Raw genomic sequence first — 69,625 nt, 5'->3', positions numbered from 1 at the left:
AAAAAAAAAAAAAAAAAGCTTAAACCACTGAATTCAGTCATTTTAAGGGATTCCCAAACATGCCCAGGCAGATGGAAGAGCAAGAAAACTCAAACCCTCAAACCAGTTTTCACCAATTTTGTCACCCGAATTAGAAAGCAGGTTTGGCATGGAGAAACAGGTTGGCACATCACACAGGAAACAGATTTAAGAGCGATTCTGAGGAGCTCTACCGTGCCCGGCATAATGGAGCCCTTGGCTGCTTGAAAATACTACCATAATGGACATGGCCAATCAAGTACGGCACGTTTGCGTGGGCTGAGACACACCGAGCTTCCTCAGTAACAGGAGGTCTTGTACAGCACCTTACACTCGGTCTCGGTGGCCCTACAGGGCAACATCATGCAAATAGGAAAACAAGACAAATCACAAAAACACCAAAGCTCTGTTCCTATGCACTGAGTCAAACCACAGAAGTGTAACTGACTTTAAGACTTCTCATGTCTTAAACCATTAAATAAGAACAAAAGCGAGTTCTTTTCACAGCGGGGTGTGTTGAGCATAAACCAAACTCCCCAGAAGTTTTGGGTGCTTGACATTACGTTCAGATGCAAGTTTTGGAGCTTGCTCCTTCCCTGCCCAACCTGCAGGAATCCTTTAGGTAACAGATTCACTCGTTTCACATTACATTTTGCAGCACGTGCAAACCTTTTCATTATGTGCAACCCTTTTCACGCAGCCCCAGAACAACTCACGGGGGGGGGACAAAAAAAAAGGTCCAATAATGGAAATACTGACACAACATTTACTGTAACAGCATGATCAGCAGCAACTATAATTCTCCTTCAGAAAGTTACACCCACGCTGCTTTCTTTGGCCTGTCTACCTTGTATATTGCCTTGGTCTAATTGGTTAATTTAATAAGCTTCAGAAATATTTAGTCGCCTGGCTCAAGAAGTTGGACACGATTTAAAACCGGGTAGCCTGGTTTGCGACCACAAGCTGTTCTGGGGCTGGCACACGCACGCTGCAGCGTGGCATCCTGCTCCTGCCTGTGCCGGTTGCTCCATTTCCTCTCTGGAAAGCAAACAAATCCAGCTCCGTTCCCAGCAACGCGGCGTGGTCGCTCTGGATAGGCAAGCGGATCGACAAACAAAGGTTAAATTGAGTTAGCTGAACCCACTTAGCTTTCCAGGTCTGCGACAGAGTTTCAGAGAGGCTGGGGAATGCCGGGAGAGCACAGGAGCATTTCAGAGGATCTGGGATGCCATGGCAGGTACACAGACTGGCCTGGGACCCAGGAGACCCTCTTCTAGTCTTTTCTTTGTCAGTGACCTACTACATGACCTTGAAGAAGCCACTTCATGTGCTTTTCTTTCCCCTCTTCCCCTTTTTCTCCTTTGATTATAAAGTTTTCCAAGTGATTGCATCATCCTGTTTGCACAAAATATGCATTTACATAATGTCTAGCACAACCGGCCCCTGATCACAGCTGGGCCTTCTAGACGTGACAGTTATAAAGAAAAGTATTAGCAAACTCAACATGCTTAAATACCCATTACAGGCGTTTTGTAACCAGCATTTCTTCATTAAAGATTCTGCTATGTTGTTTCACCAAAGGACAGGAATTGAAGGGGAAGGTCCTGGCTGGAAGATGTTGACTGAGGCCATTTCTTGCAGGCAGAACCTGAAGGCCACATGGGGAGATAGAAAAGGGATGGACTATGTTGTAAGCTAACAGGGAAAATCCAGAACAGCTGGTTGGCAAAGCTGCCAGCAACTCAAGGTATTAGAAAACATAGCTCTGATACCATGATAAAGACATTTTTCTATTCCAAGTACCAGTCTCAGTAGGTCACTTCACAGGACATTGGTGACTTCAAACCCAAATGCTTTGGTTCAGCCTCATGCGGACACACAACTGTGTCCTAGACTAATCCAAGATTGCGACCAAAAAAATGTCTTTCCAAATCATCTCTAATGTTAATATACTGTGGGTAGAAATAATTTCCCTTCACACCCACCTCCAAAATGGCTAAGAATCAAATAAAGAGACAGAGGAGAAAAAAATTAAGACAAAAAGTGACCAACCTTCCACATTCCAGGTTTGCAGCTAGCAACTGTCTTAAGTAGAAAGCTGCAAAAGAGGCAACCGAGCCAGCGGTGGCATCAGCAAGAACTTCTAATTCTGGCAGCAGCAGCAGCAGTGCCCCAAGGACAACACTTGGGAGGAGAGAGGCCAGTGGCAGCAGCCCCTCGGGCTGTCCAAGGGCCCAGATCCCCTCCTCTTTTTCTGACAAAGTGCAACAACCCTCAGAGCTGCACCCAGAAGTTTGGCCTTGCAACCTGGAGGAGGGGGTCAAACCAGCTGTGACCCTGATCCCCTTCCAAACCACCACACATCTCCTGAAAATGGAGGAGGGAGAATGGGACGGGCAGCACACGCCACTTAACAGCAGGGAAGAAACAGCATCAGCATCGATGCTGCTTTTCTACACCCATTCCCAAAGCTTGGATTTTGGCCTTTGTCAGGTGAGCTTAACATGCAAATTGGGTCTGAATGAGATCATTCCACACAGCCCAAGAAACAATAACGAACATGCAAGTTATCATCATGTCTCTTGTGATTCCCATGGGTGCCCAAGCCCTCTTCTGCAAGGCACCCACCTGCACGGGGTTGAAGAGCCCCTCCCAGGGCTAAGCCAAACAGATTGAAACGCACCACCGTGAAGCACCTTGCTCAAAAGTTTGTTAAGCCAGTGTCAGACTCGGGCTCTCTTAATCTTCAGCTGGGGTCCTACATCCTCACCCTCACTTCCTCAATGCTTGAGCCAGATAGTGCTGACCAGCTGCCACCAAGCTCAAAGGAAACGCTTCCATGATTTCTGCAAGACTGGAGATTTCCAGAGCTGCTGCATATTCCCTGCACATGCATCACAGCACAGTGACTTGCATTAATAGCACTCGCTGTTTGAGAGTTGTCACTTCCAGGGATTTTAATCCCATGTGCCGCAATGTTGCGCAACATTCAGGTATTCCAGCCGCCTGGAACAAACCCCCCAACACCAGCCATTCCTCCTCTGCATGCTCAAACTGATGTTGAATGCTCTCTTCTTGTTCTCAGCACCTTGCTTTTTGCTGCTATTTTGAAGTTTTTAGATTAAAATTCAAGGGTCTTTCCTTTTAAACAAAGGAGAAAAGAAGTTGGAATGTGAAAAACACTCTTTCCCTTTAATGAGCTGCAGCACAGGCAGCCGGGGCAAGGCTGGATATGATGTCAGATTGCTGGTGCTTTAACACAACAGGGCTGTTTCCCCAAAGCATTTCTCTAACTAAGAAGAACTCGAAGATTTCCTTCTCCAGCAAACACCTGAGCTGAAATGACTCACCCACTGCGTCAGCAACTGGCCCAGATCTCTCAGCCCTCAAGCCAAACCTACATATAATGCTGCAATAGTGAGAGGTGAATTTTCCTTCTATGGCTTCTAAAAAGGTCTGTCCATTATATTTTGCAAAAAAGTAGCCCTTTCCCCACTTGCTTTAGTGCAGGTGAGGGGATGATTGGGGAAAAGGATATTTGTAAGACAAGCTATAAAGCAAAGTCATTTTTTCAAGCTCATGAAACATTATAACACATCCATCTCTAATCAAATCACTTTTCATTTTTTCAGCCTGACTTCCTTCAAAAATAAGGCATATATGATCATGGTGTGCATGAGCACGCATCCCTAATAACTTTTGAATGAGTTAGTTGCTTTCAGCTGGATTCGAGACAGGAGTTTCCAAGCTGTCACATTGCTAAAAGTTTTGCAGGAATAAGCAGGTGGGTAGAACAGAGAGCTCCCAGAGACTGGAAAGCTGCAGCACACGTTCACCCAGTTCACCAGAAAATGGCATTATAAAGTCAACATAGCTGCAGTTAAAGGTTACAGTCAGCCAAGAGATACCCAGCTGCAGGACACCAAGTACCACCTGAACTTTTTTTAAAGGACATGGTAACAAAAGTCACCAGTCAAGAAATGAATGGCCTTCAAGACATTGCACTCAAGAGCAGACAGGAGAGCCAAGTACTTCAAAGGAAGCCTACAAGCAAAAGTACTATTAATTTTAACTAAATCCTGGGCTGGACACTCCTCTCACACCCATGTAATCATTAATTTCAAAAGAGTGACTTTTGACATACCCCACGGTAAGCCCCAGATCATACAAATCCACTCTTTATTGCCTGCGTAGTGCCATTTGAAATCAATAGGATTACTCATAGTGGTAAAGTTAAGCACGTGTGAAAGTGTTTGCAAGATTGAGGCCTAAGGCCTGGCCTAGGCACAGCTTTTGTACTTGAAGAACTGGTTCACTTAAAGGTTTGGGTGGGTTTTTTTTTTGTTTGTTTGTTTTTTTTTTAAGAAAACAACAGAATAATTAAAGCCATACAACCGTTTTAAAGTGGACACGTTTTTATTACTATAACGGGAACTTCCACCAGCGCAGCCGTTGTCAGCTCTGCCGCTCCAGCTACACTCGCACTTTAGGCAGTTCTGTCCACATGGTTAAAACAACCCCCAGTTTTGCACTTTGAGCAGCTCAGCAAGGAGATGCAAGCCCACTATTTCTACTCAAAGCCATCCAGATAACTCAACCATGGGAGGCACACGACGGAACATGCAGCAGATTCTAGAACTTTTGTTTTGGAGCTTGCCAAAAAGTGGGAATGGTTTTTTTCCATGATTTCCTTCCTATCCTTTTTTCCCCACCCCTCGAGTCCCACAGGAAAGAAAAACAAAACAAAAAACAAAACACATACACACACCTTGAGAGCTCAGGATTTCACACGTGCAGAATTAAGGACAGTGGAAAAGGTCAAGATTGTTCTGCAAGAAGACGACAAAAGGGAGCCTCTGTCCTAAGGAAAACACCCCAAACTTTGGGAGATGCTGCTAGGAGGAGAGGGGAGCGCAGGGAACAAACATGTCTGGATTGCTAAGAGGTTAAAAAAATTGTCACACTTTCAAAGAAAAAGAAAAAGACAAAAGGCATTAAGAGTAAACAGGAAATTTCGAAAATCTATTTCACTCAAAGTAGCAAACATCTGGAATAAATTGTCAACAACTTAAGACCATCAAAGCAAAGTATTAATGGGGTTAAGAGGCAGCTAGACTGGAGGAGGAGACTGAAGAACACATTGACAAAGGAGAAAGGTGGAGCCCAGCTAAACCTAGAGGCAACAGGCTCAGTAGCCTGAAGGGCTTTTTCTCCCTGCCCAGTAATTCCTTATCTTCTCCCTGCTCCAGGGTTAAAATAACTTCTTCTACCGCTTTTTTTTTTCCCCTGTTTGTTTATGGAAAGCGAACAATACTTCATGCTAGCAATTCTGTGCTGGCATATATGACATGGTACTTCAGGGTTGAGCCTCCAAATTTCTAAGTTTAAGTCAGGAAAGTACAAGAACACACGCTACCCTTTCCACTGAGCAGAGCTTTTTGAAGTCTGGACTCCTTGTTCCTCCCTTTCACCCTCCAAATTAAGGATTCTTCTGATTTTTATTACAGAATGTTTCCTAAAGAATAAAAACCCCTTGTCCCTCTAATCAAAAGGATTTAGTAAATATCCCTGTGGATTCAAGATTTTTTTTTTTTTTTTTTTTTTTTTTTTTTTTTACAGACTCATTTGTTTTAAAGTAATTCAAAACAGGCTGAAAAACACCTTTAAAGATGTCAAAAACCAGTAGGCATAAATGAATAAAGAGTATAAGGAGGAAACAGTTAGCATGACTTATCCCTTAATATCCAGATCCCTCTCTAGAGGGGATAATCAGAAAGCTATGTTGGCTCTTAGTCAAAAGAAGAGAACAGTCTCCCATCTCCGCCTGGACTGTTATTAACCATATTGGTTACATTCATGGTCACTGAAATCCCAAGATCATCTTTTAAAGGATGTTTTTTTCCACCTCCCATTATTGAGCAACGGAACATTCATAAAACAGTAGAAGGAAACAACTTAAAAAAAAGAGAAAACAAAGCCTCCAAGTTCCCCCCTCTGCCAGGGAAATTCAACACAGCATCGATTCAGAAACGGCAGTACATACACACACGTTAAAACCACCCGGGGGGGGGGGGGGTAAGAGAATAATAAAACACGCACTTGCCTGTTCTCTGCTCCAAAAACCCCCCAGCAAACCTCAGCCGAGCCTGACAGCGCAGGAGGGGTTTCAGAGATACGGAGATCCTGCAGGTTTCACAGAGCAGGCAGGTGGGTAAGGGATGAAGATGCTTTTAGCAGCCAGTGTATTAGACATTTCAGAGTCCACGCAGGGCTCCTAACAGCACAGGGCCGGCCGTGCGGCTTGTTAGCAGCCGAGCACCGAGGTCCAACGGGCCGGGGCCCGAGTGACAACACCTGCAGGGGTGCCCGGTCCTCGCAGAGGACAACTTGGCCTCCGTGGCTTCTCCCTCAGCCAGTCCCAGAGGCCTGGGGGGCACTTGGCCACCGCGAGCCACCTGCGCCTGCCTGTCCCATGGCACCGGGGCTTCGTTTCTAACCTACGGCAAGAGGAATCTGCCCTGGTGCTTGCAAAGCCTGACAAATACGACCAAGAGAGTTTTAAGCGAGTGGAGGCGCGACCCGACGTCGCTGGTGAAGGCGGCCACCGGCCACCCGAGGCTCCCCGAGCGCTCAGCAGGGAGGGTGCCTCCTCCAGAGGCAGCTCGGGCCCGGACCCTCGCTCAGGCGGCGTGAGGCGCCCTCGGGCCTTCTCTCACTAGGCGGCCTGAACCAAGAGCACCGAAAACCCCGCTTCTTCCTGCACCACTTGCGTTGGACGCCCGAGCTCGCCGGCCCGGGGGCAGGTTAAACCCTGCGGCCGCAGCGGACCCGTCCCGCCCCTCCCGGAGCGGCGGCGCGGCAGCGCTTCGGCGACGCTGCCGTCGGTACGAACCCGGGTGAACCGGGCCGGGCCGGGCCAGCTCAAAACGCCGCCACTTTCCTCAAGGCTTTTCCCAACTCCGGACAAACCACGCACCCCCGCGGCGATACTCCAGTGCCCAACTCACCCGAGCGTTGCTCCTCCAGGCGTTAAACCCCGCCACAGCCTTCGCGCTCCCGACCACGCCGGCAGCACGGAGACCTCTGCCGAAAATAACTAATTTCCCTTCTGCAAAAGAACTGAGCAGCCAGTATTTCGCCGCATCCTCTCAAAATACGACAGCTTAAAGGCTTACCAGCCGCCTCGCGGAGACGTCCCACCCTCCCGGCCTGGCGGACGCTCCCCACCACCGCGCCGGCTCCCCGGCCTTAAGGGCACAAGGCAGCAGAAGTGACGGCGGCCGCCATTTTGTCCCGTTCGGTGTAAAACGGCCGCTTTTGACGCTCCGCGAGCGGTGCTCGCAGCCACCCCGTAACCGCGCTGCCAAACGCCGCGCTCGCAGCGGGCTTTGCTGGCCCGCAGGCCAAAAGGCGCGTTAAGCGGCCGTTAAAACTGAAAGGGCCGGTAACGAATGGCAACGTTTGCCCGGACAAGGACCCAGGGGGGTGTTGCCGTTACCTTAATTGCCGGCGTTTGCATCCCTAGGCCCCACCTTTATAATCTCTTCCAGAGGGTGAATCAGAGCAGAAATGAACCTAAGTGCCCTGAAATGCCGATTAAAGGAGCCCCCCTCCCTTCAGTCACTGAACAGAGGTCCCGCAGAGGTGAGCCTCCTTGCACACACACAAGATTTAGGTGGCCAAAGTTAAGTGAATACACATGAAAAATCCCCCAGATTATATAACTCTAAGTGAAAATTCCAGGTTCGCATGTCAGAAGCCTGCATTATTTCAGACACTGTGCCCACATGTGCTTCTAGGATCTGAAGTCTTCCTCCTTTAAATCAAAACTCCATTTATGTCATAAGAAGTTTCGAGTTTGGGAAGAGGCTTAATACCACATCAACGGACAAGGGACCATAGAAGCTCCAGCTGTACAGACGTTCATGCACAGCACCACATGCCTGGAGAGGTTCCCTAGTAAACTGTGAACCCCAGCTACAAATCACATCTGTGGGCTCTGGCTTCTTTTCTGGTGCAAGCCATGGGCTTGCCTTTAGGAATCCACGTGGATTTGCTCCTGCATGTAAATCAGCTTTGCTGAAGGGTACGTTCGCAGTGGGAAGTCCATTTTGGTTGGGTATTATTGTAGGCTGACTTAGGGAGATGTGGCTGTCTGTGGTTCATGGATGACATCTGGCTGGTGACCACCTGAATTTAAACAGTTAGATTGATGTGGAAATGAAGTAAGGCCCACAGGTGTGATACTTTTTCTGTGTAGTTACCCACAGGCAGGTTAAAGACCGGTGATCTAGAATGCAGTTAAATGAAGTGTTCAACACTAGTTGTCATGACTAAAATCAAAGGACATTTCAAGGATGAACAGGGAGGAGGAGGAGATTTTCCTGGGGGCAGATTCTGCCCAATATTAACAACTTGGAGGACAAAATAGAAAACACATAAAATCAGTGGATGATGGGCAGTAAGCTAAGGCAACTTATGAGGAGTTTGGAGGACAGGGTTAGAATTCAGAACTGTCTTGCTATATTGGATGGAAGGTCCAAAATCAACAAGAAGAAATTTATTAAAGACCAGTGAAGATCATTACATGTTGGATGAGAAATAAAAAAAAAACACAGGCACCAGAAAAATCCAGAGAACAATTGGTTAGGCTTTAATCCCTCAGAAAAGAAGCTGAGGTTCAAAGTGAAGCACCAGCTGATCATGAGTCAATACTGGGAAGCAGTAGAGCAAAAGGCAAGTGTCACTGTGGGATGTGTTAAAAAGCTGCTGTATGTAAGATCACAGAATCACAGATTTGTTGAGGTTGGAAGGGACCTCTGGATATCATCTAGGCCAACCCTCCTGCTCAGAGCAGGGTCAGCCAGAGCAGGTTGCCCAGGGCCCTGTCTAGTTGGGTTCTGAGTAACTCCAAGGATGGAGACTTCACAGCCTCTCTGAGCAACCTGTTCCAGTGTTTGACTGCACTCACTGGAAAAAAAAGTGTTTTCTTATGTTTAAAGAGAATTTCCTGTATTTCACTTTGTGCCCATTGCTTGTTGTCCTTTCTCTGGATACCACTGAGAACAGTCTTGCTTTGTTTTCTTTACTCCCCCCAACAAGGTATTCATACATATTGATAAAATCCCCCTGAGCCTTCTCTTCTTGAGGCTAAACAATGACAGCCCTCTCAGCCTCTCCTCATATGTCAGATGCTCCAAGCCCTTAATCATCTTAGTGGTTCTTCACAGGACTCGCTCCAGTACAGCCATGTCTTTCCTGTATGGGGGAGCCCAGAACTGGACCCAGCACTCCAGATGTGGTCTCACCACTGCAGAGTAGAGGGAAAGGATCATCTCCCTCGACCTGCAGGCAATGCTCTTTCTAATGTATCACAGGATGCTGTTGGCCACCTTTGTTGCAAGGGCGCATTGCTGGCTTATGGTCAACTTCTTGTCCACCAGGTCTTTTTCTGCAAAGCTGCTTTCCAGCTAGTCAGCCTCAGACTGTGCCAGTCCATGAGGTTATTCCTCTCCAAGTGCAGGACTTTGCATTTCCCTTGGTTGAATTTTATGAGGTTCCCACCTGCCCATTTCTCCAGCCTGGCGACATTCCTCTGAACGGCAGCACAACCATCTGCTCTATCAACCACTCCAACCAATTTTGTATTGTCTGCAAACTTGCTGAGAGGGTACTCTGTCCCATCATCCAGATCATCAACGAAAATGTTGGACAGTGCTGGTATTATATTTTCACATAGAAAACTCACACTTTAGGCAATCTGCACCTTTTTAACATTAGTGGAAATTCAAGATATGTCCTCAGATAACCCATGCTGGCACACTGCTAACAGAACAGAGGTAGAGGGGAATCAGAGCTATGGAAGTTTCAGGGGTAGGAAGAGCAGGCTATGGAGGATCAGAAGCAAGAAGAGTTACTAAGAAGGAAAGAGAGGTCTAGAATAAACTTTCCCCCACATTGCCTAGACACATACATAATCCTCCCTGCTGCTGAATGACAGGGGTTTTTTTGGTTTGTTTGTTTTTTTTACAGATAACCCCTGAATTAATTATTCCATTCTGGCTGGTGCTGGAATTTTGTGTCCAAATTGGCATATCATGTTTTAAGAAAAATATACACAAATTTAAGGTAATCCTACAGAGAGAAAAGAAGGATTGGAAGTGTAGAAAAGATCACTTAGAGGAAAAGCTGGAGGGAAAAAAATGTGTTAAAAAAAAGCACAAAACTAAGCAGTCTTCTTCTATGCTTGTGTTTATTACAAAGAGGATGGAAAGGATGAAATTGGCTCAATTTGCAGACAAAGATTTTGGGTAGATAGTAGAGGAAAAAAAAGAGCAAGTATAAGGCTAGCACTTGAATAAGGCTTGCTTTGGACTTGAGGCTATCTAGAAAGCATAGACAGGTCAGACAAGCATTTCTAATGGGGATCCTGCCTCCAAGCAGGACAGACCAGGGGACTCATGAGAACTCTTCTCTCTGCCTTTTATGACTGTATTTCAAAGGCTGCTGTACCCATTTGCAAGGCTTCAGCAAAGTTTGCAGGATTAAACTTCTAAGTGTTAATAAAGAAGATGATCAAATCTATGTTGTTTCTTTGGTTCTCTGCCCCCCTTCAAATAGTAATTGTTTGTGAAAGGGCAACTGCCAGACTTCATGCTAGTTCAGTTCCCACCTGATCATTTAAATGATGCTTTGGTGAGAGTCTGTTTTTGTGGAAATAACCTCAGCTCTTTGTTCTGTTTTGCTATTTGAATCTGCATTCAAAACCCGTAAGTATAGCTGATGGCTCCATGTCCCCAAATGAAAATGGGGATTGAAATGAAATTCAGATTAGCAAGAATTCTTAGAACAAGCCTGTGATATTTTCATGATATTTATCTTTCCCTCTTATAAAAGGACAAGGTCACAGCTCCAAAGCCTCTTGCATGATGACCCAAGAGCTCAAGGTGCAGAAGTCCAAATGAGCAACAAGCTTGGTGGTGTAGTCCCACCCAAAGATCTCTTCAAAGTGCAGTAGGTACATGGCTGCTGTGCTGCCTCTGAAACGCATTTGTCATTCTGAGATGGAGAGGGAAAAAGGGAAAGGATTTTGAAAGAGAATGCATGAATGAGGAAGTGGCAGTATAACTGCAAAAACCTGAAGGCAAATAGGAAGGGTCATGTGGAATTTAGACCTTTATAGAGAGCAAGAACTGCTTTAGAGTCATGAGAGCTCTGGGTGGTTGAACACTCTGTCAATGCATGCATGCTAGACACACACCAAGGGCCTCGCTGCGTGCAGCTTGCGCCTTTGGTCAGGCCCCATCAGGAGCTGGGGGGCATTTGGACTGAATCTCAGGCAGATTCTCATTTAGTTTCCTCCAAAAACAAGCCAGCTTACTCAAGGTCAGCAGAGACAGTCAAGCAATTTGCTTCAAAACTGCACTGCTCCAAACCAGATTGCTCATCTAGACACAGCCTAGGTCAGTGTAATCTACACTGAAGTGGTCTTGGTTTACATCCTCCCCGCCAGCTCCATGTTCCTGCCCCATCTGTTGCTGCCAGGGAGCAGCAAGGGCAGACTGTTTGCTTGGTGGAACAGGAGCCAACCACAGCAACACAGCTGGCAGGGCAGGGGCCTTGCCAGCCTGAGTAGCATCCCACAGTACCAGAGTGAGGCAAGCAGGGCAGAGCAAGAGAGCAATTGTAACCATCTTCAGCCATGAGTCCAGATCATCAGGCACCTTCCTGATGAGGAGGCAGGTCTGAGGTCAAGCTGGGAAGTCAATCTGCGGTTAGGGTCCAGTGACAGTAACCAGGGTCAGACGCAGCCCAGCAATTGTCAGGTGGGTCCACAGTGATGAGGCAGGACCAAGATTAAGCTAGGAAGTCAGTCTACAAGTCAGGGTCCATGGCCAGGCACAGGCATGACTGTCACTGAGCTGGAGACCAACACTCTTACAATGCAGCTTAGGAAGAGAGTAAAGGCCCAGGGCTGAGCTTAAATGGGGCTCCTGGGCCCATGAGCAGAAGGTGTGGGTGGAGGCCCCAGCTGAGACTGGTCAGGACCATTAAGGCCTGTTAGGGCTCTGAGGGCCCTGGCAGTTGCAGACAGATGACAAGACAATTCAGGGAGCTGATCTGGCTGAGGAGCAAGGAGTTTTCATCATGATCAGTACCCTGTTTGTGTGAGCTGCAGTGCTGACATGAGGGAGGAAGGTGTGCAGCCAGGGAAGGAGGAGGATGTGGAAATGCTCAACCCAGCCTTGTATCAGCCTAAGATGTCACAGAACTGCACTCTAAGAAGTCATTTAGCCATTAATACCAGACGAAAAAGAACCCGTCAAAAAGTGCACATGCTTTGATGGAAAAATATGTGACCTCATCTTTCAAGCGCACTATCCTCAAAGTTTTTGCCTTGAAGATTTTAGCACATACAGGGAAAAATACACTTCTCTGGGTAGAAGGTCAAAGGTAAGCCTGTGTGCCACTTTATCTACTCTTCTGTCTCATTCTGAAATCTTTAAACAGTGCAAAACCCCTAAGCACCACCTGGATATCTGATGCTCAGTGACTTTAACCCACATTAGTGAAACGGTCTGGATTCACTTGGTCTGGTATGTGATTTTGTAGAGCTAATATAAATCAGTATGAGACTTTGCATATGTGTTTGTGCTACAGAAGAGCATTTTGCAGACCCATGACCTGAGCAGTTTCCAAATGAAGTCTGTAAATGAAATATCCACTTTGGAGCTCTCTCCTATAAGCAGCTCCGTCCTTTGCAGAGAGGTGCTGTCACTTGTGCCCGCATAAAAGCCCAAAGCAGAAGCTCATAAATCATCCTCTATGCCACTGAAAATCCTCCAGCTCCATTACCACCCATCGCCTAGGTACAGCCTTATCCCATAAGCAGTGCTCCCACACCTGTGAGCAGAAACACATTCAGTGGAGAGAGGAGCCACCATGTCAAACAGAGGTAGGATCTGTACTTGTACAGGAAAGCTCAGCTTCTGGCAGAGATGCTGTGAGGTGGGAAAAGAGGCCATGCAGACTTTTCCATTGCATGGAGTGTTATTAGTCCTTAAAACCCAGTCAAGCTGCATACCCCAACTCACATTGGGAGGGAGGGGGCTGCGTGACCCAGCAGTCATTTCAAATGATACAGGAACATGTTCCAAGCAGTGCCAAAGCCCTTCTGCATCTTCAGCAAGATTCATGTGAGAAAGGGCTAAATTTTGCTTCTAGCTGTGTCCACCAATATTTAGAAGAGAGATAATTCCTGATAGATACAACTGGGAATCACCTACTAATACTAGAAGAACATTGCTGTTACAGGAATATGCATACTGCTTCTGGACATAGGGGCAAGGAATGAGATTTATTGCACCAGCTCTGTGCATATCCTTGCTAGGAGCCTTCTCATTCCAGTATTCCCATGTTACTGAAGTGCACTAACTGCAGGGTTTTGCTGGAGCAACCAAAAAATGCAAATGGGGCTGAATGTCACATCCCTGAGCCATGTAGATGACAAAGATTTTGCATGTAATTTCTACCTCTCCTGATGAGGGCAGAATTTGACATCTTGCCGTCAAGCTACAAAGACCAAGATGGGAACAGAAAAGAAGTAGCTGTTACCTGCTCTCAGTGTCTGTGCGACTGTAGTGCCAACAACACTGATGCGAAAGGAAACCATTCTCATTTGTTGGTAAAACAGCAGAAACATGTTTTTCTTCGGCTGCAATGTCCCTCTGACTCCCACGCAGAAAGCGCTCATGCAATATTCCACATAAGCAGAATATGTCCAGTTCCTAGAAGTCCAAGTACAAGAAACTGTAGCCCATTTTAGAAACTGCACTAATCTCAGATCATAAACATGAGAGGTAGTTTGCTTTCATGTGTAACCCTATTCTTTCCTTGTCTTTGTCCCTAGGCTTTTGAATGACCTTGGGCAAAACACATCCCTTCAGCATGTCCCACATCTGTAAAACAAGGATCATGACCAGCTAATGAAAGAACTAGGTGCTATTGTTACTTCATGGAACCTCCCTACACATAATAAAGGTATCTCTGAAGGGGGAAAATCACTATTACAGGTTTCTAATAGAGCCTAGGTAATTCTGTTATAAGAAAATAGGAATGTTCCAGTATTTCTGTTCGGTTGCACCAAAGCAAATGAACCGAGTGACTTCTGAAACTGACCACATCACTAAGGCAGAGAAGGCATCTTGCATATTCACAGGAGCGTAAGATTGTTTTATTTACACTTTCATTGCTAGGGGCTGTGAGATGGAACAGAATTCTACTTACAAAGTGCTCTTCCTGGTGCAATAAGTTAGAGGATTTCTCAATTAGCACGTGGAGCTTATGTATAAAAGACAAGAGGTTAAGCAACACTGCAGTGTCCAATGGGCCATCTGGTGAACATTAGGACTGTCAATAAATCACGAAAGCACCAGTTCATCAAGAAAATTCCATTTCAAACCACCAACAGGAAAAAAAGGATGGGAAAAACTCACAAAATTGGCATTTTCTGCTTTTATAAAAACAGGAGCATTAAATAACTTTAATCTAATTTCAATTGTTTTATTGGTTCTCTTCTGATGACCACATGGCTTCACATACTGAATGTTTATTCCTTTGTCTTGCACACAAAAGCACTATGAAATAATTTGGTGTATAGGCTCATCACAGGAGAAGCTCATCTCTTTCCTGTTAGTCTTTCTCCTCACCATGGGTGATAACGTAACAGAGGTTCTTATAGTCAAGATTACCAGAGACATCTGGAGGGAAAGCAGCAAACATCTGGTTGATCTGCCAAGCAAACAGGAGATAAGCATTACAAACATGGGACTGTGGGATAGTAACAGGCACTGCTTTACGTTTTCCACCCAGTTCAGCTCCCTTCTGCCCTGATCCATTAACTACCATGGAAGTTTTTTCCTTAGTTTCAATAAAACTGAAATAGAAATCAGGACACAACTAGTTAACACAGTCCTGTTAGAATCCAGAAAAGTTCCCCGTCAAAAAAACCCTCTCCCTAAAGTCCAGGTAAGCCCTGACCAAATAATGTATTCCCATCAGCTCTGCAGCCTGTTCCTGCCATGAACAAACTCCACTCTGAACCTCCTCTTCTAAAAAGAAAGTCCCTCTAAATTCCTCCCGGGCAGCAGAATCCATGCTCCGTCTCACACAAACCACAAAGTCAGTACCTCATTTCAGAACTCATTTCAGATTTCAAACAAAATAACTCTCACAAGAAATGGAAACCAGATCACAGTCCCTGCCCAAACCCATTTGAACTCTAGTAAATTCCTTGCCCAGCTCACCATAGGAAAGAACAGCAAGAGATAGGCCACGCTTACACTTGGACGGAAATCCAAAGAATCTGTTTGACTTTGATTTAGCCATGGAACTATTCAGAAGAGATGCTTTGAATTGTTCCTAATTGCTAGAGTTGGCATCAACCTTCTCGCAGTCTAGACTTGAGCTGAATTCATGCATTTAAAAAGGGGCAAATGCTTATTGCTGAATAGTAGCTAGAGATTTATTCCTATTTTGAATAAGGCAGAAGGTCCTTACCTCTTCTTGACTGAACCGGTCTGCCTGTGTCATAAGCATTTCTTTGATGCTGTTCAAATAAAACGAAATAACCTGATTAAAGGGTGATAATGGCACATGACAATTCAGATGGCAAGATCCCTGGTGAAGTTGCATGAAAGAAAATATGTGTGACCGCATAAATTAGAGCTGTTAATCCTTACATGATATTGTAAGAGATTTTCTGTGGACACCCATCAGTGTCAATGCCTCGCTCTGCCAACTTATTTTGCTTTTGTGACATTTTGTAGAGGTTTAAAATTGTTTAAGGTTATTACTCTAATTGTAATACAGCAATTTTGTATGCTTATCTTAACCTAAAATGGTAGATTGTCTCACTTGCTGTTTAAAGTTTGGATCACTTAACAAAGCCAAAAGAGAGAATATTTCCTGTAAAATCTGAGGATGAAAGGAACAGAGCATGAAATGGGAAAGAGGACTTGAAAGAGAACTCCAGCAGCTATTCCGAATCATCATCTGAGAATCCCTTTATTTGCATGCAGGCGTTCCCAGAGGAGACTAAAACTGCGTGAGACCCGTTGTATTTCATGGTACAATGTCTTGATCTGGAGTTACAGAACTGTAACAAGGACCTTATCCCACACACAATCTGCATCCCATGCAGTTACATCAAAGAGAATATTTTGGGGGCAGACCCTCAGCTGATTTACCCTCTGTTTTCAAACTGGTTGTGGGAAGTCAGCTGAGTGTGTGATTTTTTTTACCTAAGTTTGTAGGTGAATAGAAAAGCCAGAAAAAATGATTACTGCTTCTAGTCTAAGCTCCTTTAGATAAAATGCCTTTATATTTCACCCAGTTCCTCATGTACTGAGGGCAGAACATGTGCAATATGCTAAAGCACTCACCAGTATGAACTCACTTATACCACATAAATACCCCTTTCACTTGCACTGATAATTTCCCCTTCCTGTAGAAGAATACCTATATTAATCCTAAAGAATTTGCATTCACACTGAAGAGGCAGAGAGGTTGTCTCTTTTTGTTATTGCCAAAGGTATTTGTACGTTATCAGATTTTTTTCCAGATCAGTGAAACAGATTACAAATCAGTGATAACAGATGTACCGTCTGATGGGCAAAAACAAAAACTGAAACAAGTAAAGAAACCTGTTTTAGTTCATAGCTTTGAAAAAGGGCTGCTTTTTGGAGGAACTGGCAGCGAAGGGAGTGCTATAGCTCTTCTGAAAACAGCCCTTTCTACTTTTTAAAGTGAATATTTTAAAATACCTATTTGTAATAGAAATCATGCCTGCACAGGAACATCTTTATACGAGCAAGATTCACCTAACATGCATGCAGATATTCAGGCAAAATAGTAAAGCAGCTTCCCTTTCTGCTCCCATGCAACAGGCATCTCGAGTGAAACAAGTCATACATATAAAAGTGTAGTTTTGATGGCGGAGCTACAACTGTACTTCCTTGTATCTCTGACACACATATTGTTTTTCCACTAAAAGGCTGCAACAAAGACATATCCCAATTTGCATAAGAGGCATACGTACTTCTGAATCTCTTTCTTATTGATGTGAAGGACAGAAAGGGAAAACTGGAAAAGGAAGTTTCTGGGTAACAAATAAAGACCTTACGAGAAAGGACAAGAGTGAAAATATTCATGCAAGCTTGGAGAAAAACTCTGAGTTCAAAGACAGAGCTTAAGCTATGGTACATATTTTCCCTGCATTACTTTCCCATGCTCTTTACTTAGCAAAGTCTTTCTTCATCCCTTTCTCTCACATTGCTGGTTTTGTCTTCTTACCCAGGTCATTTGTTATGTGACTGCAGTTTTTGAAGTGGAATTCTCCGATGATCTGTGGTTGCAAGAGCTACAGAGATCATTCTCATCAGCATAAATTGATTATTGGGTGTATGTGCACTAGGACAAACAGCATTAACAAATGTAAATAGGAAGTGTGATACAGGAAGAAGCTTGGTGAATAGAAGGAAGCACTTACAGCAATTTTGTCAGAAGTCACAAATAAACTTCATCACAAACAGGACTGAATTAAAAAGAGATCTGGGTGCTATGTGTCTTCTTTTCACATGTTTAAAGTATTTAGGGGAAAAGAAAAGATCAAATGTCTAATTATAAACTTCTGATGCATAGCCCAATAGGCTCTGGCACACTCACAAGGAAGAAGGACTCAGTTAAGGACCTATGCACATTTTCCGTTATTTATTTTATAGGGAAATGAACACTCGCAATTTCCAAAGCTAGATTATGTACTTTCTTCTTTCTTTGTGTATCTTGTTTTTTTCTTTTTGAAGACTGTTCCTCAAAAAAACCCCAAAACCCAAAGTCTTCTGGGCAAAAAAGAATACTGATTTGTCTTGATGTGGGTGTCAAAATGCTGTCTCTTGTCCTGGCTAACATCAGTTGCTTCTACAGTTACAAACATTTTGTTGCTGTCTTGTATTTTCAAAATATTTTTTTAAATGGTCTGTGAAATCTCTGGGCACTTTGCTTTTTCCCCAGGATTGAGCCTCCCACAGTGCTGTCTTGGAGAAAAACAGGTGATTTTTAATGAGCAGTGCCCTACACCTATGATGAGAAACATCACTAGCTCAGCCAAACTGATTTCCAAAGGTCCAGAATACATTTAAACTCCCTGGGTCCCATATTCATCTGGTACAAATCTGCAAAGTTTTATTGGCATCAGCATTAGCCACAGTTGATGTTGGCCTGACTCACTTTGTCCAATAAATGAATGGTGTTTAGCACTGAATCATCTAACCTTTCCAAAAGCTATGCCAGTTTACACCAGCTGAGAATTGAACCTAAAGCATTTTCTCTTTTTGACATCATGCTATAGGAAGGAGTTTATGTGTGGTATAATGATGCAGAGAAACAAAGTCTGTCATCAAATTTGGAAGTAAGCTATAAACTCCTGGAGCTTCTGGAAAGGTTAGAAGACTCCATCCCGACTACCATCAGATGGACTAAGTGAGTCATTTCCAGACTAGAGGTGAAAACACGCAGAGGGAAGAGACATAAAAATCCCCAGAAGGATGTTAACTCCATGAACATAAAAGGAAGTTCTGATTAAAAGGTCAACATGGCTGGTTTTGGAGAGAAATATTCCAGGATTTTTTAATATGGAGAAATATTATTTATTAACATTAACTGTCATATTGAAAGGGCTGCATGAGCCAACATAAAAATTATTTCAAAACCTTCAAATGTCTAAATTTTGGAAGCATATGAATAGAAGTTAAACCTCAAAGACATTCACGGAATTGATTTAATGGTTTGTTCTGTAATGATCAACATTACCCTCGGGTCTAATAAGTAAACATTATGCTCTGTTGTGGTGATGAACTAAAACAATTGTCTAATGCTAGCAGGGCAGTGGGGGTGGGGACAAGGTTGACCTTTTCCATCAAGGAAGAAAAAGTATTTCTCTCTCATCTTCATTTTGGAGTCTGATACTGCATTCCTAATTTGCCCCAAACTGCAACTGGCTTCAGTGGGGCTTCCAGCATTCCAAGGAATGTAGAACGGGACATAGGGTGGCAAGCTGCAAATTTTGTATGCAGCATATTGTTACAGATAGTGGCGGGAAATAAAACATTTCATGGTTCTTGTATCATTAGAAGGTTGTATTTCATGGCTGTGATTTCACTGCTATGTGATCTGGCCTGTTTGGCAGCAGGATAAATTTTACTCTGATTGTTTGAGTCACTTCTGATGTACTTCTCTGACTCTTCCTCCCAAGCTATTCGGATAATGTTACAACCCCCCCCCCCCCAAAAAAAAAGGAGGACTGTTAACCCCCTGTTTCTTCCAACTGTTTGCTCCATCCACTTATTGGGTCTTGATTTAATTAAGTTGGAAGTTCTTCAGCGAAAGACTGTTTCTTGGTTTTTGTTTGCTTATTGCCTACCAGGATGGGACTCTCATACCTGCCGGGAACTGAAGTGCCACTGTCATTGAAATGCATATTGGTAGTGGAAGGAAATATTGTGCGTGAATTTACTATTTTTAACTTACTTGCATAAGACATCAATAATTGTGGATAACGTCCTGGAAAACTCGACCTCAGAGGTTCTGGTAAAAGACTTAGGGTTCATTTATCACAACATTAGCAGAATCCCTTGATGCACATACTGTATTGTAACTCATAGTTCCCTAATTAGCTACCTATATATACTATGCTTTATAAAACTTATCTGAACTGGCTGCTGCAGTAAAAGTGTAGACCCCAAATTCATCAAGGAATTTAAGCATATGCATATATCTAGGCACATGAAGCATTTCACTGGAGTCACAGGTCAGACCTCATCCATTGCCCTGATTTGATATCATTTATCTCATTTTCCCTGCTTACACCATTCTGGCAGCATAACGAGGATTTAAGTTTGTATGATTAGCAGTTAAAGTCCTTTTACCGTGCTTTGTTGGTGTAACAGGTTATGAATACAAATTAGACCCTGCCTCTTTATTTTAAAAATAGGTTAGGGAGCTCTACTGATAATAATTGTCATATTATTAATAGTAATACTTGATTTGGCATCCACAGTATCTACTGAAATTTACAGCAAATTATTGTCTAGATGCAGAAGGCTCAAACAGTAAACACATAACAAGGGAAATGTCCTCACTAAAACCATGTCCCAGAGTTAATTAAATTGATCACTTTTTTTAAAAGGCAACTAGCCTTCCCATTTTAGTCAAGCACTCTCAGAGTTAGGCACCAGACATTCATTTTAATTTCACATATGGAGTTAATCTACAAAGAGTCATGTGTTGATTTATATCCAGACCTTCAAAAAAGGCTATCTAATGGCCTACATGTGATTATATTTCCGTTGCCTCTTGCAATGTCTGAAGACAATAACATCTTTTTGGTATACAAATACATTCATACAATAGTCTAGTCTTTTAACTCAGGCTTACAAAGCTAAATGCTTCTCCGTCTGCCAGTTCCTCTCCCTCTTAAAATACTGTAAAAAATACAGCTTTTAAATGGTCCTTTAAACTGTGCAATTATTATTATTATTTTAAAAGGATTTGAAATAAACTTACTAGTCTGCCTTTATGTGGCCTTTTCCTTCTGGGTCAAAAATCTTAAAAGCATTCAGAATGGTTTCTTCTGGGTCCGTGCCTAAAATTAATGAAATATAATTTAGAAGCCAGGGTGTATTTCTATAGCTGTCGAATACTCGCTAGGTAATTGCGTTCACTTGAAAACAGAGCAAAATGGAGAATTCTGCAGTTGTAGGTTTGAAGACAAAGGTTTCTCAAGACGGCAGCATTTGTCATGTCAGATAAACAATAGAGGTGAATAGTTCAATGCTCAGAAGCTTAAAAATAATAACTCATATCTATTCTATGTCTGCAGGAGAGAAAACTTCCAGGAACTGGCCTCCAATATCAGTACCCAGAGGATTAGTGGCTTTCAGAAATGAAAATATAACAAACTGTTTCCCTGACTGGCTTCCTTTAATCCTGTACTGTACGTTCCTTGTAAAAACACTTTTTGATGTTACTTGTTCTTCACTATATAGAGAAGAGGTTATTTCCCCCCACTAAAGGAAATGGAGCTCATCATAAAATCAAAATGTCAGTGGAATGCAATGGAAACAGGATGATCAATATAAAATGGTGATTTGCACTTATGTTCTGTAGTGCACTTCCACTTAAGGATCTCTTCATTAAGTAAGTGTTACTTACAGAAACAGGATGGTTTAAAGCACTAGACTGTGGCTCCAAGATTTTGCTTCTGCTCATAGCTGGGCCACAGATTTTTGGTATGACTTTAATTTCCCTGCTCCTCTGTTCCGAGCAATAAAATGATAGTGACGTTCTTCCTTTTTTTCCATCCTTTATCTGTCCCATCTATTTAGACTGGAAAAAAATTTTTCAGGGACTAGCTTTCACAGTGCCTTACTCTTGACTGGTGTTTCTGAGTATTCTGTAATACTGCAAATTCTGAGTATTCTCACTTATAGTCTGTTTCTACCCACACTGAAGTATACCCCATATACTCTGTTTCTGACTAATCTTTAGTATTTCATAACATTATGGTACCATAATACGAATCATTATTCCTAACTGTAAGAAATCAAATTTACAAACAGGCAACCTGAGCCATGGACAAATGAAGCTACTTGGGATGCTGAAATTTTGAAATGTAATTAAAAGAGGATAAGTATTCTGAGAATGTCAACACTATTGTGTTTATGTTCCAAAGTTTGACCAAGGTGGAACCAGAATAGAACCCAGGCAGGGTTGCCTGCCCTAATTGCAATATACACTCCTGACACCTCCTCAGTCTTCTTTGTTTAAAAGGTTTCGCAAGGATTAGTAGCAGTATCTTAGTAGATATAATGGTCAATAACCCAAAATATGGCCTCCTTCTTGTCACACACTGGCCACGTATATTCTTCCGCCAAACTGTAGGCAATGTACTCCAACTGCAAAGAATATATGATCAATACAACAAGCATTGGTATTTAATGAGTGTTTTGATTGTCCCATGAAGAGAAACTTCTTCCAGCTCCAAGGAAGGGGCTGCATTTTAAGTAGTCACCACTGTGTGGGGGATTTTTTTTTTTTTTCCTTACTGTGTTTTACATTTTCTACTCTGTCATATCCTTGGACTTTGGCTTTGAAGAGAAGCAATGCAGCAGGCATTCTTTATTGATTAGCTGGTAAATAAAGTGGTTTCTTTGATGTGCGGCATCTCTGTTTTCTGTACAAATTGTATTATTCTGACTCCCTGTAGAAACAGCTCCATGTGGTTGGCATTAACATAAACTGAGTTTTGTTAGCTGTTCATCTGGCATCATAATCTCAATATACAAAGCTAAAGCTCGTCCCAAAAATCCCAGCTTCCCCTGTATGACAGAAATCAATTATAGCACAACAAATTTTACTTAGAAAGCACCTTTCACCAAATTCTCTGAGTGGTACTTAGCTAATAAAAAGTGTTGCAAAATTGCCATATCCACTTCCTCTAGCCCTTTCTCCCTTTCTAATTGCACTACAAAGGCTCTTCATCCCAATTAGTTTCGATTGGGAATGTGCAGTCTTTTGGCTCTGCTTCCTTTGCATGACAAACCCAACCAGAAGGGCATGACAAGCACAGCTGCGATTTTCCCGTCACCAAATGGAAATTTAAAAAACCTCCTCCTCTGCTAGTAGCCAACAGGAAACCTGCAGACAAGAGGGGTATGCTTCACCATTCACCTTCCTGTGCTGGCTCTGGTTTTAAGCCACACAATTGGCAGGGCTGGACTCTCTGCCAGCTTCAGCAATTGTAAGAGACAGAAGAGGGAAGAGGGGAAAGGAAGAAGAGCTCATTTTCATGCGCTGTGTGATCACAAGCATCGTGAATAGACAGGAACACGTAGCAGGGCACCCCACCAGACATAGTCACATATGCCAGAAGGAAGATCATGGAGATGGCCATTATCTGCTATGCAAGATGATATCTGGAACGCAAAGGTGCAGGTACCACTGTGATCAGGACACTCCAATGTTTGGGAAACAGCATCCCCTCCTCCATGTCTGTCTAGAGCCTTCTCCATCAGCTCTTATACTTCTCAGACAGGCTGCATTCCTTAGCAGTAGTGTATTTCTTTGAGGACATCATCTACTAGTTATATTAGTTCTTCCTTTCAGACCTCTCTACTTTCTGTTCTAAGGGTAAAGAGCCTTTCACTGAAATTGTGCTCAGGAGTATAAAACCTGAGCCCAGTAGCAATACATGTTTTTCTTTTAAGAAGATGAGAGAGGTTTTTTCCATTTTTTTGTTCATTTTATTTGTATCAGCATAATTGCTACCCCAAGAAAAAAAAGGTGAGGGGAGGAGAGAATCAAATCATGTTAGTTACTTTAATGAACTCCTGGGATGTGCTTGGCTAAAGCCTGAAAGAAAAAGAGTGAGGCAAACTACCTTGCTCTGAAGGTCAAGGCTTTCACCAGTCTCTAATGCATACAGGAAGATGATTAGAGGTTCCTCTTGGCCTCACGCTCCCTCTCGCAGTTTTCAGCCATGTACAGTATAAGAGATGAGACTAAATTACTAGCTTCCACATAGAATTTAGTACCTATGTTTTCTGAAGTCCTTACAGTGATTCCTATATATTCTATGGCAATGGGCCAAATTCCTCTTCCTTATCATTCTGTTGAAGTCCACTGAGATTAAATCAGCCCAATTTATCCATTAATTAGGAATTACACCACCGAATCTTCATCCAGCTGAAGCCAATGGCAAAACTACCATTGACCCCAAGTCAGGTCAAGGCTGGGACTTTGGGTTACAACTAACACAGAAAAAGAGGGAAGGCCACGCTGCTCCTAGAGCTCCTTCATGCCTTGTAATTACAAGGAATGTGCAGAGGTCAAGTTTGCATAACAAGCCAAAGGAATGCCAAAAGGTTTATTCATAGAAACACTGAAGATAGATAGCTTTAAACCAGCTAACTCTGGTAGTTATACCAGTATAGTATGAGCAACAAAGACTTCAGCCTGGGGACCTATAGATGGTGAATAACTCATCTGCACTGGGCTCCAAGCTGCCATGATTTCATTACTTTCTGAACCTGAACGTGCCACTTTCATGTTAGCTTATGCAAGCTGAAATCACACCTTTGAATTGTCCTCTAAACTGTCCCTTAGCCTTTTCATACCTCAGCTCTGTCTGCAGAAATGGAGATCGCTCCTTGCCTCTGAGCATTTTTCTGTGGATACATTATTATAATTTGCAAGGTGCTGAGATATTTCAGTGTTGAGAATCTTTAACAGATACCTCTCCAACGCCCCAAAGGTACTTACCTTTCAGCTTTTCCCCAAACATAGTAAGGAAGACAGTGAAGTTAATGGGACCTGGCGCCTCCTTCACCATGTCTTCTAGCTCTTCATTCTTGACATTTAGACGACCTGCAGCAGAGATTATTTTTCATAATAAATCACAAATTGTGTTTCAAAAAAATGATTCCTATTCATCTCCTCCCACTGGTGAGCTCAGGGCCCTGTGCAACTTTGCTAATAACATGGCAGAACACAACTCCGGAATACTCCAATGTAAAACAAACTGGCAGAATTGGCTCTAAGATCAAATGGTGAGCGAAGGAGTAGGAGGGATAAGTAATACAGACCTGGCCAGCAGTGGACAAAAGAAGAGGCCACTTCCAAATAAATTGTTTTGGTTTGTGGGTTTTTTTTTTAACCTCAGGTGAAATACTAGCCCCACTGATATTAATAGCAGAGCTCAAAGTGACTGAAGTGGATCCAATGTCTCAGTCTTTGCCCTCTTGTATATTAAGATGCCTTTGTGAGTAGAGAACAGATGGATGAGTTCAGTAATCCTATCTCTTTGCCATCATTGTGCTGGACTATTGATGAGCGTTTAGACCCTGGCACCCCTACTCAAATTGAGTGGTAACCTGCTGTGACTTTACTTCATAAGCATTCAAGGGCTTCACTGAATGGGAAGGATACCAGAACTTGGCCTTAAGAAATAAATACTTCAGGATAGCAGTAGCTGCAGGCCAAAGTTTGAAAACCTCTAAGGAACTCAGGAGCTGCTGCTCTTTGCACTGACTCTGCTGGAGCCTGATTCCACTCCAGGGAGCACTAAAGATTCTTATCAAGCTCTTTTTAATAAGATCCAGATGGCAAAAGCTCAAATGCCTACATCACTGTTCAAGCCTCAAATGTTGCAACAAGGATACAGCTCGAAGTTTGGGATCATGAGCATTTTGACTTTTCCTTTGCTTGGGAAGATTTTCTTTAATCTGCCTGATGTTGGCAGAATCGTGATGCACATGCAATGGACAATACTTAATCTCATGACATGCACATTCCACCCCACATCAAGGCACAATGGCACAGAACCTCACATGAAGTCTTCCTACTTTGGTGTGGGCAGAGGGGCAGCTAGTCCATGACAGGAACGTTAATTGGTAGATATTGCATGGCTCCTAGATGAAAAAGGTACAGCTTGTGAAGCCTGGATTCAGAGGCAAATCAGAAATGCCTGGCACGGACCCCTACTTGGGTGGGCTTTTTATGAAATGGTTGAAGGGGAGGGATCAGTGCCTCTGGAGAGCTGCCAGGTACACAGCTCTGTAGCACCCACCCATGAGGCCCAGAGGGACCTTCATTTAGTTTCTGAAAGAGGCTGCTTGGTAGACTTCCCAGCTGGAGGTTTGTAGTCAGGATAGCAACCACTATAAAGGAGGAAGATCAAATCGAACAGGTTTCCTTTTGCTTCCTGCGTATCTCTTGAATCCCCCCCCACTCTAATTCTAATCTAAACCTTTCTTATGTGCTTGAAATTTAAGTGCATTTCTGTTACTTTTAATTATTTAATTATTATTACCAGTTTACCTAGTGCAGCAAATGTGTCTCTCAAGTCTGCTTTGTCAATAAAGCCATCCCTGTTCTGATCCATGATGGTAAAAGCCTGTTGGAAGAAAAGGGACAATTTACTACCAATGCCATTTTGCACTGGACAGTGCTACAATCACACATACCTGTCCATGGGGCAGTATATCGATACTGTAAGGAAGAATATTTAACATTCTTTGATTCATCCACACCATGCCACATTGGTGTGCTTTCCTCACTTTTAACATATTACTGTATCTTGGCAAGGGGATTAATTAAACCCTCCCAAACCTCTTCTTACTAAATTAATGCTCAGTGCAGCGTGGAGCTGGTCTGAAGCCAATGCTGGCAGCTTTAGCCATTCAGGCCTTAACCCATAAAAGTTTGAACTAGAGAAGCTCTAGTCATGGGTTACTAACTCTGTGTGTTTTGTACCTTTCCCATATCCCAGTCCTTTGTTCAGCTATCATATTCTGTAAAACATTTAATTACTGTAGATAGCTCTCTACTATTAAGCTAAATTCAGTTTCTTCTGGACCTTAAAACAATGCTTCACAGAAGGAAAGCTGAATTTAAAAGAGGACACAGAAATTTAGGTTTCATGGTATTATTTATTCAAAGTTTGTTTCCCTTTCCAATAAGTTGTGTCCTTCAGACAGTACTGATTGTGCTCTGAATGACCTTAATGTGCTGAACTTAAATACTTCTCGTCAGGCAAAATTCAAGTTTTGATTTTGATTCAACTTCTTCTATTTTCAGCCAACAGAGAATTTATGTGCTCTACCCATTATTTATCCAGCTCACTGTCTATCTACCTATTTGCATGTCTGGCTATTTGCTGCCCTCACACTTTTCATGTTTCATTGATTTTGAAAGATTTTAATGACCTGAAATTCCCCTGAACATACTATGAGGAATATTAGTAGAACCAGTCATGTCTCTGAAGATGGTTATCTGTCTGACATGTGCATCAATATGAGAGTGTATCTTTACACTGACCAGGAAATATTTTACTTCAGGATTATTATGAAAGACAACATTCCCCTGAGATTGCAGCCAGTCCATTGCAACTACAGTAACTTGCAGAGTTTTAAAGTTTACAGGGTGCACTTCTTTCCATGATCATATTATATTAATACATCTTCATGTAGTTTTACCTCCAGTTTCTTACAAAGCCTCACTGCTCACGTTCCAGTTTGCCCATGTGATTACTTGCAGCATGCATGCTCATAACACTTCATTTACCTGCCAAGCCATCACCTAATAGAGAAATTAAGCCCAGCTCTTTAGAGTTGCTTTCATTCCTTTTTGGGGGGCTTGCTTTAAAGGGTGATTAAGCATCCCCACAATTTGGAAGCAAAACAGAAAGAAATATGAAGACCAAAGCAGAGCCCTACAAGTTCACAAAGGAAAGGAAGAGATTTAGAGCTTTAGAGCATTTTATATCTTAATGAGTGAACTTAAAATAACATAATCACAACGATGATGAAACATTTTCTAGTGAGCTCATTGAAATCTCTGGATGAAACTGTTCTGATCAAAAACAACTTTTCAACCAAAATGAAGAAATATTTTTCCCCCAAGTATATATTTTTTTTAACGCAACATCACTTGAGCTCTTGGTTTTCACCAGACCACTCCACTGTCTCAAGACATTGCCATCATCCTGCCACTGTCCCCCCAGAAATGTTCCAAACACTATCTTATTTAAAATAGTTCAAAAGTAGCATTCTGACCAGCACTTATTTTTGAAGCTAAGTCTTCAGACAGTATTCTTTGGAGAAAATAAAACTGGAAGTTCATAGGATTCAGATGGGAGCTGGGAGAAGAGTGTTAAACATGTTCCCGTTAACTCTGTGGAAAAGGTCAGCAGTTTCAATTAATTTACTTGAGCCATGTTTACAATTCTTTGTATGGGTTTTTAGTCTCATTCACCATTGAGCTTTGCTGGTGGGAATCCTCATGAAAAGTTGAAAGCCACAAGTACAAAATTTACAGTACCTATTTATCACATTGGATTTTATCTTGGATATGTGTGTGTTCAGGCTTATGTGACCAGTCATAAGTAACCAACAGCTCAAATGCAATAACAAAGAGTTAATAAAAATGGAAATAAATAAATAATTTATAATGACAAACCAATGGAAACTATGATGGCCTTGTGGACATTCCAGAATCAGAACAAGAGTGTAAACTCATCAAACAAATTATCTTTCTTTAATTATGCATCAGCTTTTACAGCAGCCCATTAGATTCGCCTCCTCACAGGTAACTGATGAAAGAATCCACAATGCCTGGTAATACCAAATTCTTTGGGGGCTGAAAGATGCTTACTTAGTTAACCTCAGCATGTTGTTTTCTTTTATGGGCATTTAAGGAGCAAGCAGGCTGAGGGCTTCTCGGTGTTTTTGTTTCTAGTTTGTGGACAGTGTTAGTAGGGCACAGAAGAATATTTTCTATTGCTATTGTGGAATAGTCCACTAATTAAAGTCCTGGTTCAATAAAGCAGCTCTATTCAGGACAACACTTGAGCACTTAAGACTATTCTTATTAAAATACCACTTAAACTTAACTTTAAACATGTGCTCAAGTGTTTTCCTGAATCAGGGCTAAAGTAGATGAGATAATAATTTTATTTTTTGTGGACCTTGGGGGCTTTTTGAATAAGCCTAGGGTTTGAAACAGGAGAGTTAGGGAGGGACAGAATGAAGGAATGAAAGAATGAAGGAAAGAACAAACAAACACACAAGGAAAATGATATACCAGCCAAAACCACAGAGATGATTCAGAAAACAACTGTGTGTTCTATTAAAACAGATGGAGAATCGAATAAAGGTTACAAACAAAACCTATGTTACCCATTAGCAGTGACAGGACACTATACGGAACAGCAGAACAGTGACCAACCTCTTTGAACTCCTGGATCTGGGTTTGTTCAAACATAGAGAATACATTGGAACCACCTTCTACCTTCTTCTTTGCCTTTTTTGGAGACTGTAATATAAATAAAAAGATCAAGTATGTATTACCTTGTCTGTTAAGAACCCATGAAAACAAATTCCATCTTTAACTGAAGGTAAAATATATACAGTCAAGTAATACAAGAGGATTGTGTTTTGTCATGATGAATTTTTTATTTCAGTCCTCAACATATATATATATGTATGTATGTATGTATGTATGTATGTGTGGCATATAAAAATGCTGGTTTAGTTACAGATGAATCTCTCATTAAGAGTTTCTGCCATTGCCTTCCTCTGGACTAGAACCTGGCAGCTCAGAGAAACAAGGACCGCTTGTCACTGTGCTACCTCGAAAGCAGTGTGGGACCCAAAGTGTGACGCTGAGAATCACAGCTGGGCCACTGCTTGTTCCCTGGGGAAAGTGACCTCTGCCAGAGCCTTTGACACAGGAGCCTGCTTCCCCTGTTGCACTGGCTTTGCTGAGCTCTCTGCTGCGGTGGAGTGACACCAGCTTATAGTCTCGCTTGGAGACGTAGGCTGAAATTCCCATACCTGCTGTTCTCAAGAAACACAAGTAATTCAGGTAAGTGGCTATGGGAACTCCTTCCCAGCTCCTGTGCAGGGGTAGGTAGCCAGGCTCAAAATGAGGCACTGCATGAAGACTCAGCTAGGGAGCTATAAAGGGAAATTTTATCCTTTCCTAGTGACACAGAAATGTTTAGAAGTCTACTCTATCCAGACCAACACTGATTGAACAGATTCTTCCTAGACAGAAATGCCTTCCACACCTGGAGGAGACTCTATATTCTTGCACCGAGCTCTGATAATACACTACGTTGCCTCACTAGGCTAGATAACTACATTATCTTCAATAAACGGAAGGCCAGGCTTTTATCACCAGACTATAGTCTGAAGGCTAAGGCACAGAAAGATTGGGGAGAGAGCTGTGATTTTACTTAAAAACCTAATGTTCACTAAAAATGAATCAGAACTAGGCATCATTATATACCTCTGAATAAGGGCCCAACCAGCTTGCCTAAGACAATAGAGTTTTTGTTTTGCAGTAAGGAATCAAATCTGTGATTCCTGTAGATTACAAAAATGTTTTAACCACAGCATCATCCTTATTTGGGGCAGGACAACAGACTACGTGGTCTCTTGAGTACCCTTCCAAATAGATTTTTTTTTCTGTATCATTTCTACTTTTAAACTTCATTATCACAGTCCCACCTGGTTCTCATGTCATGGAAAATGAGTTTTATTCAGTTTGGGCTATTCTGCATGGAACAGAAAGCAACTTCTACTGTCTCCTTTCATCAAAATAAAAAAGCCTGTGAAGGTTCAAATTCAATACTGATTTCAAATATCCTGAGGAGCAGAGCAGCTCAAGGAAATATTCCCGCTTGACTCTGTTAGAAGCATACATTGTCTGATCAATTTAATTTGCCAGGCGGATTTCCGCACTCAGCCATCCTGTTGTAGATCCCAGGTTGAAAATTAGGGCTATGGTAGACATTCACCCACATGCCCACACTGCAGATCTGTCAATCTCCAATCAGCTAATTCAAAGTACTAAAATCTGGAACTAGGAATGGAAATGAAAAGAAAAATGTATTTGTAGTGAGAATAAAAATAAGGATAAAATGCCATCCCAGGCATGGAAAAAAAAGTGAATAAATGGAATATTTAATGAATGTAGAAATATTGATTTTGGAATAAAGAGATTCCCTCCTCCTTCTACACATGAAATAAGTGTTATTTTGAGCAGCAATGGGCAGCCTTCCATGTAACGTGAAGTGCCTGGTGGAGGTTTTCAACACTTCCAGATTGACTGGAAATATTAAGGACAATCCTACGTATTTACAATGTATTTGTTCCCTGAGGTAAAAAGAAAGCAGATGTTACCCAGTGGAATGTATTGCAAGCTGTCTAGGGGAACTGGCTGCATGGCATAAGGTTGGCTTCAGCGTTTTTGGGTGCAGCAGCAGAACTGGTTCTCCTGTGATCTTGTAGCTGATCGTTATGAAGGCAAAATACATGCTTTCCTATTCTCATACTCTGCTCTGCTGTGGCCAAATACAGCAGTCATATTCAACACGGTAAAAATTTTCCATGCTAGTAAACAATTTGCATCTTTTAAGATTAACACCACAAGGAGAGAGAGTGTGCTCCAGCTCGAGGTTTTGCGAACTTTATATGCCAAATGCTGGCAATATGTCCATTCTTCCTCAACAGTTTGATGGGTTCTCCGTGCAGTAACACTTTAAACAGGGATTATAGCGGTAAGGAAGGGTCAGACAAACCCAAAAGCTGTGGCTAATAGTCTATTAGAAACAGACCGTCAGCAACAACAAACACCACCCAAAAGTTTCTTAAAGTTAGTGAAGTTCTATTCTAGGCAGAAGAGATTGAAGCCTATTTATCCAGAGAACGATCACCATACTAGGACAACTTAATCCCAGCACAATACTTGTTCATGGCTACTCTTTCGTTATTAATCTCCAGGGATGATAAAGGACATCGGTGCCCATGTGGCTCATTCTATCTTTAGTTTTTCTGCTGAAGCTGTGAGTGTGGATCCTATTTATGATCTATCTGGTCACTTGTGGAATGGGACTAAGACCACCAGTGCATTTCACAGGGGCCAAAGAACAGCTGTCGGGTGGGAATGGCTTTCCATCACCAGTTTCAAGCTAAGTCTGTCGGTATCAAAGGTATCCAGCATTCTGGATCATCAGTCTCCTGTCTTTTTGCATTTGCAGTATTGGGAACATAATTTGATCTGTTCTGAAAAACTAGGAAATCCATAATCAGAGAAAGAAACTGTGACTTGATTTTGCATGACTGGTGGATAGGGAGCTGGGATGTAGAATAAGGATGAGTGATAAGGAGGTGGAACAGGAGTATTGTCACTGTCTTTCTGAGGAGTAAGTCAAACCCAAAGGCAGCTCTAGGAGACTAGAAATAGGTCTGAGCTGCTGGCTGACAGATCCAAACCCTCCAGAGTTCTTTAATGAACAGAAACAGGATTCTGACTCAGGAGTATCTCTCTGAAAGAGTTACCTAGCAAAAAGGGCAACACCGAATTGAGCAAATACATGGTTTCTAAACCGGGACCTGTCAAGTATTTAGTAGGTGACCTACAGACAGGCAAGGAGGGGACTGAGACATCACTACTCTCTGCCTTGATTTCTCCATTTGTAAAATGCGAAGGGTACCTAGCTGCACTTTGCAAAAATGGTTGCTCTGTCTTTGCAACATGTGCTCTCAGACTGACATACAAAACATGCCAGATGAGGCTGAAGAGGCAGGGGTCCCCTGGGCTCAGATTCCAGGGCCTTGATAGCGGGAAGAATGTTGCAACAACTGAACAAGCCTATTAATATTCCTGCCTGAGTGTATTAATCATCCCATTGTGAACAAAACAACACTTCACTTTAGAAGAGAAATCTCAGGCTTGTCGCATATCACTCATTTGTCTTACCAGTGTTAGTGCTCTCAATTAGCCTGGGTTTTAAAGGGTTTCTTTGCTTTTTTTTTTTTTTTAAAAGAAGCTTTAAATGAAAAATGGAGCCGTACCAGAATCTGGTCCCAAGACAGCTCTGCTGAGCCAGGCACTTGCTTTGAGTTGTGTTTCCTTCACTGAGATTCTTTACATTTCTCCTGTCCGGTAGTGTCAGGGAGTCTGGGACTGCAAGGATAGAGCATGGGCACGGACAGGCAGAAATGATGAGCACGCATTGCCTTTGCCTTTTTGGATACAAGAGTAGGGATCATTTTGTATACGTTTGTCTTGGGGGGTTACATGTGTGTTAGTGAGATGTAAAGGGAATATGTTTAAGAGTGAAGAAATCTCTTCTGGTTTAAGGGCAACCTACAAAGAAAAGGGGGCAAGGAATCAGCTTAGATCTTTACATGCAAAGAAGGGAAAAGTGGAAAATACTTGATTCTTACTTCAGAACATAAGCCCTTCTTTACCCTGATAAACTTACAAAAAGGCTGGGGCTAGAGCAGGTTCTTGATATCAGAGATAAAAACTGATCAGCCCCTTCAGTGAATTTCTCAGACATCCCAGGAAGTGGTGGTAACACAGATGAGTTGCTGCCAGATAGCGAAGGAACAGCTCCATGAGATGTTAGCTACTCTGCACTGACTGCTCAGGCGCGTGCTTCTGCCCTGCTGCAGGTATGAAGCAGCTGACTCCTACCAAGCCTTTTCTGCAGAGCAAGAATGTCTCCATGGACAATCAGGCAAAATAGGCAGTAATCTGACCATGAGCTGTATCTTGGTTGCCTCATGGTAATTCATGTAGACATTGTCTTTTGGGGAGGTCAATCCCCAGTTTGGTCCAACACATCCTAAAATGCTCAGAAAACACTCTAAATAAAAGAAAGACGACAGGGTGATAATGCTGACAGCCAGAGTTAAAACACAAGCAGAAACCCCTCCTCACTCAACAACTTACTGTGTATTTTCTTTTCTTTAACCGAAAAGGACACAAAATCTTTCCACCAGTGGATAAGCAGGTCTCCTGGGAAGTTCTTCAGTGAAAAAGAGTGAAGTACACTATTAAGAGACTGCTTTGGTTGTCTTTTACCCTGACTCATTCATTCAGTCCAGGGCAATGTAGGCATAAGGTGCTACCAGCTTTGAATTACACTCTTTCACATTTTATACTTCCTTTCTTTGCAACTACGTCAGTGGCTGCAGAAAAGACAGAATCATCCATCATCTTGCTCAGATTCTGTCCACCACTGTGATCTACAGTACGATGTTAACCCTGAGTTACTACTACTTTTTCATTCATCACACTTTCTCCTTGTTTTCTGTCCACTCTGGAATCTCAAGACTGATGTTCCCTGTCTTTGAATTTTGGTTTTCACTGAATCCAGCTTCTGAATCCAAGAGATTTCTGCAGTGTTGAACAGAATTTTTGTTGTTATCATCACATAAGTTTGCTCTGCTGAGATATTTTACATTGCATCCGCACAAAGATCCCAGCTATGGGCAAGCCACATGTTTTTAGCATGGATTAGATCCTTTTTGGGACAGGTGAGCAGAATATGGCCAACCCAAGTGCTTGCCTTGCAGGGAACAGTCTAGAGGAAAAAGCAACATAAACTGCTCTAAGGGCACGATTTGCATTTCAAACAGGCAACAGCCTCAGATCATTCAAATAAAAACCCACATTATCAGAAGTGAGGAACACAAGATCTTTTTATTACCCACTCTGCACTCACAAACAGATCCCTCCCTTCTCATCCTCACTCCATTTTATATGTAGTCCCAGCCTCCCACACACCCACACAGACACACACACCTTTGATCCCTGCTAGATGCAAAAATCTGTTGGACTGCATCTTCCCTGCTTCACACTCATGTACACAAAAGCATTCTCCTTTGCCCCACATAAAATCCCTTCCCAATCACTGTCTCCTTTTTTCCGCATGCACAGCTACACTGAGAGCATGTACTATCTCCCAATACTTATCTATGAACAGCAGATAACCTCTCCAGCCACAGATTGCTTAACCTCTGTGACCCAACATTCACTAACTGCTTTCCCCACCCAACAAATTTTCTTCTCTGGCGTATACATATCCTCCTGCTTCATGTAAACAGCCAAGCAGTCCCTCTCCACCCACGCAGTCCCCTGTGCTCACACACACACACATTTACACGCACACATAGGCATGCACGTGCACACGCGTCCACAGATAGTTCAGCAGTGAAACGACAGGCCACGTTTTCAGCTAGTGAAGTCAGCCTGGTTCCACTGAGGTCAGTACTCTTTTCAGTACAGGTGGTACATTCCAGGCAGTTACGCAGGCTGCAAAACACATTTGATCAGAACGCAATCTATTTTTGGGTACAGAGTTCCTTTCAGCATGCAGAATTTGCTACAAGGTGTCACTCGAACTGAATAAACACAGGGATGTTTTTGGAATACGAAAAAGGCCTGCCTCGCTTGTCTTCCACCTCTCTTCCTTCCTTCCTTCTCTCCAGCAGCATCGTGCATGTAGAGACACCACAGACCCAACTTTGCTGAAATTCCCTGGAATTAACGGAGAGCCGTGGAGCCACAGTGCTCAGGATTCCATTCCGCAGCACTTGTGTGGTCTGCTCTCGCTAGAAAAATTATCTCCCTGAACCCTGCCTCTCTCATTCTCATCAGCCCTGTATGTCAGAGCCTAGTAGCACTGGCTGACTTGTAATTATTTTTTACTGTGCTGCTTTGTCTGCACTAATCCTTTGAAAGTAGCTTTACTGCACATCTGAAATATTATGATGCTATAAAACCTCTGTAATATTTATAAATCCCTTAAGACATCATAAAGAGAGAAAAAAACCTCCCCACAGAGTTCATCTAGCATAATTACATATACATTTCCCTCTGATTAATAAAAAATGATCACTTCCTTATGTAAAGATATTCTTCAGCTTTCTTTCATTAAGACTATTTTTTCCTTCCCATTTTAAATCTGTTTCATGTGTCCCTGTATAGTAAGGTATCTCAGAAGATATTTTCCCAAAACAAAAGGCACAATGAAATGAACCACCAAAGAGAATCATCACTTGAACTGGGAGCGAGGAGACCGAACAGAGCCTTTTGCTGTAGTTTCACATCTCCTAACTTATGCAATTTGGCCACAGAATGTGCTGAAATATTCTAGAACGTCAAGCAGTGTGGTGTGTCATGTCACCAAATAGGAGGGAAAGGAACTGGCAAATAAAAAGGAAAGGAAAGGAAATAGAGAGACCCAGCACGTCTCCCCTGCAGCCCCCAAAAGGGCTGGCTTAGACTTTAGTGAAGCTGATTAAAGGAAAACCTGTAAATCCACAACTGAAGAGGAAGAATCAGCACAGACACTGTTCATCTCTAAAACGGTGGTGAAGAACACAATTAGCGGCTCATGTGTTCAGTGAGAAGCTATTTACATAGGGCTTGCACAGGCTGAAACCGGAACCTAGTTTTGTGCATGGGTTTTAGAAATGACTTTGAACGTGGTTTTATCCTGCTCAGAACAGCACTTGGATCACATTCATCACCTGCTTAAATGGGATCAGGTTTAAACTAAGCTTTGAGAAAGCTTTTCACACACAACTCCCTCTCCAGTGTCCTCCAGAATCAAATACTGCATAGCCTAAGGGAGCTACTGGGTAGCATTATATTAAGACAGCCTGAAAAGGACCTGTGAATAGGAGAAAAATGAGGAAACAGCTGAAATCACCAGCTTTTTTTTAATATTATTGTACTAATTCCTCTGAGTTTGCAGAAGACAAAGACAGAGCCAGACCTGCCTGACGCCCCTTAGGCAGGGATTCTTTGCTCTTTGGATTGACTCCGAGTGCACCTTTGATGCTGAGGTGGCATCTGAGTCCCAAAGCGAAAAGCCAGCAGGGAGCAGGGTAAAGGCAAGACACGGGAATCTCTGCAGTACTTCCTACTTCTCCCCGCATCCTGAGAGCAATGGAGTTACAATTACAGAGATATCCCTTTCCCTCACTCCCCATCAAGCCATACCAGACCTTAGGACTAGTTAATACTTGCAGTGCCAGTCACTGCTGCCCTAGTGGATTAGTCTTGGAAAGAGATGCATGAGCTCTTCCCTTCAGCAAGTGCATCTATGTTGCATAAATCAAGACTGACATCTTTTTCCCTACTTTCTGCATTTGTTAAACTGTTGCAGAAAAGTCCTCTGAAGTTTGCAGCTCACTCTATGGACTATATCTTCATTCTGAATGTGAGACTAAATATGATATTTCATGGGGTCCGATGTGATTATTACTGCTCTGCTAGAATGGTCATGGTGAGAAAGAAAGAGAGACAGACAGAAAGGTAAACAGACAGCCATGGGAAAAAATAAAACCTACCATGCTGCTGCTGCTCCTTCCGCCCCTTCTCTGCCAACTAGTCAGCCAGCAAACGCAATGCCAATTGTCTCTTTATATAGTGTCACCAAGGAATAAAAATATGCCTGCTCCAAGTTTAGACAATAGATGTAAGATTGGAAAAGTGCAGTAATTGGATCCCAATACTATTCCAAGCATCTGTTCCATGCAGGGCTTTTGCTTTCACAGAAATAATGCAGTAGATAAGCAGAGTAGGCAGTTGGGATACAATTGGACAGCACTCACAATAAGCTAGAGCTGAAGGGGTTTTCCCATGTACTTCTAAATAATGAACACCGCACACGCACTAAAGAGATTTAAATGGACAAGGCATCCTGAAAAAGCAGAAAAAGAATCACGCTCCTTGAGAAAACAGAGAAGAAACTAGCAGTAAATCCTGGCCACTGAGACGGCTGGTTGCTTCAGAGCCTGGTGCCCTCATTCGGAGTCCCAGCAAAATCAGTGAGGTTCTGTATAGCTGCAACTGCAACTGGGATGTATGCTGGAAAAAAATCTACTCTACAGATGGCAATAAAGCGAGGCAGACCAGGTCTGATTTCTCTGAATCTATCATACATGCCTGAAGTCCAGGGACCAGATCTCAAGCTACTGCAAACTGATGAAGAGTCACGGACTCCAAAGCATGAAAAAAAGAGATGTGTAGCAATGAATATGGCGTTGAGAGCAGGATAAAATAGAAGGCAGCGTAGAAACCACAAGGGCCATGTCTCTCAGGGAATGCACGTGGACATTAATGCATACACATTCCATCCAACTCATAAATCATTTTTGGCATTAAAACAATGGGCCAAAACTTTAACCAGTACAAACTGGCATAATTCCACAGAAGTGAAATCATACTTACTAAAGGTCTAGTATGTGTGTGTGCGAGTATCTATGCAGGACAAATGGTGCATTAAAAAAAGCAACAGCAGGTTTTTCAGGAACATGCGCTAGCATCTGAAGTACATGTCTACAGCAGTCACACTGACTTTGGGTCAGGAAAGTGCTTAGCCAATTAACTGAACTTTGAGACAGACAAATGTTTAAGTATCTAGCTGAACAAGGACCTTGCTCTTTCTCCAGGTCCAGCCCCTTATCGTGCTGTCATCTCTAATCTTAGATTTGACTGCATGCTTTTTAGGGCAAGGACTGTTTTAGGTGTTATGAAGTACCTTGAACACCTACAGGGATAATTAAGTAATAAATAAGCATAATACAGTTCCTATGACTTCATCAAAATTGTCGTGGATACAAGTCAGAATTTAGCCTTGTGTTCATTGTTCTGACTTCAGTGGAGTTGTACCAAAACCTAGTGTAACACAGCGTAAAAATAAATCCCTCACTCCACTCACCTGCAACTGCCTGGAGGATAGCAGACCCATCTTTATATTTCAGACTGAATTTGGTAAGCTGAAAAACTCAGAATAAGGCTATTGAGGAAAATCTTATGGAATTTCAAAGGTTTCCTGTAAGCAATGGGACAAAGACTTATCATATTCACTGGTTTAGGTCCTGATCCAGCAAAGCTGTTGAGCATGTGTTTAACTACAGGGAGGGAATAGTCCCACTGAAATCAATGTAACTGCTCACATACTTACATTTAAGAACATGGTTACATCTTTTGCAGGATCAGCACTCTAATCCTAACACAAGAGCCATATGAGCAGCCGCTTTGTCATTGACTTCACGAGGCCTAGGTTTCCATCCTGTGACTGCTGTGTCCTTTTTTGGAAGAATACTTATCTTTTCATGAAACCATTTCATGTGTTTGTCCTAACAGCTCTATTAACAGATGCTTTGTACTGTTTCTTTGACAGTTTTGTTTTCTCTTATCTAGTATATCACCAATCACGATTATTATCAGCAATTTGCTCCTTAGTTTTCTAGCTTGATCTGCAGGCATTTTCCAATAGCGCATGTATTTTCTACATTGATCTTTGTCTTTTCACAAAATTTCTGCATTAAATGAATTCTTCCAAGCCATTTTTTAATGACGTGACATGTTAGGATAAAACCCCCACAATACTGTGTGTTTGTAATGCACATGTACTGAGAGACCAGAACCCTCTCTGCTTAGTCTATAAAACAAATCCACAGAGGAATTAAGGGAGACATACATCTTGGCTTTAAAGGTCTGCTTGCTTCTGCAACTGCCTCCAAATTATAGAAAGGCTCCAGACTGGAGAGGGGAGGGAGAAAAGGGGGGAATAACATAAGGACTGGAAAAGAAAGGCTTGAATTTAATTGCCCTAAAAATTTCAATCATTCAATCTGGTAATTAGAGAGCTGGCTGATTCAGAAGGCAATTTCATTAAAAAAAAAAAACCAAAACAACAAGATAATTGATGCTAAGTGAATATTTTACCTGAAATATTAAATACTAAACTTAAGTCTGCCTCCAGGGCCCTTTCTGCTACCCCTTTTTGATCTGTCTTTCTACTTCTTTGCATTTTCCTCTCACATGACTCAACAGAACAGGACACTCCTTTAAGAATCAGATTGTCATGGGGACAGGTTTATTTGAACTCTCTGTGCTGTGAAGGAGACAACATAATGATTTATTAGTGAAGAAAATAATAATAGGAAGTCTCCTGAGATCCAGCCTGGCTGCAAATCTCAGTGAGATTTTCCAGCATTGAGTCCCTATGTTTCTCTGGCCATAAGCAAGGTTTGATGTACTACTAAGGGGAATGGCTTTCTTATGAACTTAACAATACTTACCAGAATGTCTCATGTTTAATTCTGGAGTCTCTGATGCTGCAAAATGATACTTAAAGGTAGATCTCTGCACTCATGCAGAGCACTGTGGATGTCGGTGTCACAGGGGTCTGATTGCACAGATCTCTTTGCAGGATGGAGAACAGGCTTATTGCATGCTGTTCAGAAGTAACTGTTAGTTTTCTAATATTTAAGAGTCTAATGAACCAGGACAGCATCTTATACACATCTGCAAGGAATGACATGCCTGGAAATTAAGTAGATATTAATTTCTACTAAATGTATAGATAGAGAAAAGATCCCTATGCTCTCCCCCTGTTAGCAGTATTGAATCTTAACCTTAAAAATACCTTTTAAAATGAGATTCCATATCTACTGCTGCTCAGGAAGACCATGTCAAATGTATTCATGTGCCTCTACCACATCCATCTTTGAGACTGGTCATGAAAATGTGTTCTGATCCTTATATCATCACTACCTAAAAAGATGCAGAGTACAGGATTTAGTGACAGTTCTTGTGGCAAGATGGGAAGCCGAATGGAGTGCAGCCTTTTTTCCTAGTTCAATGAGGAGAGAAAAATACACTAATGCTGCATGTGTTACACAGCAAATGTATAAGTGCCTGGTACGTAATTCCAGCTATTGCAGACTGAGTTTTGAGAACAACTTCATACCACAACATTCCACTTCATTCTGCACATAGATAGATTTCTTTCATGTCTTTGAGTGGCATGCCTTCAAAAGAAGACAAATGATAGCTAAACGTATTTGGAAATTGAAACCTTCCATATCCTGCCAATAAGTAGGGCCAATCCTCAAAACCTTTAGAAGGGATGTGTCTCAGCCTTCATGCCAAAGGACTCCACTCCCTATGCACTGTCCAGTGTTTGATCTCTAGGGCTGATATCTAATTTGTCCTGAGTGTAAGGACAAGGCCAGGAATTGTCTCAAAATAGGACTCTCGTGAGCCCCATCCTGGCCCTCTGCACTCTGGCAAAAGGTACCTTCTGGGATTGCCAACTTGTGCTGTTTTCTGGCCGTGTCACCTGTTTGCTCATTTCTGTATGCTCCTAACATACTCTCAGTCACAGATGTTCATTTATTCTACAGGTGGGGAACAGATATACTCAGCGATTTACCCAAATTCAGACAGGAATCTGCAGCAAAGCAGCAAAATGAAGCACTGTCATGCAAGTCCTGGCAAGTGTGCAAACCCTGGCTCACGAGTACAGACCAAGTGTCTCTCAAGTAGGAACTAGAGTGAGAACACCAGCTTATTCCACCTAAACCACCAGCAAGAACTACCAAGCTGAGGTGGATTTCAAGCCCACTAGGGAGAATAAGCAAGTTCCTCTGAACCACCCACTTTTCCTTAATTACCTTAAATTAATGAGGAGCTCCCCTTCCTTTCAGAGCCACAATGATCCCCTTTTCCTTTTCCACTACAGCAGTTTTGTTAGCAGCTGATTAAATCCTTGATACAGAGGACAGATTTCTTTCTGACACTGCTGCTCAGAAAGCCCATTGGTTAAGCTTGGCCTGATTACTGTATTTTGGAGCCTGGCAACAAGGTGAGTCTCAGAAAAGCTAGTGTTACGTTCACTCTATATGGAGCTGCCTACACTTCAGGTAGAACAAAGAATGAACTATTAAAGATACCTCTGCAGAATTTTAAGAAAGTTAAACAGTACAAGCCCCGCTGAGACTCTTCTCTCTCTTGAAGAGACACATAGACCTATTTGAAAACAGCCAGGGCTGCTGTAGTTGTTAATTAAGTTTTGTGCATTTGTTGTTCAGGACGCTGAATCTTGATCTCCTTCCCTGACTTCCCCCTCCCTCTCTGAGAATTCATAGCAACTACCTAATCTGACAAAAACTGTGTTCTCTTTTATACTTGGAGGTCACTTTATGTTATTTACAGCATGTTGCATTGTGTCAAAAGGCATAATACAACATAATGAAAAGCAGCCTAATATAACTCAACATGACATGAATGACATAATATGATGTGGCCACTGAAAAATGCACTGTTGTCATTGTTTTGTGTTTTCATTTGATACCTATTTGCTATTCCTGCTTTGGGCATTTGTTATAGAATTTGAGGAGGAGATTATGGACTGAGTGTTCCCGATTCTTCTGTGGCTCCCATAATTTTTGCACTGGGATCACTTCACTGGCTTTGCTGGGGTTCCTCCTTATTTACACTAGTAAGAATCAGGCTCTAAGAAAATCATCACATAAAATGCAATTATATTAGGAAAGCCATTAAGCTGGAAAGTGCAGCTCCTGGGAGTAAGGAAATGACAACACTGTTATAGTCCCTGTAACCTTAGCTCTGCCCTCTTGGGTAGTAAATGAGACTGTACTATTTTTCCTGCAGGATGTCATTTCATTTTGTAGAAATGTGTAGCAAAGCAGCTGTTCAATATTTCTTTTAACTTCATCACGTAGTCTGTGGTCCCTTATCTCATTTGCTGCACATCAACCAAATCCTTTTGTGGGTTAGGTATTTTTCTTCTTCCTATTTGTATTTGCTTTTGTATTGTTCTAATTACCGCACTATGTATGTGTTTCAAAACCAAGGCTGAATCTGTCTTCCCAACACACCCACAAGGCTGAGAAACACTGTTATTCCTCATTTCATAGACAGAGAGCAGAAGCACAAAAAATTATCTTACTGTGGGCCCGATGGGAAGTCTGTCAGAGGTGAGACTAGAACCCAAGGCAGTAGAATGCCAGCCTTTTCCACTAATTCTTTATTTTTCATCCCCTGGCTACCTTATACTGCCCAGTTTCACAGTGAAAAAAAGCAGACAAATATATGTCTTATTTCTGAAGAAAACCTCAAACAACAATAATAATTGAAGTTGGAATGTTCTGCTGCAGCACTGAATCTCTACGCAACAGCTCTGTTTTGTTTTCCATCCAACAGAACCGAAACAAAAGAGACCAATAGTAACCAAAATAATTGAGCTGATGGTTTATAATGAAATCTTCCATAATTTTCACTAGAGTTTTATAGATCAAACTATCAAAGAACCATCTCCAGCCTTTTCTGTCTAATACGGGCCATAGCATTTAATGTTCCTGTATCAAGCCCATGGCTTGTGGTTGAGCTAGAACATATTTTTAGAAATTGTTATTATTATTACCTTATGCTGATAGTAGTCAGCCAAGACAACCGAAGCAATGGCATCCTCAGTGGCAGCATTTAGCCCTCTTTGACTTCCAGCCAGACTGGTTAGTGGACTGTCCTCACTGCACTTGGTCACATCTGCAGTTTATCTTATCCTCCATATCCACCTAAGTCTGCTGGCCACACAGAAGGTCTCATCTGTACAGGTATGATCTGAGAGGGACTGGAAGCAATGGGACAGATCACAACACAGTTGCTGCAAGATAGGATTTGATGAGAAAGTAATTAGCTTCTGTTGACAATGCCTGTTCTTTCTGGCAGCAAGGTGCCACTGGGAAGTACAGTTATAACAAAGAGACTAAATTAATGCCAGGTATTTTGTGGTTTAATTGCAGATGAATCCCAGAGTGCATTGGATCACAACACACTGAGGTTTGTAGCCACTCATGGTCTGTTGTGGGTTACAGCACACATACATCTGAATAGAAGATAGGTAGCAATAGTATCTCAGAGTCCAGCACAGATTTTAGGCTGCACCATCCCTAACAGCACTAGAAAAAGGACTGCCAAATGAGGGACAATTCAGGAACCTAAATGCAGTGACAAATGCCAGCTGAATTAGTTGTTTCAATCAGAAATGATGCATGTAGTAACTTGGCATTGCTTTGCAGATGTTGAATGTAGGACATGGTAATAGGGCAATATTCCACCAGCACAGTAGCTGTAAAAGCTGGGAACTGCAGAGGCATTTAGCAATTCTTTGTAAATGTCACAAATCCCTAATTCAATCCTTTGGCACTTTTCTCAAACATCATTATGGGAGAAACATCATATGGCACAGCAACAAACCCTCCTGTTGGTACTAAAGAAGCAACCCACACTCATTACCTAGGCTTAAAATAATGAAAAGCAAAAGGAGATTGGCATAGAAGAAAGGTGTTACATTCTGATCTCACAAACAATATCTTAAATTCATTGCCACCTCATTAGAATGAGTGGGATTATCTGGGACTGACCATCATGCAGCTGGGAAGAGGATCTAGCCCAATACCCTTTTTCTCGGTAGAGTTCATAATGCCAGAAACTGTGGCTCCACTCTAGCCCAGGAGCTGTAAGTGGAACGTGCACTTGGGTGGCTTGTACTGACAGTGGAAGCTCAGTGGGCAGCAGCGCATCCCACCAGCACGGGAAGTCAGGATGGGACCCAGCCCGACCAGACAGTGAGTTCTTGTGAGACAAGCTGAGCACCTGAGTACCCTCAGATTGACTCACTTGGGACTTAGTTCCTATATATTTTGGTGACTGTGGACAGAACTTTACAGGGCTGGAACCCCAAGACACTGCTGAAGGTCTCTGCCCCTGTCTTTGCCAGTCTGTGGTAATCTTTACTCTGAGCTAAAACTAATTAAGTTCTTTTACCTTAGGACCCCTCCAAGCTATCCTCATGTTGTTGGATGAATTATACTGTTGTGACATGTCTCGACCTGCTGTTCAGCTAAGTTAGTTAGCTAGCCCATTTTACATTCCTGATACTTCAAAACAAAGACATTAGTTATGTATGCATGTGAGCCAACCCCAATGTACTCAGAAATGCAACACAAAATCTCATGGTAGCTTGGAAATTCACAGTACAGTCACTCAAACAGGAGGAAATGCCAATGCCACATTCAGAGATACGCTCTGTACTCCAACATACTCCACACCAGTACCCCCAAATCATGAGTAAAACCTCCCAAAATCACATTTTAGAAGAAGCAAGTTTTGAAAAATAATTATAAATTGTAGGAATTGCATTTCAGGTGGGCTGAATCACTCCCTGAGGTTCTAGTCTTCCACCCTTGTCTGTGAAGGAAATAACTCTAACTTAGGCTTTTTGGTTTAAAAATAAATGAAACAAATCTGGGCCATGAACTCAGCACTTGGGCATGAAGAAAGATTCCCTATAGCACAAGGTTTGACATCAAATCATGAGAACAGACAAAACTGAAATGCTCTGAATGCAGAGAGAGCTGAACTTGTGTAAGAAACAAATTTGACCCACAGAATACCTTTTGATGGAAGACAAGACTAAGGCCCCTAGAAGCCAGAATCTCTCCTGAAAGGAAGAGCAGCAAACTGTTCATGGTATCTCCTTTGCTAGTTAGTTGCAGGTCAGAGTACGCATGCGGAGACATTGCTCTACAGGCTGTCTGTTGTACCCTTTGCAGACATGAAAGCTGCTCCCTGCTGAAGGAAACAAATGCAGGAGAGGACTGCTCTTGCCACATCTCTTCCACTGAAACTCAGGCGGCTGCACTGTTAGATCAGGCCAGGTTGCTACAAAGGAGTGAAACTAAGCACATGATCTATCCTCAAAATGAATTTAGATTAGACACTTCTGTGATACTGCTCAGCATAATCATGGACATCACACACCATCTAATTGAAAATATATGGAGCAGTGTAGTTAGGAAAAGGTGCTCCGTGAGGGAAAGAAATGTTGGGAATCTAAACTGGAGGACCCTTATCATTAATAACTGTGCCTCCTAGCCAACCCTCAGCCTAACATCCAGGTACAAATAGCGTATAGGCAATAGCAGCAACTGCAGAGGTAGGACTACCGTGACCTTCTACAGCCAGCAGATATTTGCAAGCCAAAAACTTAACAAACTTACTTCCACTCAAAAGGTGGAAGTAAGGAAGAGGCCTTTTCCTACTTTTAATTTTCTTATGGGGAGTGAATAATGCTCCATTACCAATGATAGACTTTGAACTCTTGTGCTGTATTACAAGGAGAAAATGCATAATAATCCAGTAAGTTCTCTACGTTCACTTTCAGACATGAGGATGCCATTCAGACCTCACAGATCACATGTATGTATCATCATAGAGAGCACAGAAGAAAACAAATTCCCTCAGGAGAGATTCTGCTCTGAACTCCTAGCCTAAGGTTTCTCTAAAATATGTCAGGCAGAAAAGAATCCAACTCTCATTAACCTCATTAAGCCAGACACTGTCTTTTGCCTATTGAGTGCATATTTGCTGAGGTAGATAAATGTACAGTCTATTTAGACCCTATTTTCACCTATAGTTTAATGTGTTTATGTAGGGTGAAGTCCTCTTCACTCATTTAGCCATTGTAGTTGTGCACTGTGCAGAAACTCATGTAGATAAATGCAGGTTAGTGAAGAGATGTCATTTGCATTTGGATATTTGTCAGTGTGACAAGAAAACAGCTAATGTGCAAGGAGGCATTAGCTGTCTGTCATTCTGTATTTTCCTTTTACTATTTATTATTTCTTAGGAAAAGGAAATATACACTAAAATACTCAAAGCTAATAGAGGTGCAGAGAGAAGTAACTTTAGCAAATCCAGTCATTGTTCAACACTTGAGGCTCAGTCCTGGACATTTTGCTTCCTTCTAAACAGTAAGCTGACAGACCTTGGAAGGTAAAGCCTCCCTGAGGACAAGGAAACTGTGGACAAATTATTCCCATGTTGCCCTGCTCCAGCCTTTAGGTCAGCGAACATGTTCAGAGACTTCAGTAGGAACTCTTGGGTATTCAGGTTTTTTTAATCAACTCACTTGTCTACTTGACAGAACGTACAATTTAAGTTTCTAATGTATAAGATATGAAGTCTAGGTGTCCTACAATGTTAAGATGCTAAAGGAGAACAACCCAGAGCTCTTCAGGCAGCTTTTTCTAATTGTAAGCCATGCTCGACTTCCTGATTTGGTTTATGAAAAAGCCACTGAGTGTATAGACATCCTTTATCCCTCTTAGCTGCATTTCTTTTAAGAAAGCCAACAGAGAAGGGGGATACAATTATTGTAAATAGTGCTGGACAGAACCCAGAACAAGTGAAAGTAGGAGGATAGAGCTCAACAAGAACAGAAGTGGTTTCTAGTGAGAGAGGGAATTTTTCACCCTCAGCATGGCTATTACTATGTCCTACACATTAATTCAGCAGAGATGTCTTGAAGTAGCGGACTGGGTTTCTATTCACTGAAGTGGCAGGCACGGGCATGGTTGCCTTCACTTCAAGTCCTTCCAGCCTAGTCTATTCAAAGCCTGCCTTACTTCACTTTCAGTTTTATTTTTATTATTGTTTTCTCTACTGTGATTGAGAATTACGGGACAGGATTTACCTTCCTGAAAAACAAACTCTATTAATTCCAGCAGAGGTGTCAGTTCCCAGGGACTCCCACTGTTGGATAGTTTCTTACTCTTTCCCCTACAGTTCCCCCTGAACTGTCCATTTTGCCCCTGTGAGTACCCAGCACAGGAGATGGTGTAATGGTTTACCTTAAAATCCTGAGGTTTCTCTCCATCTTTCTTTAAATCAATGCTTCTTCACTGTTCTTTAACTTTCTAGACCTTCTTGGCTTCTGCACAGGTGGGGGTCACCAGTCCTTCCAGACAAAGTGTGAATAATCTCCTTTTTTTCATTCCCTACTAACATCCTGCTAGACTGTAGGGCAAGGTTATTTGCTCTCTGTGCCATTTATGAGCAACTCTCTTCTGCTGCTTCCTTCCCAAACCTAGACAGAAAAGTGACTAGTAAGGCAAAATGAAGTTAAGTATGAGAAGGAAAACAGGAAGGGTAAGGGGAGTTATTTCCATGACGACAGAGGTACCCATGAATGATTACTTCTTTGGTTATGGCCCTGTAAGGCCTCCAGCTCCAAACAGGAACTTTACATCCCCAGACCAGCCAAAGTCCTGAAAGTTTAAGGTTGAATACTGTTATGATACTGTTTGGGAGTTACTCTTGAAGCTGAATACTACCTGAGTACTTGGTTCCCTAAAGGGAACCTATAAATCTACTTATAAATCATAAGTCCTTGTGACATCTCCCATATCACACAAGAAGCAAAAATGTCCCACGCTCCTCCTTCTGTATATTTTCTTGTCTTAAACAGAGATTTTCAGTTCACTGGGGCAGGGACTGTCATTTTGTTCTGCAGCTGCGCAGCACCTAGTGCAGTGGAATCTGGGCCCACAACAACATTTTCTAGGTGCTATTGCAAGACTGATAAATAAATGAATAACAGCAATCAAGAGCAGAACAGGCTGCTTTTAGGCAGTGCGCTACTGCAAGTGAAAGCCAAATTCAGAGCGGGGCTGAGTGCCTGCAGTTCTCATTGACTCCAGCCCAGGCTGTGGTAGCTCAGCAGCACTCAGCATCTCTGAGGATTTATTCAGCGGCGTGTTTGCTTTTGCCTCCAGTGTGCAATGTGAGGAAGCCAGTAGTGTGACTCTGAAAACCACAGCTCCCAGCCACTTCTCCCCTCAGTGTTGAGTGAGAGAGTGAAAGCTTGCAGACTAGCCGTTACCTTTCTCATGCGGGTGTCGCAGCGGGAATAAAAACAAAACATGGAGCTGAATTTATTTCTAGCCAACGGAAATTTCATATTGAGGGTTACAGGCGTCCTGTGCCTCTTAAAAGCAAGTAATAAAATGCTGCTCTCAATTACAAATTGTATTTACATTTTAAACCCCCATATGGTTTGGTGAGGGAGGGGGAGGTTTCGAAGTGCATTAACAGCAGCGCTGTGCCATGATTAGTTATAATTTTTTGCTTTTTATAATGAGCAATTAATGCCTCCACTTTTTTTTTTTTCCTCTGTCCCACAAAGTAGCCCTTTGACTGTGCCAGGCCAAGAGTCAGTTGACAGGACACGGTTCTTGGCTAGTGCTGTAAACCAAAATAAACTAGCAAATGTGTTGAACCCACCATCTCTAAACAGCTTCTTGTAACAGCACGCAAACATGCACAGCTTCATCCTCCTGTGCTACAAAAGTCAAATTCCCTTCCGTCAGTCCCCGAGCAGTGATAGAGAAAGAGCCAATGCATGATGGGCTTAAATGATGCACAGGTTCTGTGGCGGTCCCTCTGCTTTTGCAGAGCCCATGTGTGTCATCCAGTGTCACCAGTTCTGGTGAGAGCATGTTTTCAGATGCAATTTCCGAATAGAGATGTTCAACATTGCCTACAAGGCCTCAAATATTTACATGGACTCTCTGCTCGCCATTTTAGAAAAACTGTGCCCGCCCACTGCTCTTGCAATGGTTTTTCTCTTTAACTAGGCTAAGCATATAGGAGGGCCTTTCTAAAGATCCTGGAGACTACCAAAAATTTGATGTCACAAGCTGCCCTCTCAGAAGTCTGTAATTAGAAACAATGTCAAAATGTGTTTTCACAGCAGGAGCTGTTCTGTAGAAATGATCAGTACGTCCTGTTGAGTTTTAGTCAAAACCTGACATGGATCTGGTAAAACATCCCTACTCCAAAGTCTGGGGAGTTCCTGATGCGAAGGGGAGTGTTTCCTCTCTCTATTCATAAAAATATGTCCAAGAGCAGTGCCTTATTAGCTATGCAGTTAATCTGCAGTTCCACTGGGAACGAGTAAGGTCCCTGAAGGGAGCGAGGTCTAGAAGCAAAAGCAACAGGAAAAAATCAAAAGGACTGAGGAGAAAACTCTTTAACAATGCTGTAATGGTCGTCTCTAATTCCCAGGGATTGTTGATGACAGGTAAGAAGTAATGGGCTTAAATTGCAACATGGGAGATTTTAAGTTCGGTACTAGGAACCACCGCTGGAGACCCATGCGACACTTCACAGGCAGGGCTCTTCCTCCAGCACCTCTGCTGAAGCAGCGACAGCCGCCCTGGGAAAGACTGGGCCAGATTCACCGCTCGTGTAAATCGCCTTTGCAGTCAATGAAGCTGTGTCAGTTTACCCCGGCTAACAACTCTGCTTTACTTTTATTTATAAATAATACATTTATGACACAACGGGTATAAATAGTATTTCATTAATTGTATTACTTATTTATATACTTTCCTACAAGGCTAATAGGGAGTTACGGTTTTGTTATTGTTTCTGATCCTGTTCTTCCAAAGGTTTAGTTTGCAGCTAAACCATACAGGCTACTTGGGGTTGAGGCTAAGCTCAGCAGCTCTGCTGTGGATGAAGAGCACATTTAGAGTAATTAGACTTGTGGGTTTAGGTGTTTTGGGTTTATTTTTTTAGTGTTACAAGTGTAATAAAAAGAAATGGCTGTAATTTATAGCCTAACATTTGGCAAGTAGTTTGTCTGGTCTAAGCAGTTTGGATTTGGAATTTTTTTTAACGGCAGAAATTTTAAATTTAGGTTAGAATTTCAAAAGAGCTTAGCACTCACAACTAAGGCAGATGTTCAGTGCTGCCAAGCTCAAGCATTCAAAAATCATGAATCAGGCTCAAAAATGCTAATATTAACTTAAAATTAATGAAAATGCATAGACACAAACTCACAGTCATATGCACACATGGATATACAGGTATTTCTGGATAAGGCTGATGTTTAATTCTGTATCAAATTCACTCTTGATGTAAATTTAAGCTATTAGGTTTTTGTTATACAGAATGTGACATATCCAACATTGAAAATTAATCTCATAAACAAAAACATTTCTATGCTTGATTAAGTACCCTTAAAAGCAATAGATTAAACATAGTTTTACTTTGCTTAATAAATAACAATTGGGGGTCACAACCTGGTACTAAATTATTCTCTGTGCCACAATATTGCAACAGTTTAGCTTATGACTTTGAGTTCCTTTCTTAACATTCTGGTATTTGCTTTCTGCGTGCATTTTCTTCCAAATTTTTCTCTGCAATAAGGAAAGCTAGAAAATTCCTATTCTGAGTTTCACACAAACTGAAATTCTCAAGTGATCATTCTGCTCCAGGGACTCTAGACTTAAGAAGAACACTAAAATCAGGAGAACTGGAAATAAGGTGTGTTGTCTTCCTTTATCAAGAAAGCTCAGACTCTGCTTTCTTTGCAATAGGTCAATCCCTAGCGCAATGAACATCTAAGACAAGAGCTTTCTGAAAAATGTAATTGCACTTTTAGGTGCAGAGCGCCTTTGTGAAGCCAACAGGCATTAGATGGTTCAGACAAATGCCAGCTTACAAATGGAAAACTTGAGTCAAAGCATGTTACATGAGTTTCTGCATACAGTGTACTCCAGTACTGCGAATGCTTACATTACACAGTGTGAAAGGGGGCTCCTTTGAAATGAAGGGGAGTATTGATCCAACTGGATGCAAAGCCATCTAGAAGCAAAGGAAGAGTGTGCCACAGACTTCTGCTGGACTTGGGATGAAGACCACAGAGTGTAAAAGTAAGCATATGAAGAAGGCTTTGCAGGACTTTTGAGATCCTGGCTCAGATTCAGGCACAACGTTAAAAGAAGTGTTGATTTTATCCTGCTGCCCCAGTGCATAACACTACCGCAAAGACTGGCTTGCTCTGCTTTCTTAAAGCAGAAGTCCACTGGCCTGTGTTATTGTAATCCAAAGAAGTGATGCCTTGGTGCTGAAATACAGAGAAGCAATGGCACATTAACACCATGTTACTGGAATATATCAGAGCAGTTGGGCTCTCGCGCTGTATTACTTACTACGTGGCATCTCAGTAACAACACTCGCAGTGATGCTGAGTACTCCTGCTGAGGTGTAAGAGACATCTTAATGGGAGACCGTGACATTTCTGCAGACCCATCTACATTCCTTCAAGTCAACACAGTGCTTGCCCTAGCATGAGGTCACAAGGAGCCGTGCAAAAACTTTCAATCATAAAAAAGTCCAAACCCCAGGTCAAAACATAACTCACAGGAGTATGTGAAATCATACTGGGCTTTGAGCTAACTAAAACGAGAACTAAATACACAATAGCCTATTCCACTTGCAAAGCTTTCACTTGGGGAAACAAGGCGTACTATCTTGTTCAGTTTAAATTCACACTCAAACAGCCTCTGCAACGAAAGCGGCAGAAAAGATTTGCAGTGATCTGGCCTTTAGATAAACTGCAAAAGTCTTTGTGTGGACAAGGTCTGCATTTCAGCTCCCAGAGAAGAAAATGCAGATTTTATTCAAGACTTTACATGGAGATCTGGATTCATTTTGCTTTTGCATTTGTTTGAACCTAAAATCTCAGGGCTTGATTCTCCCCTGAGTTACAGCATGTGAGGTCATTTCCATCAGGGCAGAGGGGGAGTAAGAGGCTCCCTGCTGAGAGTGGCAGTGATCCAACTCCCCTTCGTACCTGCAGTGATCATCCAAGGCCTATATCCTGACGCCTGCAGGTTACTGCCCAGTGCCTTAGTGCAAACCTGCCTTCCTCAGTGGTGCAGTCTAACGTGCCACACCAAAATATCTGTTAAGTCCCAGAAACTAGGCTCTTGCTACTTGTTAATATTTTATCTGTGTTACTTTTACTCATTAGCATTTGTAAGTGCTCTGCCTAGTACTCAGTCACACTTTGACGTTCATTATTGCTCATCAGGTGAGCAACAGCAAGTAGATGCCTGTCTCTAGTAAACTTGAGGCAATCTCATTCAAGGAAACCCATGATGTTCACAACAAGCTTTTTGCATTTATCTGGAATTTCGTGGAAAAGTTGTGAATTCACTAAAAAACTGAAGAACATTATACTTAGATTTCTTGTTGCGGGTTTGGTTTGCTCAAGGGTGTCCTTGCTGATAAAATAAGATTTTTTCTTGTTGAGTGAAATTTGATTAATCAAAATAATCTTATTTCTGAAGAAAGATTTAGGCATTTTCAGATTTCCCAGGCTAATTTGGAAAGATATCAATTTTTTGCTGAAACATGTAAAAATGTGAATGTTCATGTTTCAATGTCAGAAGTTAATATTGTGTCAGCTTGTGAAGAACTGAGCGCAAAGCAAGCAGCATCAAAATGTGAAAAAATTATCATGAAACATGTAAATACTACTTTTTACTCAGCTCAATCTCTGATATGAAATCAGATGAAAGCGTTACACAGTTCAGTCAGAGGATGATGCAACACAGCAACAGATTCAATGAACATGGATGGGAGAATCCCATCACAAGGTGCTTAATCTTAAAATATTAGAAATACTTACTGGAGTGAAAGCATAAAGGGCTAAAAGAGATTTAGCAAACCATACAAATTCCAGTTCTTCCTGGAAAGGTTGTAACATCACCTTCAAAGTAGCCAAAAGAGAAAGTTTTTTGTGTTTTTTTTTTTTTTAATGAATGCACCAAACCTTAAAAGGTATGTTGCTGTTTTATTATATTGGGAACTGTTCTGCATCTACAGGGTGATTCCCATCCAGTGCCCAACACTCAGCGATGAGGTTAAATTGGTTTGGATGATATCAGCTATACGTAATTAAACCAGCAGCCCATGTCTGATCCCTTCTGTGACCATGTTAGGTGTTAAATTAAGGTCTGATTAAGAGCGTACTGCTGCAGTTAAGGTCAAGGACTAAAGATCACAAGCTTTGTTTCATCTAATAACAATAAAGACTGTCTGGCTGCCAAATACCACAACAGCTCTTGTTCTCCTATCAGACTGCTGTCCAGCTAGAGGGATCTGATTTCACTGGTATCCCTTTTTAAGCCCGACTTCTAAGAGGGTTTGTAGCTATTTCATCTGTATTAAGCTGTACTGTGTTACCCGAGGCTATATGGTATGTTCTATATGATCAAAGGAGAAATGCAGCAGCTTCTCACGAAGAGTTATATCATGGCTGAGGGGAAAAAATATCAAGGAAGGAGAAAAAAAATACAGTGATACAAAATGCCAGGTCATGCCACCAAAATAAACACCCACAGGTAAGTTCACAACATGAGACCACACAATGGTGGAAACGGTGCACATGTGTTTGCTTGGAACAAATCACAGGCTTGCCCTACCAACAGTCAGCAGGAGAGACGTGTTGAAAAGGATAGACTAGAGATAAAAGCAGAGTGGTGAAGACAAAACCCAGCAACTTATTTGTAGGATGAAGAAAAGAATGAGTGGCCTCTCTGGTTCTCCCTGCATGAGAGCTTTCCACAATGACGGGTCAGGAGACTTTACCAGAGCTGTTGTTTGTTATGATAAAACAAAACTCCTAATAGCTCAACAAAGTGTTCTCACATAACATACCCATATTTACCCCAAATGAACACAAAGTATTGGGTCATGTTCGCCTCCTGAGGCAGGGTGGAGCAGAGTGAGAAGCTGTGTGGTCCCAAAATGATCTTACATAGCCACAACCTATTTCATGTTTCCATACTCGGGGTCCAGTTTCAGAGTAGAAAATGATTCATCTTTCAAAAGTCATCTGAAGGATCTGTCATTCACTCCTGGTACAGAAGACTTAATGGATTATTAATAGAGCACTGTTTGTACCTGGAAAGACAATTTTGTTTTTCTATGAGGCTGCAGACAGAAAACTCATTCTGGGGACACACTAAAGCCACTATATGTTGTGTACAACATTGTGCATAGAGAAGCACGGTTTTATTTCAGTGTTAGAGACTATGGCCATATTATCTAGATGACAATGCTGAGAAGTCCTGATTAGATACTACTAGTCAATGGAAGTTGCTTCTGAAAATGATCATTAGCTTTGAAAATTGAGCCATTGCTGGTAAGGTACTTTGCTACCATTTTAGATACCTAATTTTGGCATATCGTGGATCCATTTAAAATCAAAGGCAAACCTCAGCGTAGGTGGCAGTTCAGCTGCTTGCTGTAGTGCGGGAGCAAAGTGACAGCATCATGCCCTGACACCTTTGACTTCCAAGGTGAGTGACCAGGGACCAGTCACAAGTGAGTGGACTGGCAATGGCTCTTACCATAAATCTGGAATAAGGCTCAAAGTCCTGCTTTTCACTACGAAGCTGTTGATAGAAGGATTGCTTTTGAAAACTTTCTAGCCTTGCCTTGGATAGCTGCATTACGTTATCTCAGTATCTGCAATATTCCCAAAACTACACTTAAGCTAGTATAAGAGGAATTGTTGTGCATATTACGGTAATGTCATTTATTTATCTTAGGCAACTAGAAAGTTTAAGGGCAACCATTTTACTTATGTGCTGTGTAGATTAGTGTTCACAGTAACACCTGCTTACTGGACAGATAGAAAAAAGCCCTTATATTCCTTCTTCATTGCAATTTATTATTATAACTTGAATGGTTCCTAGTGACTTCCTAAGATTAATGTTAATATTCTGATCTGAGTCTTCCCTCTGGGGTTTTATTATGGGTTTTGAACATTCATTTCATTTAACGTACACATGGGAGCAAGTCTGGTGGTTCCAGAAATATTTGTAGTTGGAAATCACAGTGATTTTTTGTTAGGCTCAGTGCCAAAGAAATCACAAATCAGAACTCTGCTATAGAGTTGTTCCAGTTTCTTAGCATCACAATTTCTCTTTATGTATATGTGTAGTGTGACATTTTCCCTAGCTGTACGGCACTAGCGATTTACTTAGATATGTGTTGTTTATCTGTTCTTTAAGCTGCTGGTAGAACTGAAGACTTTGTCTAGCTGATCGGGGATTCATATGGATTTTATGGACTTCCTGTGTGAGCCAGAGACTGCCCATTGGATATGCATCTTTCTCTATCACAGCTGGTGTTTCTGAACCAAAGTGCAAAGCAGAAATTTCATCCCTGATTTTTTTGGCTGGATCAATTGTTTAGTCTAGGAACTCTCAAGCAGACTTTCTAGGTGCTGTAATTCCTCTTTCTCTTCAGTCAGCAGCTGATGTAGCATGGTGTACATCAGAGTCTAGATTCACATCTTCATGAGCAAAGATTTATGTTCCTCCTAACTCTCCTTGACATTAATGAGTATTACAGACATGTACCCCCATGGATTAAGTTGAGAACACACCCCTGAGTGTGTGTGGAGTTTGTCATTAGGGCATCACACTATTAAAACCAAGAGAGAAATAACATAGGTAAGAAAGCAATTGGATCTCTTCCCTTCTCTCTGCTGGAGCACATGTAAGAGAAACACTTTAAATCTTCTCATATTTCCAACCCTCTCACACCAATTCCTGCATTCACTTTTGGTTGTTAATGGCTTCAAAGAAGAATTGATTGCCACTTTTAAGAAATTTCCCATAATAACATCATGGGAATGCTGGCAGAGAATGTTTCTGTAGCTAAATAGTGCTCTCTAATTAAGGATCTTCTGCAGAGCTGAGAAGGAGAGAAGAGAATACTTTTTTTTTCCACAGCTAGCTTTTTGAGGAGTCGGATCAATACAATGGGATGACCCTGTGCACTGAATGCTCCATTACCCAGGGAACGTGATTACTCAGTGAAATATTACAGGTCTTATGGGATGTGGTGGAACTGTGGCACAGACACACCTGGTAGTAGTGGATGAGCTGTGGTCCAAAAGGGTATACTAACTCTGGCTGCCTTAGACCAGGCTGGTTTCTGCAGATCTACTTGGATGTATTTGCTCTCCACTGCCCATTGCTCTGCATTTTGTGCTTATTTCAAATACAGTGCTGCAAGGACACGTAATCAACTACATTATCTATACATCCTGGGGACAATTCATCTGCTACCCAGATAAACCACCCATAACTAAGAGACTCTTGGCTGTAATTTCAGTCTCCCTTAAGGCCCCATGTAAAAACATCTTGTGAGAGATTGAGTACAGAATCTAACCACCTATGGTCTACTACCTACAACAGACAACACTGGAGTCAGAATTCCTGGGTTTTCTTCACAATATCCCAGCCATAGAATGGCTACGATAGCCATAATTCTGCATATCTGGTTCATAGGAGTTTTCTAGGCTGACTGTTGTCACACAAGAGGGTTATTAACCTTGTGTAATCCTGCCTGTATCAGCTAACTGCAGCATGGAAATAAAAACTTTATATTTTCCCACAGAGCCACTTGAGGGTTTTTTTGAGAAAATTTTCATTGGAAAATTCTGATTTATCTTCTTTGAAAGCAATGGTTCCTGGATCAGTCACTTCACCTGAAACACACCCATTTCTCCCTCAATAAAAGAGGGATAAAAATGCTCACAGAGATTTCTAAAGTGTTTTGAGAACTGTGAATATAAAGGGCTGTGTGTTGCTGTCTGTAAAGTGTTTAGAAAACTTCAAAAAAAAAAAGGTGCTACATAAATGCATATTTATTGCAGCACTGACTCTCCTGTGGCAGCTCTGAATGCGGAATCAAAAGCAAAGGGGGCAGAATATAAGTCGGAATAAGAAACTGTCAGCCTTCAGCCTGTATCTTAAAGTACTTTGAAATGTAGCAGACATTCAGAGAATCTAGTGTGCCAATATTGTGTGTGCTACAGTAATTACATCAACCTGGAATATAAATTTTCCTCACCTCTCCTGAGAGAAAGCGAAGCGCTTAGGGATATACACAAATAGAGCCCTAATCCTGCAAACATTAATGCATGTACCTAATGTTAGGCAGCATAGTTGTCTCACTGATTTCAATAGTTCTACTCAGATGCACATGTGGAAGTGTTTGTATGATTAGAAGTTAATACTAATAAATGCACAGTTCATACAGTATCCCTATGTAAACAATCTATTTTTGCATGTAAGTGATGATTTTATTGCCGTTCTGTAATTCTGTATAGTGGCTTTGTGAAGAAGTGTTATATTTTCTAAAGCCGTAAAATGTTTCTGATAGTGTTTTTCATTGCCAGCTCTTTGGGGGCTAATTAAAAGAAAAATCTGTTAAATTTATTCATTGCTTGGTTCCTTGATAGCAAGAGGCACCTGGTGTAAACATTAAAAAGAAAAGCAGGCAGCAGCCAGACCTCATCAAATATTAGATGCATTAGGACATTTTATTTATAAATATGAAATTGGTTTTAATGACTTCAAAAGGAGGAAATGCCAGGAAGAGCATAATACGTGTGAGCTCAGTAAAGCTGTCATGAAGATGCCAAAACCCACAAAAATCTAGAAATTGTACTTCCTCCCCCCTTCTCCCCTCAAAAAATAAGTGGCAATTCAGGCTGCAATTGGCAAAAATCTATGTAGAGAACTTCAGCACTAATGAAAAATAAGCTGCAGGTGAGATGGAGCATCCAAGAGCATATCTCAATGAAAAGCAGTACTTATGATTGATCAGGACATAGCTAATTTTTACCGAGTTGACTGAATCAGTGAAACAAATTCCGAATTTTCACCTATGTGATTTAATAGGAAATGCTTAAAGATGAGACAACCTGTCCTTATTTCGGGACAACATTTAAGCAGGCACTTAAAATTAAGAATATGCTTTGCAACCACTTGACTTCACTTTTGAAACATGTCTTAGCACTGATTCACTCTGTTCCCACTACAATCATCAATAAATGAGTGATAAATAGTGACTCAACACCTTATAACTAAGCACGTATTCAGCGCTGTCCCAGACAAAGATGCTTCCTAAAATAAATTCATGATCAATAGACTAACAATGCAAGTGAGAAATAACAACAGTAATTCTTCTGAAAAAGTTCTCTCTTCATGTGAAGCAAAATCTTTCCTATAGATAGATTTCATCTCAAGGCACTTTACTATAACAACGCATAGTCATTCACACTCATTTGAGAAAGATTGTTTCACATGACTAAATTTGATGTCAGGATGATCATTGTCCAGTTTTATAATAGAATGAACCAGAGTATTTCTTATTTACTGAGAGAGCTGAAGTTTTGAGCAGTAAGATATATGGGTAGGTCCAAAGAGAGAGAGACATGTGTGTTATAAAAAGAGCTCTCGTTCACTACTACCCAGAAACTAAGAAAAAGCTCTAAGCAAGTTTGACCCAGAAATAAACTACAAACATTTCAACTTAAAAGAAACAAGAGCTGCATTCTAAGCTAACCTACTGTACAAAAGTCTGAGACAAGTCACAGACTGTCCCAAGGCTACAAAGATTTTTCCTCCTTAATCTGAACTCTTGTAAGAGGCACTTGGACACAATTGTCCACACATATGGAGTAATTGTTTTAATTTTGTCTGGGATGAAGACTCTTCCAGTAGTTCTTCCCCACTTTGCACGTAGCAGAAAACATCTAGGAAAGCAGGGTGAGGAAGGTAGTTAGCAACTGTCCCAGCCATTCCATAGCCTCTTGCATTTTCCCAGTTACAGCACTCAATGGATTGGTCATGTGTGCAGGGGGTGCCTAGAGAAATTGGGACACCTGATGCAAGTTTTCTCCAGAGAAACAACATTTCTTGCTCTGCCCTAAAGACATGTTCACATGGTGCCAACAGAAACCATAGGCCAATTCATGGTATCACATAGAGAAAAGAGTCACCTTGGACATGTCAGAGAGGGTTAAGGAAATGGAAGTCTTGGGTTACCTATGACTCGTAATACTACAAGGAATGTTTTAGCTCATGCTATTATTGTTCAAGAAAGGAACACAAAGGGAGGTGCTGTTATAACTAGCACACTTTAACTGCTTTGGATGCGTTTCAGCTGTAAAACTGCTCTGTGCATAACGTACACTGACCCATATTGGTAATCAAACTGGTGTCTCTAGCATGTAAAGGAGGCACATTCTTCACACAGAGAACAGGACTGACTCTCCACTGGCGGCAAGGCTATAATAGAGTAGGGCTTTTGTACACTAAGGAATGGTGTTTCAGGGCCTTCCAGAATACCATCAGTGTGATCTTTCCAGGAGGTCATTTCCTGATTTTAAAGAAGCAGAGTTTTGTTGATTTTTTTTTAAGCACAGCAGAGGTGCCTCTCTTCTAGGTCAGGAACTTTTCTTTGTGCCCTTGCAAACAAAATAAACAGACATCAGCTTTCCATCCTGTCCTGACCTTTGAAAGGTGCCATCTCTGCCATCTCTGGACTTTCTGGTGCTGGAGGGACCTACTAGTTGTCTTGACTCTGAGGGAACTGAGCCACCTACTGAATCACCATCGCCACTTCCTGCAGGCTAGCACCTGTGTTTTCCTTGGAGGTCTCCCATCCAAGAACTAACCAGGTCTGACCCTGTTTAACTTAGGAGATCCAAGCAGCAGAACTGTTCAGACCTCCAAAATTAAATGTGAAACATTCTATAAAGCCTCAGAGGAGTCTGAGAATAAGGAACTGCAGCCAGGGAACACAATCCCAGCTCAGAACTGCTGTTTGCAGGACAGAAGTGCAGTATTCTATACCAGGAATTCTCCATTCCAGGTTTTAAATGACTTTAGTGACAGGACATTGCTAGGTTTAGGATGAGAACAGGTCCAGACGAGGGGGAGCAGCAGAGATTGTAACTTGTAAGGTGACTCATTCCTATCAGTCCTATATATGAGCCTTCTGGTTCCACCAAGCCAGGTGACATTTAACCACAAAAATCTTTAACCTACTTTTTACAAGGAGGTACATCACTGACTATGATAAAATACAGGGATGTGGGAGAGTCAGGATGTAGCTTTTTCAGTGCAACTCCATATAAAGGAAAAATGCAATAAAAAGGAGGTCTTGACATAAGGAAAGCATCCCAATGAAATCCTGCCTTTTAATCTCTGCCACAATCTCTCTTCTCATCATCTTCCCTGCTTTTTAATCCTCCGCTCCACTGAAATGTTTTATACTCATTCACTTTATCAACTTCACCTGTCTCAAAAGTCAATAAGAGCAGAGGCCACTATTTTAAAAATGTAGGCAAATTAACTGAGGCACCAAACTTCTCAACTTCTCCAGAGCTGCTGACTACTCACAACTGTCGGTAACTTCAAAGCAATCCAAGGGCAATCAGTGACTTTAAAAATCACTTAAGTGCTTGAAGAGGAGCACAAGAACAAAAAAGATAATACTTTCAAAAGATTCTGACTGAGGAGTTAATATTTTATTTCCAAAAGTGGTTTAGGCACTTGAGAATTCAAAAACTACTAAAAAAAAAAAAATCAAATGTCTTCTGGAATGTGTATTTATTTTTATAAATCGCATACAGATATTTATTCTGATAACATATTTCCCCAGGAGTTCTAGGCCTGCCTCAGAGACAGAGACAGTACTGTGCATGCAACGTACCTTTATGCTAGACTAAGGCTGATAGCTGTACAAGCTCTACCACCACTCTGATGGAAGAGTAACTTCCCCTGTTCACTGCCCTAGGAAAGCTCAGTTCAATAATGATCTAAACAGAAGCATCAAACCCTATTGCCATTTAACCACCTGAAGAAAGATTCTCCAACATTTTACTAATGCTTCTGTTAGGTGGAATGTCCTCACGGGGGAAAAACTTTTTTCAGACTTTCTCTCCTGCTGCTAATTTTTTCCTGACATCTGTTCATCACTAAGCCAGCAATAGATTCGGTGTCCTGCCATGATGCATGCGAGCTGCCAAAACACTTTGAAAAGAAGGAGGAGACTGTTGAGTGTGCAGAGAGATGGGCAAAGCCGATCATGTCATAGTCTAAGCCAGCTTGTTGATAGAGGAGGTTTACAGCTGTCATTGGGGAAACTGAGAAGGGCCAGCACTATAAATTCACACCAGTGACAACTATAGATCAAGAAAAAACATCTCGACACATGGCAGCATTTTACTGCAGAATTGTTGGCCTGAAATTCAGTTAATATTGATCTAATGTCCTGATCTTTAGCATTTGGACTGCTGCTGGTGTCAAATAAAGTCAAACCAGCCAGAGGCCTTCACAAGAGAAGTGTGTTGACTGGCAGAGACACTGATTAGAGCCCAGCAAGTGCTCCTGCCAATAGTTCAAAGGCATCTGGAGCTAGAGGACTCAATCAGCTTGCATCTCTTTGGTCTGAGCTCTCTGGATTCTTTAACAGCCAGTAAAAACAGTGAGAAGGCCTGGATGCCGTATATGTGGTTTGCATATATCATACACATACAAACAGTTCTCATAGATTCAATCAATGTCTCTGACAGACAGAAGAGTTTGATCTTGCCTCTGGAATAGAGGCTTCTAGGTCAGTGCTTCTCAAGCTCCCAAGAAGCACCCTGCCACCACCACTTCTACCCATCACTGAGAGTTGAAGCCCAAACAAGCAGCAGTTAATATTACCTCAATAGAGAGGTATCTACTATTTTCTCTTTCAATGTCTCTAAAGAGGAGAAGGTTCTCTTCTCATTGAGACAGTTTCACAATATCCTAGGTCCTTTGATGCTGGAGCTGCCCTCATATGGCCACTAAAAGGAAAGAAGATTCAGAGCCACTAGGAATTTAGGAAAGACTACTGTGTATTAGATTTGAGACCCTAGTCTTCTGTGTGACAGCCAGAAGACTGAACTCTTTAGAGCTGTTCTTCTTTTCATGAGTTCCTGGGTAAACTGAACCTGGAAATGGTGCCAGCATGCATAACTGGCATACTGGACAGAGCCAAGCATACCAGGCTATAATATCATTTGGAATTTTAGATAGCACGATGTACCTGGAGAGGAACTACTGCAGCAATTGCAATTCGCTTTTCAGGGTAATCTTACTGCTGTGCCCATATAAAGCTACAGACTACTTTTTGAGAATTGCTTCTCTTTGATTCCAAGTTCGAGCTCTTTCTTTGAGAGAGCATTTCAATTTGCCTTTCGTAAGTTAGGTGAGATTCCAATTACAAATTTTAGAGCATTCATTTTTCTTTGGGTTTCTCTTATCTGGAGCACCTGTTGGTTTTCTCTTCCATAATACCACACACTCCTAATGTGATCCAAGCAACCTACCTGGCTACATCCAAAAAAAGTTTCTCCCAGTTTGTCTCCTGGCCTGAAGTGCTGCTCAGATCTCTCTCACTGCAAGAAGCCTTCCCCTCTTCTGCTATTCATCATAGCAATTTCACATGCTCTCTTCAGCTGTTCTCTCCATGGTTTGGTGAAGTTGGTATGGTTATTATCCTCTTTAGCCTGCACAAAGTCAAAAAAAAAGGTTATTTATGGATAACACTGGAGACCACCCATATAGCAAGAAAATTGAGAAAAACCAGTTGTTTTCATGCTCAGAGTAGTTATAAGCATACATGGCTTGGATTAGACAGTCCTTCCCATTCAACTTCTGTTCCTCAGTAAATATTTGTAACATTGCTGATAAAGCAATGCTGGATTTCTCAGATGGATTTCCATGTGGACAATAAGCTGTGGGACTGGAGTACGGGATCTCAATCTATAACAAAGTTTCTTGAACAGTCAGTTGTCTCCCTGGTCATGAAAAAAAAAATCTTTTCATGACACAAATGGCAGAACAAAGTCGCTAAATACAGCTGCTTTGGTGTATTTTGCTTCCGAGGCCCACAACAATAGATAGTAATTGCTTAAAGGCATTAAAAGATTTTGTTACTGAGACCTAAATGCAGGCAATTTATGTACAAGAAAATGCAATGTTGCTTTTTTTTTAATACTAGGTCATTTCCATTTAATGTGCAGTATCTTTGCCACAGACCTGTTGTACAGCTGTGAGCAAAACACATTTGTTTTTGTGTCTGCCCTGTCAACGTATACTAGAATCTTCTGGGAACATTCGCTGCATGCTGGGATATTTAAGTGTTTGAACCATGTAAATAAGCACAGGCAGTGATACCTGAAGGAGGGAGGAGCGCAAGTATGAGCTACCCCATGGCTGACCAGCCTGAGGCTGCTGAGTTGCACGGAGCTGAGAGGTAGCTTAAGGCATCCCTCATGTCAAGATACTTTGGGTGACCAGCAATAGGACAATTCTGGTGCAGGGCTGCTGAGCGATCTGAATTCCAGCTTTGTAAAGCAACTAACTCTGAGGTTAGCATCACTGAATTGCTTTCTGATGCAGCTTTGCATTTGGTCCACCACATTTTTCAAGGGGACACCCAGAGAATTGTTGTCATCTGCCCCCTGTAAATTGCTCCCAAATCACCCACAGCTCTTCAGTGTGTGTAATCTGCATCCTATAACTAAACCACAGGAAAGTTGGATACTTGGCTCAGAGGGTCAAGAGAGTTGGCCATTTCTAAGTTCATTCATTACTTCCCAGTGGAAAAAAAAAATCCCTCTCATATGAAAGACCAAAATGCTTAATAGTAAGAGACATGGGAAGAGAAGGATGTCTTCAAACTTCAGTTGTACTGTGCTTTTCCTTACTGAATTCAAGACAACCCTAAGACATCTCTTTTGCCCACAAATCTCAAAGAGCTTTTATAAAGTCAACGAATGTCATTGACACCACTTCACAGCTAGGGCAATTAGAGCACAAAGAGGAAAGTTATTTGTCTGAGACCCTCTCAGGAGACCAATAGCAGAGGTAGGAATATGAACAGTAACCTCCCCACTGGGACAGCTGCCCCACATACATGTTGCCTGTAGTTGTCACATTTCTAATGCCAGTAAAACTCTTCATTTAGCATTCTTTGTCTTTTGGCTAGGGAGAAACTCACGCAAGAATTTTTTAGACCTCTCTGACCCCATTATCTCTCTCTCTCCCCACCCCCAACCACATTCCCAGTTAGTCTTTATCTGATAGCGAAAGTCTCTTCGAGATGGACTTATGGGCTATATTACTAAAGGCTCTTTTTCCAGGCCTGTTTCTTATGGTATTGGCTCTGGTATTTAAGAGATTAATTTTGTGTTTAGTGCAGAGCAGGAAGATTAGGCATGTGGGAGGCTCAATGTGTTCAATAGGTAGTTGAGACAACATCTTCCAAATAAAAATTATTTCAAAATTGCACTCAGTACAAGTTACAGTTGAATACACTGTTTAAATGCAGCCTTGGCTTTTTGCAATTTCCTGTCCAGAAGAGCAGCTCTCTAACTTATTTGAAATAAAAAGACATAAACGTTGGAAGGATGCAAGTAGTCAATTGACCTCATCACTGCTAGTGCTAGTCAGGGATTTTCCTACAAGAGAGAAAATGCTGATCTCTCAGAATTGGAATTTTTCGTAGCAAACATCTCTTTCAACAAAATTTTCACTAGGAAGAATCTTTCAGCCCAACATGAAACTGATGGTCAAAATGTGATTGGGAAAGAATCCTGGAATAGCCAGTAGCCTAGTGGTTAGAGCATTCCTCAGCAATGTGATTCATATCATGTGATACAGGAAAGATTGAGCCTGCTCCAAATAAAGCAGAGCAAGGATTTGACATAGTCTTCCTATAGTCATTGCAAAAGCCCTGACATCTGGGATATGGAGCAGTCTCCCCTCTGCCCCAAGCCTCTCCTCTGTTTTATTTTTCATAAAACAGACATTTTGCTTTCAGCTAGCTTTACTCAGCATATTGTAGAATGGAGCCCTTGGTCTGATATCAGACATTTAACATCTGCCTGACTTAGGGTTTTCCATTGCAGCCATTTCTAAAACAGAGGCCAATATACACATTATTAGAAGCATTTTCTGTTGACCTCAATAGGCCTCACTCAATAGGTGAATCAGATCCCAAATTCTTTAACAACTCCCACGAATTTTTTTTTCCAAATAGAAAAAAACCCCCCACACATTCATTATAATAAAACAGCATTTTAAGAGGCCTGGCAAGAGACCACACTGGAAAGGTCGATGGTCTGCTCTATTGCCTTCTGTATACTGCTGTTTCTTAATGTCTTACTTTTCTGTTTCTAGTCTCCGAGACAAACTGGTAGAAATTGTGCAAGATCCTTGTGTAGCTAGAGTCAGATGATCTCTTCGCCATAGCTCTCTGCAGCTACTGGAGAACTGGTTTCCCCTCCCTTTGTCTAGTGACTGTTCCTCCCTATGGCCTTAATTATTGCAAAATAATGTGAGTTCTTTCAGATGAGTGAAATAAGGCAGCTGTCAAAGGAAGGTGTCAAATTACCAACACCCCATTTTTGATACTTTCAAAATTTACCAATACAGATAGCAAAAAATAAATAGTTATGAAATATATTTAGAAAAAGGACAAAGAAAAAGAAGGACGGACTCATCTGCAAATGTGATAGAGAACACGATGACCTTGTAGTATTGAAGAAGGCAACGAGAGATTTTCTCAGAGGGCCAGAAAAGTACCTGAGAGATATAGAAGGACAGTGAAATACAGACCTGTGTATTCCTCTCTTTGGCTGAGGCCCATAATTAGAACCCGCTTTCCAAAATTGCTCAAGTACACAGGAGGGGTGACACTGACAATTGTTTCTTTAATCTGTCCAATAGTTTCCATTTGGAAAAGAAGCTCTTTTCTAACCCTATCAATATAAACTGTTGCTTTACTCAAAACTAATTCTTCTAAATTAGGATCTGAACTGATCTATATGTACATGCAAGTAACTGGTAGCCAGATACTAAGGTGACATTAGCGAAAAGGTGCTAAAGAATAATAGTATTGTTCTATCATTATCGCAAAAAGAAAAGGAAACTGTACATCACAGGAAAGGCTGATCAACTGCTAGTACTACGTACTGGATGGGTGCACTGCTGATTCAATAAACACTAAGAGTATAGGAATTTATCTAGGAAGTCAGATAAGCTTGTGTTCACATTAAGAATTTACCAGAATGTATGGCACAGTTATACCACATATTTCTCAGTTATTTCACCTTGCATGCTGGCTTACCTCACCCCTCTTTTCCACAAGACTATTTTTCAAAGACAAGATACACCGCAGGGTTGGGGAGGGAGGGAGAGAGGGAGGACATAAAAAACAAAAAAACCCACACCCACCACATAAGCAGACAAGCGTTTCACCCTACCAACATAAAAACAAAACAAAACAACTCCAAATTTGACAAGAGCTAACCTATGCGCAGCACCCGCAGGATCTGAGTGAGATTTAATGCTTGAATACAGACAATAGACACATCACAGACCACCTTCAGCAGCAGAATGGCTTCAGCTGAAGGAGAACCTAGGGGACTAATGATCAGTTAAGTACTCTGTTGCTTCTGTCAATAAGTTTACAACCTACCATAGGGAAAAAGACACAAAAAACATCCTCAGACAAATTCCAAGTACACTGATGAGGGAAGAAAATGGATTTTTATATAAAAGTCAACATTTGTTAAATAAAATAAAACATGGTGCTGAGAGTACAGGTCAATTGAAAGTGAAGTTAGGCAATTTTACAGGTAAAAGTATTGGGAGAGAGAAAACTCATGTTTCAGAGAGACATCTGGTAATTACAAATTAAAACTGGATATGCACATAGATGAGATTACCTAACCCTGGAATATTTTTAGGTTTCTTGTACCTTCCATTGCAGAATTTAGTTCTGTGTGCTGCAGGTGCTAAAACACTGAACTATCCTTTTTTCATTTAGAAAACAGAGACATGAAGACAAAAACAACCACATCTGTTAGTGCAGGCAGGCATGTATACATATCAGTACATGGATGTGAATATATGTTTGGCAGATAATGAATTAGATGGCAGCTTTGGGATGCCAAGGATGGAAGCAGAGGCCTGACAGCTCTTTAGGAAAGCCCCTATAGAGCAAAATACTAGAGATATAAAGAAAAATGAGCCATCATAGTCATTCAGCAATCTAGCTGTGCTATCTAAACTCTGGTTCTAGTTTCTCTGCATGAGAAGCAGAGTTTCCAGAGAATTCGGCTCCTATTTAAATAGCAAAATAGACATCCTGGTTTCCCAGAAAGTAGGAAAAATGCTGACCATCACCGGTCTACATCCTGGACTCAATCAGCATAGTTAAATGAATTTCATTTGTACTAGCAGAGCTACATTAGTTTGCACTAGGTAGGGAGCTTCTATTTCCAAACAGACCATGAGAAGGGTTACGACATGCAAGTCAGGCCAGAATATCCTCGGCTCTTCTTCAGGATGCAAATACTGCCTTTTCTCTCTAAAATATTAACGCTGAATGATCTAGTGAAGCAGCCTTTTCTGCCTATGTTGCTTGAGTCTTTTGAGAGACTTTTTATATCAAGTAGCTTTTAGCAGTGATCAGTGACCACAAGATCAATTTACATTCTTAGAAAATAAATATAATTCTTGTTTACAGTAAAAAGCAAATGTACAAGTAGAGAGGAAAAGAAGAGAACAGGATTAATAAATTACAATTGTTAGCAAGCACTAACATGTATCAGAAATGGCAAATCCTCTGGAGTATAGCTGAGCTTCTTTTATTCAGGTCAATGACTCCTTTTGTGATTCCCTTCTCTAAAAAGAGCATTTTTCAATGATTTATGTATAATAATCTCCACATCAGCATATCTTATTTTTTCACTATTTGTTAGTTAAACATGCACCAAGAATCTCATACTGAAGCCCTTAGCCTTGAAAATACGACTAGGACAAAGGCGTAGAAATATACATATAAAATAGGAATATTTATTAGTAAAGCTGACATTTATGAGTTGACATGTAGGTAAGAAAACAGAAAACTGTTTTAGATTGCTGAGTTAAGGCTTTAATGGCATGAGCTTCAGACAGATACCTAAGGGTTGGTTAATAAGTTTAAAAAAAATAAAAAAAATAAAAAATCATCCTTTCACAGGTCACCAGGATAGGAAACAGCAGTAAGCATTACAAAGGCAGCTTCTCATTGGTCTGTGCAAAGCATGTCTCTTTGCAGTCTGTAGGAGTCAAAACGGACAAAAAGAAAAAAATATATATTATTTACTAAGTGAATAAAATGACTTGAGTCATTTTAAAACCGATTTGCAAATTCTCCAGTGCGGGGTGGGTTTTTCAGGACTCAGAACTTCATCTTGGAAGGTTTCAGCCATCTCCATTCCCATCTAGTTAACTAAATAAAACCCTGATTCTCCAAGCAAAGTGCTCACCCACCTCGGCACCCCAAGTGCATTCTTGAAGGAGTTTAGGAACTGGCATGATGATTTCTTCAGGGGAGAAGGGAAGAAAAAAAAGAAAAGAAAAGAAAAAAGCTGGTATCCTGTTCTTTGAAGCCTTGATCATTATAAAGACTTTTGTCATCCAGTCAAAGAACAGGACAAAACCCTGGGACAAAGGGGATGCGATTTCCAACCGTGAATCTGATATTACAGTCTTCATCTGAGGTAAAGGTTGAGCATGAGGACTTTTGTCTTAGATCACAGAAGGACTTTAATAGGGCCACCTCTTGGCAGGCTAGGAGAATGGGAGTGGGGTCTCAGGTGACCCCCAGCATGCATGCCACATTGGATTATTCTACCAGTAAACCTGTACTTGGATTAATTCCCATTCCCACCGTAAAGACTTGAAATATGCAGAAGTCTTATTTTGGAATTCTATACTGGACCAAATTGCACTGTGAACAGCATTGCAGAAATTACAGTTTGTTATAGAAACTATTCAGATAATTTTAATTGAACACACAAGTGAAAATCCCAATAGATGTCAAATGCAGTATGAAATACCAGCTTTATTATAAGATTTACCCAGCTCAGGAATGGGCCAGATCTAAATGGACCATAAAAAAGGGCTTTCTCCATCCCACCTTTCCCAACAGCCAGCTTGTAGGCATGGGCAAGATCTAGCACAGCAGAAACTAGCCTTGCTACCGCCCAAACTGTACATGTCCCCCAGTGATGTAGAGGATTTCATTCTCTTTACTGTCAGCACAGAAACTTCACCAACATAAGATCAATTTTTAAAATCCTGGGGGGGGGGGGAAAAGGATGGGGGGGAAATCAATAGATAAGATGGCAGACTTCCAGCTTCTTTCAGCTAACAGGTCTGTCCCACCCTGCCAATCTCTGGCCAAGACTTTGAAGGCAACCAAGACTTCTTACCAGAGCTGTATTCTCAAAATTGACTGGGTACTAAGTAGGCACTGAAGTCCATAAATATTTCAGAAGGAAAAGAATGCATTTCCCAAGCATTGACTAGCTGCATATATTATTTATATAAAACTATAACTTAAGTTGAAAAACAATAAATGCTTCAGCAACATACCTATTCACAACCTACCCCGTTACTAAGTAAAATGGATTCTGGCTATTCCTCAAGACTTCATAACTAAGCAGAAATGCAATGAGACCTGCATATAAACCTGACCTACAAAGGCAGAAGAATACAAGATTCTGGTCACTTTACCAGTACTACTTAACTACAGAATTGTGTGGACAAGGGATTATAAGACCCTGACTTTCATTTAAATTTTATCTTTGTGTTATACTTTATGCTCCCATTTGAGATTAAGTCTCCCACTTTAAATAAAGGGCAAGCAATGCACAACAAAAAAGTTCCGTTATCTCCCATATCACGCACAAAGTGTTTGAGCTCAGGGAGATAAAGGATTTATTTTCCACTGCCATGCACCCAGCTGATAGTCTTTTCCAGAGAAA

The 69,625-nt window shown here is 41.6% G+C and overlaps 1 protein-coding gene across 1 annotated transcript; it reads right to left on the bottom strand.

Annotated features, from left to right (window-relative positions):
• Window positions 1-14,288: 14,288 nt before the first annotated feature.
• Window positions 14,289-36,825, bottom strand: MYL10 (myosin light chain 10). Its single transcript, XM_026063671.1, has 7 exons — window positions 36,789-36,825; window positions 28,858-28,944; window positions 25,951-26,026; window positions 24,394-24,498; window positions 20,638-20,716; window positions 15,577-15,625; window positions 14,289-14,808 (listed from the first exon to the last, which is right to left on the bottom strand). The coding sequence occupies exons 1-7, from the start codon at window positions 36,789-36,791 to the stop codon at window positions 14,710-14,712; spliced, it is 498 nt and encodes a 165-aa protein (XP_025919456.1). The 5' UTR covers window positions 36,792-36,825; the 3' UTR covers window positions 14,289-14,709.
• Between the last annotated feature and the right edge of the window lie 32,800 nt (window positions 36,826-69,625).

Source organism: Apteryx rowi, unplaced genomic scaffold, assembly GCF_003343035.1.
Source record: "Apteryx rowi isolate R43461 unplaced genomic scaffold, aptRow1 scaffold_20, whole genome shotgun sequence".
NCBI lineage: Eukaryota > Metazoa > Chordata > Aves > Apterygiformes > Apterygidae > Apteryx > Apteryx rowi.
Note: the sequence above shows the minus strand (reverse complement) of the source record. Positions and strands in the feature narration are given on the sequence as shown.

Bases quoted from the DNA above. Each gene is read 5' to 3' on its own strand.
- MYL10 (XM_026063671.1), bottom strand. The intron at 20,717-24,393 runs GTAAGTACCTTT...CATTAATTTTAG, and splicing joins GTTTGGGGAAAAGCTGAAAG to GCACGGACCCAGAAGAAACC. The intron at 15,626-20,637 runs GTAAGTTTATTT...TTATTTGAACAG, and splicing joins GGCCACATAAAGGCAGACTA to CATCAAAGAAATGCTTATGA.